This window comes from Perissodus microlepis, chromosome 5 (genome assembly GCF_051167445.1).
Source record: "Perissodus microlepis isolate ML-2025 ecotype Zambia chromosome 5, ASM5116744v1, whole genome shotgun sequence".
Classification (NCBI taxonomy): Eukaryota; Metazoa; Chordata; class Actinopteri; order Cichliformes; family Cichlidae; genus Perissodus; species Perissodus microlepis.
The window spans coordinates 34,469,012-34,539,561 of NC_140465.1; the positions used below are offsets into that span (position 1 = coordinate 34,469,012).

The window sequence follows — 70,550 nt, forward strand, 5'->3', positions numbered from 1 at the left end:
TCAGGAAGTCCAATATCTAGCTGCACAGTGAGCTGCTGAGTCCTAAGTTGCTTAGTTTATTAACCAGTTTGTGGGGTTGAACTGTATTGAAGGCAGAGCTGAAGTCCACAAACAGATCTGCTAGTTCCGAGCAAAACAGAAGCAACATAAACATGCAGTTTTCTACATAAAAATTTTGTAAATAAAATAAATTAAATTCACACACTATCACTGCAGGGAACTTACTCAGTTTTGTTGAGTTCTTGAAGTAACGTTTCCATGGCTTTGCCGCTCTTATCCACCACCTCCAGCATGACAATCACACTGTACTGAGATATGATCTGGAGGAAACACATCATTTAAGTGCTACACATTTTGTCATTGGTGTTGTATTTAAAGCTTTCTGTTGTAAAGGTAAAATTATTATCACCTTGGTGAGGTGTTTGATGACAGACTTGTCGTGGACTTTCCTGTGTCCCAGGTTCTTGCCATTAAAGGCCGCTATCTTCATTCTGACTTGATTCCGAAAGAGATAAACTCTGTTTTAGACGATGAATACAGAGTGTATGACGTATTATTCAAACTTCTGCTGAATCAAAACAGAGGAAGAAAATGGAGAAGCGCAGCAGAAAAAGAAGAAATTGAAGTTAAGGGAAGAAAGAGAAACTAAAAATCACAAGAATATTCAAGTTGTACTTGAACACTGTTGACCAGTGTTGGTCAAGTTACTTAAAAATAGGGATGGGTATCGTTTAGGTTTTATCCGATACCGGTGCCAAACCGGTACTTTCGAAACGGTGCTGGTCGAACCGGTGCTTAAAGAATGGAGAACACAAACTTTGTCCAAAAACCTCTCATGTTTATCTGTTTTTTTGTAAAAAGATAACAATGTTAGCCTTTTCTGCAGCTATAGGGCATATATGGTATCGCTCTTGGCTGGAAGCAGTGCTTAAACAATGGGAAAAACACAAACTTTGTCCAAAAACCTCTCATGTTTAGCTGTTTTCCACTTTTTCTTTGGTCATTTTAGCCTTTTTGGCCAGGGTGAAGGGAGTACAAGAAGACAGCCGCATGTAACTACGACAGTGTTTGCTAGTTCACCTTACATGCATTAATTTAATAACGTGGTTAGCCTACTCAAGGTAAATTACACACGAACAACATTAAGCTACTCACGCAGAGAAGAACAGCTGCTGCTGCCATCATCATCAGTCATCTTTTCTGCTACACTGGCAGGGCTAGGGGCCAGGACTCTCCTCTTCGGGTTCTTGGGGGATTTTGCTAACTCCGTGTCCGATAACAGGCACCACACCCGCAGTAGATGTGCTTGGTGTGAGGTCTTGCAGCAAGCTATCAAATACGGTGCATTTCTCGGCTTTTAAAAAAAGAAAATAAATAAATAAAATCAAAGACTCAGCAGTCCTGTTGCTCTATTTTCACCTGTATAGCAGGCGGAGGTTTACCCTGGTGCAGGTGTGCTGCAGCGGTCAGTGGTAGAATCCGCGAGTTTGTCTGTGAATTTCCCATTCCCTGGTAGCATACTCGGTGCTTGCTCAGAAGTTTAGGGGTTTTTTCACTGTAAAAAGAAGTTTTCTTCCCACGCACAGCGGACGCTAATGTTTTTGTCACTTTTTACGGAATCAAACTCAAAGTAAGGTCAGTCCTTCCACGCTTTAAACGCTGCACGCTCATACTCTCTCTGCACTCGATATATGATCCATTGTTGATCTGCACACAGCTGTTGCCACGAACGTCGCACTCGCTTACGTCATTGTCATGAGACACTCTCGCAAAAAAATCAGGGTTTTAGTAACGCAGTAACGCAGCGTGCTTACGGGAAGGTAACAGTAATCTAATTACCGTTTTTGCAATAGTAATCCCTTACTTTACTCGTTACTTGAAAAAACGCGTTACTGCCCATCTCTGCTGATAACGTATTTTCAAAAGTGATTAGTGTATTACTTAGTTACTTTTTGAAAACATCATAGACAACCTGAATACATTATAAAGCAAAAGATGTTTCAGCCCAGTTTTATTTTTTTCCTGATATTTCATGATATAAAAATGAATTAAATGAATAACTCGTTTTATTAATGAAATTGTTTTATTAGTTTTAATCTTTTAACTTTGTGCCTCATGCAAAAATGTAATTATGTGCAACAGTCTTTGACTTGAGAAAATTTTGTTAACATTCAAACCTATTTTCTGTATATTCCAGAATATAAAATAAAATATTTTTTGTGTTTACAATCTTTCAAATAGATGCAACGAAAAAACAGCAAAAAATAAATAAAATCAAAGATTCAGCAGCACTAAGTCCAGTGTACTCGGTGCTTGCTCAGATTTGAAGTTTAACTTTTCGCTGTGGGAAGACGTTTTCTTCCCGCACAGAGTGTACAGCAGACATTAATGTTTTTGTCATGTTTTACGGAATCAAACTCAAAGTAATGCCAGCACTTCCAAGCTTTAAATGCTGCATGGTCCTGCTCTCTCCCGCACTCCATATTATCAGGGCTGGACTGGGACAAAAAATTGGCCTGGGCATCTTGACTAGAGACCTGCACACCAGGTATTATAGGAAAAGCCATAAAGCCTTTGAATGAAAACAAACGCTGTTGTGACAGTGATGTACACAGTCTTGTTGGTATATGTATGATTTCTATACATTTTACGTCAGATAAAAACTTTGGTTGTAAGATTCAGATAACTATTTAATTAAAGCTAGATATTTTAAATGAGAATAAGAAAGAAAAGTATTTCTTTGTGCCCCCCTTTCCCTGTTAATGCCCTACCTGGCCCCCTGGCAAAACTTTGCTAGATCCGCCCCTGTTACCAGCTGTCAGCTACATAGAAAAGGATCCTGGTGTTATTTGTCTCTCAGAAACAGTTCATAACTTCCCTTCAACTCATTCATGTCACCTAAAAGGTAAACCTGTTTCTCCATCACCTGTTCAGCTCTGATGATTCAGTAAGGACATCTCCTGGTTTCATCTTCATGTTTCCCTCTCACCACATATCCAAACTGATATCATGACCAGCAGCTTTACAGCTGTGGCTCCAGCAAACATCAGCTGATACTACAAAGTAATATTAAATAAATTCTAACAAAAGCTTATTAAGCTTAAATGTGCTGCTGTTGTTTAACGCGACATCTGCTGGTTTCCTCTTTCTGACGCAAAGTGGGCGAAAAACAAACAAGAGAGAAAAGCCGATCAGCTGATCATTGATCAGTTTCATGATTGAAGTAGCAACAGGAGAGGGAGGGTTAGAGAATGAGAGAAGAAGAGGCAGCTGACAGCGTAAAGACTGAATAAATCCAGCTTTGTGTCTTTTTCCATTCTAGCTGAAGTACGGGACAAACTGTGTCCCTTTTCAGCTCAATACGAAACGCGTAATATTTTCTCTGAATACGGGACGATTCCGTTTTTTACGGGATGGTTGGCAACTCTACTAACTAACCTTATGAATAAAATAAAGTTCACTATCAGTAACATCATAGCACCCACCCAGCTGTATAGAAACTCCGTCCTGCTAGCTAGTACGCAGTACGAGTTATTGTAACTGACTGTAAAAAGTCAGCACAACGAAAATAAACTCCACCTAAACCTGGTTTATATCTGACCCAGATAGACTGCAGGTCATAACTTCCAACCTGAAGTTCAGTTCACCTAACACTTGGACCGCCTCAGGTCTCTCCTTCTCCTGCCTCCCCTTTCCCTCATCCACATGCTGGCCTCCACCACTTGCTAATGTTACTGAATCTGTGGAAGCTCCGCCATAGCCACCACCAAACAACTGAGTTATTTTTACACATTGGCCAACATCTGGCCAATCCACCATCTTTCATTGTTTATACCGTTACAACAACAACAACAACATCAAAAAACATTGGCCGTGAAAACGAAAAGTCACCATCGGCCCACCGGGCAAATGCCCGGTATGCCCGATGGCCAGTCCAGCTATGCATATTATCCATTGTTCTCTACACGTCTGTTGCTACCACGGAATTTGCACGCAGATGCCAGAGCCATGCCAGAGTGGACAGATCTTGAGGCCCCACCCCCCCCCAGAAGGGGCCCGGCTGAGCCATGGGCTCCAGGCCCCACCAAGCATCCACCGGGAGTGAGCCGGTACATACCTGAGCACCCAGCCCCGGACACCCAGAACCAACAACGCACCGAAGTCCAAGGGCATCAGCCACCGGCAGGGAGAGTGGTTGGAGGAGATAGGCCCCCACACCTGGAAGGGCCTGAGATGTTGCCAGAGAAGTGGAGTCTGAGACTCGACCTGACCTATAGACACAGACAAACAGGCACACATAGACACAAGCGTGCATTGCCACTCTCATGAACACTTATACAAATACTCATCACTCGCCCAACGTGGAGACAAACATAAATGGACACTGTACACACACACTTACACTCCCCAAACATGCTCTATACCCCACCTCCAGAGAGGTGATGGTGCCTAGACCCAGGAGATGTTACCCTTTTTCCTAGGGTGGAGACAAGCAGACTACCCCCGGTCCGGCAGCAGCAGGGAGGCCCTGCATCCAGACCCCGATCCGGTGGAGATGAAGCCAGCTGCAGAGGTGTGCAGGTGGATAGCGAATGAGCAACAGCTTCTAACTTTTCACTAGTACTCATTTATTTAGAATATCAAAAATAAAAGTGCTACCTCTACCACACATTACTTGAGAGCCCACTAGTCCGCATACACACGGAAGAATCCATTACAGAGATGATACAAAGAAGAACAAAAACAGGGGTGACACGCCAGTTATGAGACCGGAGGCGCCACCATGCGGCGCTACACTGCATTACAACAGCAACTGCTACATGCTGCGTGCTGTTCTAAAGTGCATTTAAAACAACACATATGTTAATATTACACTGTATGCAATTTAAAAAAAAAACAATTAAATAAACTTCATGTAATCAGCCCAACTTTTATTTTCAAATGCAAAAAAGTATATCAGCCAACATACTGGACACCGTTCTGCTAAACAACAAGCAATTATATTGCCATCATTATTGTAATCTTACAGTAAAACAAAGTCTCCGATTTAAGATATAATTGCAAATGTAATTGCAGAAGAAAGTTTTTAACATTGTCCCAATTTCCCTTAAGTACAGTGGCAGTGGATGTGGGTTGGAGATGCAATGACCTTGAACATGCAGGTGACCATCTTCACTGACCAACCATCTGTGACAGAGGACTCATCCTTCCTGGTGTCCTCTAAGCAAACCATCATATTTTTAGAGCACTAACTTATTTGCTGTCTAAAACATTTTGTCTGCATTTGCTATAGAACAGAAAGACAATTCAGACAATCTCAGGCTCCCTCCCCATCCGAGAGCTGACTTTCAATGTCCCGTTTGTCAGTCTGCCCTGACCACCACCCAACACACAATAATGTCATGAAAGCATATTTTTAAAGAGGCTATGCAAACATGGGCAATAATTTTTCATTCTGATGATCTGCAGAATAATTTTGCTATAATCATTGGCTTCCTGTTAAATCCAGAATTGAATTCAAAATCCTGCTCCTCACATACAAGGTCTTAAATATTCCTGCCCCATCTTATCTTAATGACCTTGTAGTACCATATCACCCTATTAGAGCACTTCGCTCTCGCTCTGCAGGCCTACTTGTTGTTCCTAGAGTATTTAAAAGTAGAATGGGAGGCAGAGCCTTCAGTTTTCAGGCCCCTCTTCTGTGGAACCAGCTTCCAGTTTGGATTCAGGAGACAGAAACTATCTCTACTTTCAAGATTAGGCTTCAAACTTTCCTTTTTGCTAAAGCATATAGTTAGGGCTGGACCAGGTGACCCTGAATCCTCCCTTAGTTATGCTGCAATAGACGTAGGCTGCCAGGGATTCCCATGATGCATTGAGTTTTTCCTTTCCAGTCACCTTTCTCACTCACTATGTGTTAATAGACCTCTCTGCATTGAATCATATCTGTTATTAACCTCTCTCTCTCTTCCACAGCATGTCTTTATCCTGTCTTCCTTCTCTCACCCCAACCGGTCGCAGCAGATGGCCCCGCCCCTCCCTGAGCCTGGTTCTGCCGGAGGTTTCTTCCTGTTAAAAGGGAGTTTTTCCTTCCCACTGTCGCCAAGGTGCTTGCTCATAGGGGGTCATATGATTGGTGGGTTTTTCTCTGTATCTATAAAGCGCCTTGAGGCGACTTTTGTTGTGATTTGGCGCTATATAAATAAAATTGAATTGAATAATTTGGGCACAAATCAAAATTTAATGTTCAAAAACTTGCGGACTTCACTATATACAGTGTAGACAGTTTGGAAAACCAAAAATACATACCACTCAGTTGATGTTTTTCTGTCTAACAGCTCCTTTTCTAGACTTGTAAGAGTTTGATGTAATGTGGGGAGTGCTGGTCCTGAGCCTCAAAGACAGTAAGAAGCAAACAGAGGGAAAGAAAACCCTGAAAATTTTTTAGAACCTGTTTTGATCTTTAATGGCTGTGCAACTGTTATAACTAGGGTGGGTTTCAATTATCCATTTTCTGATTAAAATCAATTTCAGCTTGAATAACACAATATCGATTCATGAAATCCTGAATCAATTTTTAAATGTAAATGTATTTCACCAGAAACGAAGGAATCTCAGGTTAAAGCTTTCATTTCGTCAACCACCAAAAAGCTAAAACAGTAAATGAGAGCAGGTAAACAAATTCCACACAAAGACGTAAACACAAAGCACAGACCCGATGCATCAGAATCTGTGAGGTGTCGGCTTTCTCACCCAACGGCACGAACATGGACACGCCGCTAGGGCTGAAAGCCGACAGCTCACGGATTCTGATTTTGTCACTCTCCAACTGAAGTTTACTGAACCAGGAGCAAAAGAAGATCAAAACTACGCTTCATATTTGTTAAACATCATCATGAATTCTCCCTTACCGTTGCTGTTTTTGCTTCCACTACAATAAAATCACTTCCTGCACAGCTCTGTCTCTCTCAGTGTACTTCAAGAACAGTTTCCCATCTCAAATTTCAGTTTTCTGCATTATTCGTGTCACGGGTTGCCGGGGCAAGCCGTGTGAATTTAACAAAGGACCCAAGATGTGGATATGCAGTGAAGTGAGAGGGCTTTATTGACACAGAACCCGAGTGATAACAAACAAAAGGTGAGTGTGGCGAAAAACAGAACTTAGAAATAAACTACACTGGGAAAACTAAAACCTAAACAACAAACCTGAACACGAGAGAAAGCAATTTGCAGGGAGAGTTCACAGGATGACGGAGGGAGATTCACTGACAAGAAAACCCCAAATAACACAGACGAACCAGCAACTAACAGATGCAAACATGGGGTTTAAATACACAGAAGGATAACAAGGGAATGAGACACAAAAGGAGGGCACAGCTGGGAGTACTCAGACATAACGAGACAGGGAAAAAGTAAACTGAACACACTGAGATCAGACACACACACACATGCAAGGACACAGACTCAGAGACGCGAGCTAACACAGAGACCTTAATACACAAAAGGGGATAAACAGGCAAAGATGACACCAAACAGAGGGAACACAAACTAAACCCAGGGAACCCAAAACACAACAGTCATAATACATAAAACTATCAAAAGTAAAAGTACAAAAACCAAAAACGCTGGGTCACCGACCCAGGACCATGACAATTCGCTTGCTTATTACGTGACAGTCTACTGTTGTGTACAGTGCTGTCAGATCACTGAAGAAATGAAGAAGAAACTTTTTGAAATTATGCCAAATTGCAATACGCAAATATTTGTGTCTCTAATATAACCTCACTTCACTTCAGCAGCATCAGATAATGTTCATATGCTGATTCATGGTCTTCTTCCATTTTTGTTCTACTGCAGAATATTTTTAATGTTTATGGCCAGGAAAATCTCCTTCATGTTTTTCTGTGTTTTATCCTCAGTTACTTTGACTAAAAGGCATCTGCTGTGATGCTCACACCTCTGATGAAGTATCACAAGTATTGATAACTGATCAGAATTATTATATTTCTGACTGTCTGAGGCAAAATTTCCCCAATTAAAATCTAATCACCGGTACCGGTCCATGAGTCGTTTGGTACCGGGCCGCGAGAGTTGAGGCTAGGGTGTGAAATGTATGGTTTTCAGGGTTTTTATTGGTTCTTAGCGTTATTTTGTTATTTTTATTGTTAACTCGGTTTTCCTGGATCTTTTCACATGTGTTATGAATAAATCTTCTTTTTTTTCGGTACTGGTACTAGTTTTATTTTGTTGTATTTATCCGCGACACGTTAAAGGCCGGTCCTTGAAAATATTGTCGGGCATAAACCGGTCCGTGGCGAAAAAAGGTTGGGGACCGCTGACTTAACAGGCCACTAATCTGGTTTATGCCTGTGGACTTTAGCTGTCTTTTGTTTGAAATTCATTACTGTTAGTGGGAAAGGGGTGCACATATAACAGACTGTGATTGATAGTAATAACGAAGTACTTACTGTAGAAAGTTTCAAAACCACACTTCCCTAGGAAGTGGTTAAAAGTCATGTGTTATACATGTATAAACACATGACTCAAAAGGACTGACCCCTCGGTCTCAAGCTGACAGGTCAAGCCTTTCACCACCGAGATGTTTGCTCTGCAACAATTTGTGGTCGTTCATATGCTGACATTCCTCGGGCAAAATGGTAAGTTGCACCATGAATACTCTTCTCCAGCCTGCATGTGGAATATTAATATTTTTAATTAAATTCTTTTCCTCCTACTTCTACTAGTCCTTGGAAGTAAAATTATAGATGGGAAAATAGCCCCAGACAACGAAATGCTGTATATGGCATCAGTGCAGGATCACGGAGGCAACCATGTTTGTGGAGGATTTCTTGTTTCTGAGGACTTTGTAATGACTGCTGCACACTGTGACCTGTAAGTAATCACCTCTTTGAGGAAATTCCTGATTAGGAAAACAAATGATTGCCGTCCTATGTTTCTCTATCTATCTATCTATCTATCTATCTATCTATCTATCTATCTATCTATCTATCTATCTATCTATCTATCTATCTATCTATCTATATGTATATGTATATATATATACTGTATGTGTGTGTTTGTGAGTATATGTATCTAATGATCATAATAATATAATAATTCTGATACCATCTGAATTATTGCAACAATCGTGCTAAGAACCTTGAAGTAACTGTTGCAGTGAATAAATAAAATTGAATTTAATAAAAAAGAAATTTATCATTTAGTTTTTGTTCATCTTGTTGTGCATGCAACTGTAGAAAATCTAATTCTGATGATCTCAGAATTATATCTTATTCAGGGATCTTAAACGTGTAGTTCTTGGTAACCACAACCTCAAGAAGGCTGATAAGAAAATGAAGATTGCCAAGAAATGCAAACACCCAGATTATAAGAATGTTGGCCATGGATATGACATCATGCTCCTAAAAGTAAGGCTTTTTGTCTTCTTTTGTCTTTTTTATTTTCTTAAATCATATAAGAATTTTTACATTTTTGAGTGTTCTATTTTGCAAGTTGCTCATTTAAAACAAGGTATTTCTAGTTAAAGTATGAAGTACTTAAAAAAAAGATAAAAGATAAATGTTCTGTATTGCTGTTACATGGTTTTCACTCATTTTTAATCTTTACTCTTTATTTCTGTGCCTCTAGCTGTCTACACCTGTCCGACCAAGCAAAACAATTCAATTCATTCAGCTTCCCTTACATGAAATGACATTAAATGAAAATGAGAAATGCCAAGTGGCTGGATGGGGTAAGATAAAAACTAATGGTAGTGTTGTTGACGACCTGAGAGTGGTGGATGTGTCGGTCATCAGCCCACAAGTCTGCCAGAATGCTTGGGCTCAAAAGGTTCCTGGATACATTCTTCCTCCCAATATTATCTGTGCAGGTGGATACAACACAACAAAAGGATTCTGTCAGGTATGTTTTCTGTCCTTTCCTTGAAAATTCTTGCTAACTGCTCTGTGGTTGAGAAACATATGAGCACTCTGCATTAAGTATCACATGAACAAAGTAAATACTTCCTCCTTACAGGGTGATTCTGGTGGCCCTCTGGTCTGCAAGGGAATTGCTGTCGGTATTGTTTCTTTCAACAAAAGCATTCCAAGAACCGAGCTGGGAAATTGTAACTATCCAGATGTCCCCAATGTCTATACGGACATCTCAAAATACCTTAACTGGATCACGAAGATTCTCAAGGGAAAAAATTACAAAAAGCTTTGCGTCAGCACACTGTAAGTGTTTACAGGAAGCTGTGCCTCTGTCAGCTTTTGCTCTCAAAGAAGAATAAAAAAAATGTTTGAACAGTATTGTCTCTGTGCATGAATAATATTTTATTATGACTTCAAAAACATGTCTATAAAAACATTGATATCAGTTTGCCATGGAAAATGAATTCATGCAATACTAATATTTGTAAACAAATTTTTCATTGACATTCACATTCATCCTGATTTGTCGAGTACTATAAATACTAGAGACTAACAGAAGGTGTTCTGGTATCACAGAGAACCACCTGATGTGGTCTAATAAATCAAACAACCAGAAGCTTTGACATTTTAATACTATCTGCTCTAACTACAGTAACTCTACTTTTTAAAATTAATAGTAAGATCATGAACATTGAACATCCTGACGTCTTCTCTTGGTTGGCGTGTTGGATGCCCGCCCTCGCTTCCTTTTTGTTCCTACATTCTTCTTCTTCTGTTGTCTGTCTGGCTCATCTTTTTTCTTCTTCTGTGCTCCCGCTCGCTTGGGCGCCATCTTTGGTGACCCTGCTGGTTTGGTCTTCTTCTTTTTCCCTGTTGTTTAATATTAGAAGAAGGAAATGTAAAATCTGCTCTCATAAGCATCCAGGATACAACACTGCAGAACATGTTTGCTATAAATTTGTTACTGTTAGTATATTTCAGTTAAAATGAGATATGTCACATCACTTTGATTCCGAAACAAACAGCAACTCTACATAATCAATTAGAATGTAACTGAACTGAGATCAGCCCTGAGATTCATGAGGTATTTGCTCCTTTATAAAATTCATTTTTATTAAACCGTCTCAGACACCTTTTTTCTGAGACTGTTCTTCCCCAGATGTCATCTCTGTCCCGTCAGGCACAGCCATCCTTTTCTGTCTTCCTGCTCTGGTCTTCAGCTCCACCTCCACGGGGTAATGGTCACTGATGCTGAGTGCCTTAGAGAGTAAATATAGTTAAACAACAACACTGATGCTGTCCTTTAAAATGATGGCAACTGTCAAATCATTTCTATCTTTTGGTTTAGAAAAACACATAAGTGAGTCTCACCTCCTCATCAGGCAGCTTAAACTCTTGCTGGAAGTTGAAAGACTTGGCCGAGTTGGGGACGATGGCGTTCGACATGGTCTCTCCATACACAACAATTCTGTTTGAGGAAGAGGAGACACACTAAAAACAAAAGGAATTTCTTTCTGTACACTTTACAGTGTGAAGCTCCAATAATTTTATCCCTTTAGTTTTCTCTCAGTTTGAAATTCCCTAATGTCCCTAACATTAGACGTTAGCTGTGAGAGGCACTCTGTTTAAAAATAAAAAAAAGGCCCGTCGGCCATGTTGCAGAGGCTTTGTCGTCGCTCAGCTCACAAAAATACACAAATAGTGCTTCCCCACAAAGTAAACTGTACAGACATCAATCAGTGATTCATTAATATTTTCCTATATGAATTAGTTTGTCTGTTTCTTTCTCCTGGTTTTTGCTTCAGTGGTGCAGATTTCTCTCTTAAAAGAAAGTCGTCACTCCGTCCACTTTACCTCGACTTGTGTCCTTATATGGAGAAATGTGGTGTGATAGTGCAGATAGTATGAAGAGTAATATACTCACTAATTTTCATTAATATTATTACTTGTAGAAGTATCTTCCTCTTTTTGAGCTCTCACATGTTCAAACTGCTGCCTTCAGGCAGGCGTTACAGACGCTGTTTACTAAACATGCTGCCACCACAGAGACAGTTTCTTCCCCCCACGCTGTCACTCTGATGAACACTGAAATAACCCACTGCTTTTTATGTATGTGTGTGTTTGTGTGTGTACATATATATACACGCACATTTCTTTCACAGCATGAAGAGAGAAAAGTGAACCGGAGTCAAATTCCTTGTTTGTTTGCACAAACTTGGCCAAATAAAGATGAGTCTTTAGTTTCCTCCTATGTCATTATCATGTGTGTCACCTGTCGTAGGTGTTATCATTGTTGTTGCTAGCTGTGGTGTCGACATCGTCATCAATGAGCCAATCGTAGGATGGAGAGCAGATGCGGATCTTTTCCTTCTTCTTCTTGGAGAGATATCGTCCGTCTGCATTAAAGTCCCCCAAAATCATAATGTTCTACAAAAGAAATGAAAATGTCGACAGAGAGCAGAACTCACTTAATACAATGACAGATTGATTAAATAACAGCACCAAGGTTTATGTGGTGTCATATATTTATTATTATTGCATAATTCTGTGAGGAGCTGGCAGAACAATAACTGAATACCACTCTCTGTGGTTTACTGCAAATTACTTCACTGTAAGAAGCCAATTGAAAGGCACAGAAACAGGATACGATGAATCAGGAACTTTATGCATTTGTGTATTTAAAGCTGTTTTTTTTTCAACTCCGCTGTTATCAGTCTGTTTACATGAAAGACAAAATCAAATAGTTAAAATATAATCTGATTCTGATTCACTATGTGATTGAAAAAGGTAATAATAACATATAATATAATAATAAAAATCTATATTTTTTAAATTTGTCTTGCTCACTTTCAAACTCCAATGTTTCCTGCAAAGCTTATCTTCAAGATGGTTTTTGGTCTGTGATGCTTTATCAAACCCAGACAGAATTTACATGTAATTAACATGCAAAACATCTATAAAGTCTAATACAGTAAATGCATGCATGAAGTTTAAGTTTTTATATATATATATAACCAAGCTAAGATCCTGTGGGACTTCCAGATACAGACGGACAAAATGGTGGTGGCTAACCAACCGGACATAGTGGTGATAGACAAACAGAAGAAGACGGCCGTAGTGATCGATGTAGCGGTTCCCAATGACAGCAACATCAGAAAGAAGGAATACGAGAAGCTGGAGAAATACCAAGGGCTCCGAGAAGAGCTCAAGAAGATGTGGAGTGTGTGTGTTTACACACATCCATACAATTTTTATAATAAAATAATTTATTAATGTATGCATTTCAATATTTTGCTACCGCTGAAGGTACTATTGGAAAATGAACTCGAGTATGTCCAAAAAATAATCTCATCTACAACACAACAAATTACTTTGATCCAACCATGAAGCAACCAAAATCTAAAGAAGGTGTCTCAGAGAGGAGAGAAACACAGGAACTAAACTCTTAGGGCTCTTGTCTCAAACTTACATCATTTTTCCATTTCTTCCTGATGTCTTCAACCACATCGTGCAGCTCGTCCAGCTCCTTCAGAGTGTCTTCTGGCTTTGTGTGCACAGGGATCAGGACCAGATCTTGTACAACTGAAAGAGTTCACAAGCAAAGAGGCCTCAATACAAAGTACACCTGAATAGAGTAAATATTACAAATTCACAGTGTCAGTTTAGTCTTTCCATAAACACGGTTCAGAGGTCTTGTTCAGTGGCTCAACTTAGCCCAGGTGAGGTCAAGTGGCAGCAAGCCCTCGAACATCCTTCAGCAATTCCGGGCCAACCTCATCTACCCCAGGGGCCCTGCCACCAAGGAGTTGTTTAACTGCCACAGTCACCTCACCCCCCAGTGATGGACAAGTCGTCCCCCTCATTCCCACACTCTGCTTGGTTACAGAAGATGTGTCAGTGGGAATATGGAGATCCTCAGAGTGTTTCTGCCACAACCCGACAGCATCCTCAGTTGACGTTTGTCGCCTCTCTGGTGCGCTTCCCGACCAGAGAGGCGACATTCCATGTCCCAGTCGTTAGTCTCGGTAGCTGGGGATTGATCTGCCAGGGTGCTTGTGCTCCTGGACTCAACACAGCTCATACTGCATTCAACCCCTACAGCACCTCCTGCTGGTGGTGGACCAACAGGAGGGTGAGCTCATGTCCCCTGTTCGGGCTGTCCCAGGCTGCCCCATGGACTAAGGCCCAGCAGCCAGGCGCTCACCCTTAGGCCTGGTTCCAGGGAGGGACCCAGTAACTCTATCCTGGGCAAAATGAACTGTTTCCTATATTTTATACTCATAGGGGCTTTTGAATCACCCAAGACGAATTTGCCATCATAGAAAACCCACAACAACAGAGTCCCCAGGATCCCTGGGACACACAAACCCCTCCACAGCGACTTGTTTTGGATTTCATTTTTCTGACGAAGACATTTCATTTAATTTCTGACATTATTTCCATGTAAGCTAGTTATTGAGAGCTTTTCTGTAGTTCCAAAAAATATAATTTCAATACTGTGAGAAGTTTGTAACTGAAACTCAGTACAGATGACTGAAGACAAGAGCAGCATGCTGCTTCTTCATCTTGCCTTACTAACTCTCTATTTAAAGGCTCAACACTGATAGTATGAATTATGAAACTGATAAAATAAAAGGATTTGTCATCAAAACTGGAGTCCAAACTTTCAGCAAAACTGGAGCGCAAACAAGCAGTAGGATTAAATAAAGGTTTGACAAAGTAGAACTGCAGTGTTTGGCACTTCCACTTGTTTTGTTTTGTAACTTAAAGCGTTACTCAAACACAGTAAAAAGCACAAACCTGTAGTTGGACAATCAAACCGCAGGATGAAGGGCTCTCTGGCAAAGGCATCTTCATCTCCAGCCTGATTATCTTCATACTGGTGTGAATCCTTCAACGTCACTTCATCTGGTCTGAGAGATAAACACAAATAGTCAGACATCAACGTGTCTGGCCATGAACCTCACATTTTGTGCACACACATTCACACAAATTAAAGTCTGATTAATAACCACTGATATGTTGTATTAGAGTGAACTTAGACTCACACACCTGTAGAAACAGACATACTGCTCCTTGTAGGTGTCTCGTCCCAGTTGTTTGCTGGCAGTCTTTACGTAGGGGTGTTTTCTGTTAGTGCCGAGGAAAACAGAGCCACGTAAACATGCAGTTTTCTACATAAAAATGTTGCAAATAAAATAATTAAATTCACACACTATCACTGCAGGGAACTCACTCAGTTTTGTTGAGTTCTTGAAGTAACGTTTCCATGGCTTTGCCGCTCTTATCCACCACCTCCAGCAGGACAATCACACTGTACCGAGATATGATCTGGAGGAAACACATCATTTAAGTGTTACACATTTCGTCATTGGTGTTGTATTTAAAGCTTTCTGTTGTAAAGGTAAAATTATTATCACCTTGGTGAGGTGTTTGATGACAGACTTGTCGTGGACTTTCTTATGTCCCAGGTTCTTGCCATTAAAGGCTGCTATCTTCATTCTGACTTGATTCTGCAAGAGATCAACTCTGTTTTAGACGACCAACACACAGTGTGTGATGAGTTGTTCAAACTTCTGCTGAATCAAAACAGAGGAAGAAAATGGAGAAGCGTGGCAGAAAAAAGAAGAAACCAAAGCAAAGAGAAGAAAGAGAAACTAAAACTTAAACACTGAAAAAACTGTGGTTGGTTATATTGCGACATGTATATTCTAAAATATGTCTCTGATCACTTTAAAGCTACAATTTCCCAGGTGAAGGCCTGAGAAATTGCAGCTTTTATTGAAAATGGAGAAGTTCCAGGGAGTCCAGTTCCTCTAATGCGGTTTCTCGTTGCAGTAACATTTGGCACATGAAAGGTTTTTTTGACCTTGGGTAAGAATTCCCAATAATAAGTTTATATTTGTACTCCCACCACTGAAAGGTGGTGATTCTTCAATGGTTAATAATAATTACAGTCCAATTTCCAAACTCTGTGTCTTAGCTAAGGTTGGTTAATAATCAACCTTTGTTATCGGGAGGGAAAATAGTATTTTATCTCCTTTCCAATCTAGAGTTAGGAAACTACACAGTACTGTCACAGCTTCCCTAAAATTTCTCAATGACCTCCATGAAGCCTCGGACGCAAATAAGTACTGTGCAGCTCTTTTTATTGATCTATTCAAAGCTTTTAAACAGTTGACTATAGAATTTTACGTCAGAGATAACTGGAAATTGGACTTTCAAACAAAGCAGTTGCAGCTCAGTGGTCTCTCTTCCAGTTTTTTTTTTTAAATATCACTAATGGAGTCCCGTAGGGTTCTGTCCTGGGGCCTACATTATTTACATAGTAAATACTACTATTTACTATGTAAACAGGGTGAGACAAAATCTATATGCCTGTTCATTTTTATGCATATGATACAATTACTTATTGTTGTGCTCTTTTAAATAAAAGGGAAAAAAAGTCATGCTGTTCTCAAACACAAAGAGGGTGCCGGCAGTACTTCCTTCTCTTGTATCTGCTCAAGGCATTTCTACTGAAACTGTGGCCTCATACAAATACCTAGGTATTGTGATTGATTGATTGATTGATTGATTGATTGGTTGATTGATTGATTGATTGATTGATTGATTGATTGATTGATTGATTGATTGATTGATTGATTGATTGATTGATTGATTGAATTGTGATTCAGTCTCTCCTTTAAGCCACACATTGACGATCTTTTAATGAAACTGAGGCTGCAGTTGGGGTTCTTTTTCAAAAACAGATCATGTTTCTTTTTCACAGCCACGAAAAGGCTTGATGCCACTTTTTTACCCATCCTGGATTACAGTGATATAATTTATATGACTGTCTCTGCTCACTATCTTCATCTGTTGGATTCTGTCTATCATGGGTCACTATTTTTTATAAGTGGCTGTAAACCTTTAATGCAACACTGTACTTTATTGTCTGGTAGACTGGTCCTCATTGGTCTTATGCAGGATGGTTCATCAGTATCATTTTATCATTTTATTGGTATCAGAGTACATGTTATGCAAAAGGTTTAGTCATAGACTGCGGTCTCAGGACATCATTACAGAAAGCATTCTCCTTTTCTGCCCCGACTTCTTGGAATTCATTGCAGAACGATTTGAAGCTCTCTCAATTGATTTGACTCGCAAAAGACGTACAAATGTTTTGGTGATATCGTCTCTGGGGACTTGTTCTTGTTTTGTACTTTAGACATATTTAGCCATTTTATTGTTTGTTTTATTATTTACTTATTTCTTTTTTATTGTTGTAACTGTATCTGTATCTGTAACATGCAACTTCTTTCGGTGCTTTGCTACTGGAAACTGAATTTCCCGGAGGAACCCACCCGAGGGATTAATAAAGTTTCATCTAATCTAATCTAATCTAATCTAATTTTAATATATTTGTCTGCAGTAGGTCTCTCTTGTAAATGAGACATTGAGTCTCAATGGGACTACCTGTATGAATAAAGGTGAAATAAAAAATAAAACTGATCAGTCAAAGTGCTTTTAACTACAAGTCACACACACACAGGTGAATGGAGAACATTCAAACCTCACACAGAAAAGCCACAGCTTGAATTTGAATTGTCACGGTACTGGATCACGGACCCAGTGCTTTGTATTTATTGGTGAACTGATAATTCTAACTATAATTATTATGATTTATGGTTTTCTGTTACAGCTTTAGTCCTTGGATTGTGGTTTCTGTTTTGTATCATCTTTGTGCTTCAGGTTCCTATGTTTCCATGTCTTAGTGTCTAGTCTGCGTCTTGGTGCTTTGTCTTTGTTCCCTGTTTTACTTTGGTAGTCCTTGTCCCATGTTTATGGTTTCAGTTCTGCTTCCCTGTGTCTCGTCATGAGTGCATTTCCCTCCTGTCTCCCATTCCCTGATTACGCTAGTATGTATTTAAGCTCTGTGTTTTTCCTTGTCGTTGTCGCGTCCTCTGCGTTAGTTGTGTTTTCCTCAGTCGTCATGTTTTGTCAGGTTATGTCATGCCAAATCATGAACTCCCAGTTTAGATCATACTTACTAGTTTGAATTTTGTTTTAGTGCTCATGTAAAGTTTGTTTTCTGCCAGTGAATAAATATTACCGCCTTGAGTTAAATATTCCATCTCTGAGTCCTGCGCGTGGGTCCAACCACTGCATGCCACACAGCTCACCGTGACATAAACCAGGAAACCTCTTGCTGTGTGGTGACGATCGTAACCACTCCACCATCCTGTTCTAGTGTCTGGGTCATGGCAGCTTCTCTCTAGGCACGCTCTGACCTCGGTATGACCTCTGTATGATGTGTGCCATATATGACCACTCCTATGCTACTTTACTATAAAAATCTTTTGAGATTCCCAAAAAATCCTGTCTCCATGGGAACCTAGACAAATATGGCGAGAACAAAGACAGCTCAAGTGACAGTGTCAAGATGGCATCAAGATCCCCAAAAACCACCATTTTCCTTGATTTGACCAATACTAAACTCCACCTGTCTAATTCATCAGCAGGTTTTAGCAGCAAAATTAACTCAATGTAGCAAAAGTAATAGATTGAAGCTCAGAAATAGTTTATTAGTAATGATAAAACTATTATTATATGTAGTATTCCAAACTAAGATAATGGCATGTTTGCTGTTTAAAACATTTTTATCCGTGCAGAATAATTGATGTATATTTTTCTTAAAAATATAGAAATACAAGGAAGTTAAAAAAAACTTATATTTAGTGCCTTGTTTTATTTCACTTGAATTAAGACTTTTTAAATAAGGGATTCTTTGAATGGCCATTAAGTAGAGATATAACTCATCAAAATCTTCAGCTCTTTGTTCAGTCGCTGACATTGTAGGTTTTCAAACATTACAAATGAGCACAAACAGCAGTATTTGGGTTTCATTTTGACTCCCCTTATAATGAATGCAAAAACACATTTTACTCATTTTTTTAAAGTGAGGAATTCTAACTAATGCAGATGAGCATTTAGTTTTATAAAAGTAAGAAAACTAAAAATGTAAAAATAATACTCACGAGTGTGGCTAAAACAGCAGAATGAAAAATGAAAGAAGCGGCTAATCTGCCAGAAAACAGACTGAAGCTGACTTCTGCAGAAACAAACTGGACCAGGAAGTTCTCAACCACACACACACACACACACTACATATACAGCATATGCAAAACCACACCACGCCTATCTGTGTCTGTTATCAGCAGCGGTGTTTCCTGTGTTTGCATACAGCTGAGGGGTTTATCATCAACCCGCAGCACTCTGCTGCAGTCATGGGAAAACGTTTACCTTCAGTTAACCTAAAATACCCGTTTCATGTTCACTGGCTGGTAGACACCAATAGAGGGCGCCCTGTAGCCATCAGAGATACAGGTCTCCAGCCCAAGGAGGAAAAAGGGAATTTTATATTGTGCAGTGCTAAGAACTGTAGTTCCTTTTGTGACCACTTGAAGTTGGATTCAAAAGGAGGTCAATCACCAGACTTGAGTGTTTAAAAGAAACAAATTTTTTCCTGGCTGCAAGAAAAAAAAAAAAAAAAGCAAACATCCTGAATTAAACCAAAAAGGTTTAGTCTTTATGGCTATTTAACCAAGTCATAACGTCATAACAGCTGTACAAGGGAATAACCACAGTGGATTTTACTAAGGTTTAACGTTATGCACGTGGCTGCTTTGACTGACAGGTACCCTGACAGTAGCACCTGCAGCCAGTCAATGTTTGTTGGCCTCACCTCCACTAATATGATTTACTGGATGTTACGCAGAGACGTGTGGTGAGGAAAACATCAGACATCATTCTGCCTTAACTGAAGTATTTACTTTATTGTCTCTTGCCAATCTTTTGCACATACATACAGCAACTTCTCAAAATGGCCCCCTATCCATTTCTTTCCAGCTTTGAATACTCTAGAGACCACGCCTTCTCAATCCAGACTGGCCTATAAAAGAGCTGCAACTGAGGCGGGCCTCCTCCTTACAAGGAAAACAAGATGGCCACCACAGAGGCAACCTGAGAACACCTTTACACATTAGTGCTTCCCAACATTACCCGCTACCCCTTGTGGGTAATGTTTGTATTTATGCTTGTATTCAAAAGGTTCCTTCATGTAACGATCTGCTAGAGGGTGTGGGGAGCCATAGCCCCGTCCTCCAGGGTATGAAGCAGGTATGGAGAAGATCCAGGCTCCAGACATCCAGAGACCCTCAGAGCACAAGAGACCAAGGAAGACCAACAGAGGGGCAAGCATGCCACTCTCCCGGAAAGAGCTGAGGAGAGCCCCAGATGAGGGGTCACCCAGCAGCCATGGAGCAGAAGCCAGAAGGGGTTGCAGTGACGGGCTCGGTCCACTCCGCCGGCAGCCAGCTGTGCCAGAGTGGACCGAGCCCCAGAGGCCAAGGGCACCCCAGCCCCGAAGGGGCACGACCGAGCCACAGGTGCCAGGCCCTGACAAGCAGCCACCAGGAGTGAGCCGGTGCATACCTGAGCGTTGATGTCTTTTTGAGTTTTTTTATTGTGGAAAAACAAAATGCAAAAATTAATAACCTTTCAAACCAGATTTCATTCTTTCAGATTAGTTTATTGCAGATAAAACAATAAAAACTCTGTGCAGCCTTCTTCTCTGAACCTGTTTGATGTAGAGTCACAAAAAGGTACAACGAAAACAAAAGAAGCAGAAATAGAATTAATCTCATATAAGCGTTCAAAAGTTTTATCAATGAAAGCTTATGTGTACAGCAACTTCCATGCAGGTTCAAAATACTTCAATTAAAAGCGAATAATACGATGTGACAAAATGTGATAAAACAGAAAAAATTAATATGAACTGATTAACCACAAAAAATGTATTAAAATGCCCAAACTTCACACAAATAGAACACACGTTAAACTACACTAAAAGTAAAGTAAGAATATTTCAATAAAAAACAAGAGAAATTAAAAAAATATGAAATGACATTTGTTCACATCTGATGTAGTGAGCAAGAATAAAAATCCAGCTGTGATACTGGCTTGAAGTGCTGTCACCCTGATGACGTTAACATCTACACATGGTTCATGTTTACACAGACTGATATACCCCCCCCCCCCCCGTGTATGATAAAGTAGAAAAATACTAATTTCAGGTCTGAATTCATTTGAGTCACTCTATCTTCTGCTTCAAAAGTCTGACATTTTGCCTGGACAGGCATCAGATGGATCACCTCCCAGTTTGTCTGAATTCAGTGTACGCCTATTTGGGGATCATAGAAGTTTTCATTGAGTGCTTTGATAGCATCTCCTCCATAATGTCAAACTCTTTTGTTGTAACACATAAACAGATGATTAACTGTGTCAGACATCAGAGCGCTCATCCAGAACCAAGGAGAAAAAGTCACATTTTTTTACTTTTAACATTTTTTTAACTGAAGCTTCAGATTTCCTTCACTGTCCCCGATCCATCTTGTTATAGTTTTCACATTCTCTCATTCTAGCAAAGCAGAATCTACCAAACAGTTTTTTTTCAGAGAATGTCATGTTTTTCGATTTTGTGGGAAAGCTGGATCCTTAGAAGAGTAAAGTTACGTAAAAAAGTCATTGCTGCTTTTGCAGTTTTTGCTAACAAATTTCCACTAATTTAACTAATGTCCATTCTCGCTCTGCATCACTTGAGTTCTTGTTTTTATTTGCATCATTAGTCTCATAATCTGATTCAAATTGCATGAAAAAAATGCATGATATGCACTTATTTTGTTTTGGATCCTAATTTCTCCTTGACCTCACACAGGAAGAGGATAATCGATTAGCCAGGTGTGGTCCATGTGTGCTCGGGTCTGCGTTAGATATAAATGGAAGTGTATTTGTAGTTTTCTTTTCAGTGAGCAGAGTGGGCTTTTCTTATTTATTATCTTTTCTACAAACGTCTCCTGAGTGGATTGCTATCTCTATTGTAAAGTTTAAATATTTCTGAGGTGACCCATTCACCTATATATTCCTCATAGGGTAAAAAGTACCTTTCTTCTTTGCTGGAGGTTCAATGAGCTCATTTTCAAATGTTAATCCTCTTCAAGCTCCACCTCCACAGGGTAGTGATCACTGATGGATTGAGCCTGAATATAATCAAGTCAGAAATCCTTTTGAAGACAGCATGGTGGAGAATGCACAATGTTATAATACGAGTGTTTGCATGTAAACACTTCCATGTGAAAAGTCTTACCAATTTCTTCTTTAATTTGTAGGCTTTCTGGAAGTTGAAAGGCTTCGCTGAGTTAGCAACAACAGCATCATACATCTCATCTCCATACACCACGATCCTATTGGCAGAAAATACAGTCACCATTCTGTGCATTTTCATCGACACCATTGTGCGTTTATTTGAATTGAGAAAGATTTATATGTAATCAGATCATTCACACTTTTCTAGTGACATGTAGCAATGCAGGGAATCCAGTTTATACAAATGTTTTCAGTGATACACCAAAGCTCAAGGCAACAGCTGTCCACTGTTCTTCAACAGCAGGCGGTTAAACAGATGTGTTTTACAAACCAGCAAGCTGGTCTGCAGGGCTGCTGAAATATTTTGTACTGTTCAACAAAAATTTTCTGTAATGTACTGGGTCAATAAATAGGTTATGATTGCACTTGTTCCTCGCTTCCAATGGGTGCTTACTGCTCGTCTACATCTGGGGGCAGTAATGAGTCCGTTAACGCTCAGTGATTAAGAAAACTAGACTGAAATATTCAAGTTCATTTTTATTGTGCCAAATCACAACATGTTGGTTTATACTGCAGCATAAGGACCACACAGTATGTGGAAGACACATTAATTAGCGAGCAGTGATATATAAATACCTGAGAAGTAAAAAGAGACTTAGTAGAAAAGAAATGCTGTCCATCAGTGTGTCACAGGAAGTCACGTGGCACTCTAAGACCATAGCAGCATAACCAAAGGAAGGTTCAGGGTCACCTGATACAACCCTAACTTTATTCTTCATCAAAAGGAAAGTTTTAGTCAACCTCCCAAATCAAACTGGGATCTGGTTCCACTGTAGAGAAGGCCCTGCCCCCCTGCCCCCCTGTCTACTTTTAACACTTGATAACTTGAATTATGACTAGAGACACAAAGATGAAATTTTGGATTAAATCTATGTACAATCGTACAGCGTACTGTCCCATATTGCTGCTAAACGACAATAAATATATATACAAAATACAACACACACTATATCCAGAGATAAAGAATATGTGAAAAAAAAATACAGAGTCCCTGCAGACAGTGACAGTAGAATTAGAAATGGCAAATCTGAATAAACCTGTCGTAGGTATGGTCATTAGCCCCAGTAGTGGTGTCAGCATCTTCATCTATCAGCCAATAATAAGGAGCAGAACTGATGCTTAGAGCTTCCCTAGTTTCATCATTCAGGTAACATCCATCTGCATTGAAGTCGCCCAAAATCATGATGTTCTGCAGAAAAAAGCAAAATTAAAATTAGCATTGTAAATTATAACACATATTGATTACATCAGTGCTATTATCGATTTTCATTTTACGCTTTTTATTATTCTTTTTTCATTAAAAATGTCTTTTAAATTCACATTAGTATTTGGAAAGTGTCAGTTAACATTATATAATAACTTTTGCAAGATCCACTAAAATTATGGCTGGAACAATATAAACAATGTAACACCAGCCGAGGCTTTTTGGAATCCTCTTATGAAGCCTGTAAATACCCACATTAATCCATTTTTTATGCCCAAACACAGTTTGAGCCGATGTAAGTAGTTAGTTAATGTGGCCCTTGGTGTTTTTAAACCAGATGTTATGAATGAGGAGAGGTTCAGACTTGAAGCTGCGCTCTCCCTGCCTAATGACTGAGATGTGACTGATAAGACGTTAGCATGTGAGCATATCATGGATTATTGTTTTTTTCAGACACTTCAAATGACTACAATGCACAAAATGAAATTATTGTTTTATTGAATATGACTTAAATGAGTGACTGAGATAAAAGTCATCAAGAAAGAGTTTACTGGGATTAGGGCAGAGGGCTTTTTTACCTATTATAATGATCAATTATTATTATTAGAAATAACGGTATCTTTTATACTGTCAGTTCAAAATTATTAAAAAAACAAACATGGTCCATAATACATGTAATGTCAGACAGGCTGGCTTTGAGCCAACAGTAAATTAAGTAATGGCACAAAGCTGAGATGTCATCTGATCTGATATTTGCTGTTTTCACTATGTGCATTTATTTGAAATGGTGTTTTTGCTTTAACATGTTTCATAATATTTGCATTTAAATTTATACAAGGAATTAGTTTTTACTTTAACAATGGATCTGTTTGGTTACATTGTAAGTCGAATGCTCTACATAGCATTCTTGTCTCATATTTCTTACCTCCTGCACAAAGGGAGCCTCCTATCTATGGTTGTGAACAGACCGCCACACAGAGCACATATATTGGCATTAAAAAACTGGGATTTAAAAAACATTATATAATGATATAATTATTAAATATCTAATTATATAAATTATATAATTAAGAACACATGTATTTCTTCTCTATCCTACCTTATATCAGCCGTATAACCCTGTGTATAAACCAGGTCAGTTTATATCAGTAGGATAAGTAATGATATTCAGGACAATAGCTCGGGCGCTTGAGTTTGAACCTTCAGTGTGGGCATTTCAGGTTTTTTCTTAACGTTATTTTTATTAAGTTAGTTTTATTTTGATGTACCTTCATCCTGCTTACACCTTTTCAGTTCTGTGTCTTATTATCAGCTTGTCTAACATCAGCAGAGGTAATGAAGAATTTTAAACTGCACTAACTTGTATGAAATGTGCTATGAAATAAAATGTGATTGCTTGATAATCAAATAAAATATTTATTATTTTTTTGTATCATATTTAACATATCAATTATATGTTATTGATTTAAAGCTTACATCAGTTTCCAATTTTTCCCTTGCATCTTCAACCACATCATCCAGGGCTTCCAGCTCATTTTCAGCATCATCTGGATCAATGTGGACTGGGATCAGAACCAGATTCTTCACAACTAGAAGCACAAAGAGACGTTATAAACATACGATTTACTGATTTACTTTTGATGAGGTGGCACCAGTGACTTTAGTAAGTTGACTGTATTGGGTGGCACAGACTGAGCCTGAAATATGGTTTGCCCCGGTGCCCCTTGTCTATAATACTGTAAGTCTTACAGTGAAAAATCTGTTGCATTCAAGTATTTTCCTGAAGTACAGCTTTAATATTCTTGCACCTTATTTCTATGCTTTTTACTTTCTTCTTTATTTTGGATTCCAAAATACTGCACACCAAAACAATTGTTACTTTTAATATTTTGAAATATAAATCTACTAATAAATGATATATTAAGATATGCCCAAAAAGATGATTCTGTTCACCTGGATGTAGCATTTTCCACTGAAAACGTTACAGAAACTTTTAGAGATTTTCTACCTGGATGATTGAGCATCAAGGCATCTATTGGCCACTTTATGATGGTTAAAGCTACAAAGTATATGAGTAATTCATATATGTTTGAGAAATTCAAAAAATCCCCAGCTATAATATTAAAGAAATGTACACACTAATTTTGCAGTCATCTCTGGTATGAATCTACTGGCTGGCTGGGAGTTTTCTGTGTTTACGTGTCCTCGCTGTGACTGCATGACCTCTCTTCATGTACGCTGGCTTCCTCACACAGTCCAAAGACATGTATGCTATGTTAACTTGTGAATTTAGAGTGTGAGCATCAGTGGTTGTCTGTAGCCCTGTGATGGGCTGGTGACCTGTCCTGAATGTGCCATGCCTTTTGCCAAAGGGCTAATGAGATGGTACACACGCAACACCTGTGTCGCCAAATTAGATAAGTAGTTAAGAAGATGGATGGATGGTTAATATATGATCCTACATAATGACTATATTTACTTTGGGCTCTTAGAGTAGATTTTTATAGTAAAATTGTTGTACTTCTTCTGTTCTTGGTCATATCTGTGCCACTAATTTAACAATAATGAATAATACATTTAAATCATAGTAAATGGATTTAAGTGTCTATCCTGAAACGGGAGAACCAAGTCAGACTGATCTGAAGCAAAGATCATATACACATACAAACCTGTATTTGGACATTCAAACTTCACAATGAAGGGCTCTCGGGCAAGCACATCTTCGTTTTCTTCTTCATACTGGTAGTAATCTGTCACGTTTATTTCATCATGTCTGAGACACAAATATAAACAGCTGTATTTTAATCTTTTCTGGGGATGATAGATTGACAATGATTAATTTCCTGGATGCTAAACAGAAACACTGAAATATGAAAAGGACTTACTTATTGCTATGAACAACAATTCCTGTACTTTTGTGTTATTATTTCATATTCATATTTATTTTTAGTTTTAAGATTAAAATTGAAGTTAATTTGTTAGTTTTTTCAAAAACTGGTTCAAAGATTTCAGTTTAACCTTTTAAAAAGTTAAAAGAAAAAAATAGTTTTCGGTACAAAATAACATTTATTCCCTTTATCTGAGATACACACACAAACAAATTGTAATGTTTTTAATCAGTAGGTGGTGCTGCAGAAACACAACTGTGAACCTCGCGATGGATACCTGTAGAAGAAGACAAACTGCTCCTTGTGAGAGTTTCGTCCTATTGGGTCACTGCTCAGCATCTCAAATGGATGATATTTGTTTTTTCTGTTGAAAAACACAGCACAGCTCGATTTAACTTTTATTCTCTTTTGTGTGAAACGTATCAGCAATTTAAATCCCAGTGAAAATGTGACGCACAGCTGCTGAAACTTTACAGCTGGTCTTCATTCTGTGGTTTTAATAAGGAACGATTTAACAGCTTTCAAGTATCAAACCTATTCCTTGAGCATAGAATCTGTATTGAACGTACATAAAACATGCTGTATATGAAAAAATCAGCAAAAACATGAAGGTTCCAGCCAGTTTTAAACCAAAACTCCTCCCACCCAGTTTAATAACTGGCTAACAGTGGTAGTCACATTGTTCTAAAACAACAACTCGCTAAGCCACGGTTGCTTCATCGTAAACCTCTCAGATGTTCTGTGATAGTTACAGGTTATATAATTTGAGATGAATCACCCATATTTATTGAGCTCCGTGAGAAACTTTTTCATTGCATTGCCAGTGGGATCCTGAACTTCCTGCATCACCACCAAACTGTACCGAGACACAATCTACGAGAAACACATGAGCACGGTAAAAACACGTTTAAAGACAGTAGCATAAAAGAAAATATTAGAAGTAATTTGAAGAAGCTTCAAAGACAGTAAAGCAAGCACCACAAATTTAAACAATGCATCAGCTTTCATGAGCCAGCGTGAACAACATCAGGAAAATGAAATAAATAATGGTCCTATAATCAGCTATGTGTTGTTAGCATTTAGATAATATACTTATTTTTGTGAGATATGAAAAAAAGGAACAGGGCACAGACTGTAGTGGTGGATTACTGTGTTAAAAAAACAAAAAACAAATTTAACCTCATGTTGCATTCAATAGCACAAAACTAATAAACACAATCAAAACTCTAAGTAAGTCAAAAAGGTCACAGTGTGCTCCACGACTATGATTTACCTTGATAAGGTTTTTCAGTATATTGTCATTATTGACTTTTTTCATTCCGAGGTTCTTCACATTAAATGCTGCAATCTTCATGGTCACTGTAAAAACAAAATTAACAACAGAGACTTCAGCAACAACAACACCGTTTAGCAACTTATTAGCAACTCAGGGATAATGGAGTGTGTTGATGTTCTGCATGTTTGTCTAATACATTACAAATATTGGTAGTTAGCTCTACACCCAAAGTATTAGTTTAAACATTTTTAGATAAAAAATATATATTTAAACCAGAGCACAAGAACTCAGGCGATGATAAAAAGATGCAAAGCAGGGAGGAATTGGTCAAGAGCCTCTGTGAGAGGTGCAGAGCTAAATTTAGTCATTGGAAATAAACAAGGAGCAACTATCTTGATTAAATTTACACATTTATTGTTTGGGACGGTGAATCTAGAGAACAACTTGGCTTTACCGCGTGTAACCATGATCACAACCATACAGAAGTGTACAGAAAATAGGATTATTTAATTTATTATCATATGTGTTTTATTAGCATGGAAAGATTATATCATTTTAATACAATTAGCCTTATCTTTAAATAAAATAGAGTGAAAAAGTACAAGACAGTAGAAGAAAAAAGTGTAAAGCGTTTTTCTTAGTGTGATTTTATTCATTAATAGCCACAAGAGACATAAAGCAGACAGCAGTGTTGTTGACACGTTACCAAGAAATACTGACACAGGAGGATGCACATGCTATTCATAAACACTGTTCATGAATAGAAATTAACTATTATTCATTCAGTCTATTTAAATTTGCAGGTGCAGATCCTCAACAGTTCACTCAATAGATGAATAATAAAGTGATCATAGCAGTGAAGATTAGGACTCTGCTTCACTAAAACTGGCACACTGTGCGGTTTTCAGACAGGAAACTCTTTCATTTAAAACTGAAACAAATCTGAACTGTCAAAACCAGTCGCGTTCTTCTAACAGTTCCTGAAATATGTATTTATTAACACCTTTTATTATGATGTATATGTTCTTATTTGACACCTCAAGACCTTTTTATAGTATTATAGTATTTTTATTATTATTATTATTACTATTATTATTACTTATTACTTTCTTTTTCTGCTTGGCTGACTTTAGCAGATAAATATCTCCCACCTGCAAAAAACTTCCCCTGACAAAATGCATATAATCTGAAAATCATTTTGGCAGCTTCACAGCAGTCGAGCTGGTTTCCCGCCAATTCTAACTTTGAATTACACAATGCAAATTTTGCAAGTCCAGTCAACTAAACAGCTGCTCAATTGCCTGCAATTATTTCTCAAACTTACCTTTTCTGTAGAAAATGCAGAAAACTAAGAACAGGAATTCACCAATCTGGCTATGATGTCCTTTTGAATTGTCCTTGCTATCAATGGGACTGACTGACTGTTTCTGCAGGCAGAGAGACAGCCCACGCAGTATGAGCATGCTCATACATGCAGCAGACACTTCCCTGAGAGATGGCACAGACCAAATGCAGAGCTAACAGGGCAAGTAATCAAATCATAAAATCATTGATTACAAGCAACATTTTCACAACTTTATATTTATCTGGTGCCTCCTGTCAGCACAAGACGAGAGGACGTTCTTTTGTGGAAATGATGTTAAAAAGGGCCTCAGGATAACACATAGATGTCTAAAGGGTCAGTGAGGTATGGCTGTGTGACATGTTTTTATCCATGGCTGTGTTCATGACAATCCATTCATATACCAAATACATAATGTAGTTTCCTCTATCCTCAGAGATATATAAAGCTTCACTTGGTAATAAAAAAATCTTCTTTCCTCCACTGTGACTCAAGCTGTGCCTTTCATCTCTTCCTACACACAAATATTCCCGCTTCTTTCTTGCTTCCCGGTCATTTTAAAATACAGGATGCTTCCTGTTGATGTGCAAAAAAACAAAAAATGTCCTTCCACACCCACACCACTGAGACATCTTGTCTGGATGGTGTGGCTGTTTCACAAACGCTGTGGTAGCAGCTGTTTCCTTCCTGTTATGTTGCCTGTCTGAAACTGCATAATAACAATGGCAACAAAGTATTAACAGAACAAATGAGTCATGCTAGTTGGGTTCTTAATTCTTTGTTATACAAAATACTAAATATAACCAAACAAAAGGTATAATGCTCACAGCTCCTTTGCATCAATATCATTAATAAAATGAAAAGATTAAAAAGTGATGTTAAAATGTTCTACAGTAGAACAAAATGTTTACAGCTTTCTTCTAAAGACATTTCTGTACAAATTCATACAGATAATTTACAACTTTAGTATAAATACAAACAGACATTTGTTTTCTTCAACTCAGCAACTTGGACTGTGTTACCTCAGAAAGTCAGGATTTCTGCTGTTCAACAAGTTTCTCTTCTAGTTTTGGTAAAATTAGAATACTTTATTAGTTTGTTACTTACAGTGTATGTAGAGCAGTTGTTATCTTAACACTACATGACATTGTCGCTTCTGTCTCAAATAAACGAAACAATACAGAAAGGCAGCAATTAAAACAGCCAATGTGTCCATGGGATACATGAGAGGGGTGTATTTTTCTCACAGAAGAATATTACATCTATACAGTTAAGTTAAACTTGCGACCGGGGTGTTAAATTTCTGTTTGGTGTCACTTTTGTCTGCAAGGACTGCTTCAAAGATAACATTTATAGTTGCATTTGTAGCCCTGCTGCTGTCTGGCACCCTGTTGAGACCTGTCCAGGGTGTAACCTGCTTCTTGCCCTGTGGCAGCTGGGCCAGGCTCCCTCCCGGGTGGAAACATTAATGAGGTAACTGGATACATTTGCAAAATTCAATCCAAATCCAAAATACAATAAATAAACAAAATGATTATTTAAAATTTAAAACTATATTATTAAATAAAACCTGTAAAATCACTTAGATAATATTTCATCTCATTCATGTCAGGGCTTCGTGTGTGGAGGAGAGGAAGAGATGACTCAAATGCAGGACTCGTGGTGAAAGCTGGTGTTTATTGCAGATGGAGTGAATGAACAGAACAGGAGCAGGAAATGGCTGACGGACGGACAGACGGGCGGACAGACGGGCGGACAGACGGGCGGACAGACAGACGGATGGACAGACAGACGGATGGACAGACAGACGGACGGACTGAATGACTGAATGAGCAAAGCATATAGTGACAACCTAACATCAACAACAATGACACGACAATGAACTGATGAATCTGAGGGACTTCAATACACAGACTGAATGATTAGTGATTAGAGACCGGTGAGTGAATGGCTGAACGTAATCTAACTAATGATACATAGAAGTAACAGGAACAGAACAACAGAAAATGGGAACGAGTGACAAAAGGTTTATTTGCCATTGTGTTGGTTGATTGAAACCCAGGGGATCAATTCAATCCTGTTTTTTTCTATGAAGTTCCTCCAAAAACAAAGTTGTTAATTTTACTAAAAGGCAGAGTGCCTCATTTACTCTTCATTGACATAAAATTGCACATAATATGAAAAAAAGACAGCAAAAACTATTTTAACATGAACCGTTATATAACTACACATATAAGACACATACATGGTTCCTGATTATACAACTGGGGGTGAAATTTGTTTGCTATCTCACTTCAAGGCAGGTTCTCAATGTAAAAATAAAGCTTTTTTCTATAATTCTTCATACGTTAATTGTCCCGAAGCTCCACCTCCACGGGGTAGTGGTCACTGACGGATCGAGTCTACAAGTGGAAAAAAAACATGGCAAACAGCGGTGAAGTGAGATGTTTGCACGTAAACATTGCCATGTTAAATTAAATGTTTTTAATATTAAATGTCTTACTGTGTCATAATTTAGGCGGTACGCTCGTTTGAAGTCGAAAGGCTTTGCAGAGCCAGGCACAACTGCGTCATTCATCCTCTTTCCAAACACCACAATCCTGTTGGCAGCAAATACAGTCACAATCATGCATTCATTTGACTTTGGCTGTTTTTTAACATGCAGATGACAATTTGCCATCAAGAAGCATTTCACTTTCTTTGTTTTAAGTCTGTAATGAAACAGAACTAGGGAGGTGTAGGCAGTGAAACCATTGTGAGGCAGGAGGGGCGGTGATTGTTTTTTCAGCATAGAAACAGATCTTGCCCACCCTGATTTCCTAATCTTAAAATAGGAAAGTATTTATATTTATAAATAATAATTATTTAGATATTCAAATATTTGCTAAGCTAAAAATAAAATCGTGTGACTCTGAGCAAGACAACAACAACATAAAGAAAAGTAGTAAATATGAAGATACCTGTCATATGTATGGTCATTAAGGTCACTAGTAGTGGTGTCAGCGTCTTCATCTATCAACCAAAAGTAGGGACGAGAGCTCATTCTGATGTTTGTCCTTTTAGTACTTGACAGGTAACGTCCATCCGCATTGAAGTCCCCCAAAATCATGATGCTCTGAAAGACAATATATATGAAAATACAAAGGTAAATATTTTATAACAATATCATTTAATATAATTTTGTTCTCCAGTCTTTAGGTTTGAGCACATTTCAGATTTTTCATTTTAGTTACGCTCATATGTCAAACATAATAACAGCACAGGTTTGGTTTTCAAAGAACAAATTAATTTAAATAACTTGAGAAGCAAATTATTTTGACTTCTTGTCAACAATAACTTTATCTTAACAAATAAAAAATAGTTTACTGTTATAAAATTTGTCCACAGCCTGCTGCTGTGAAGTGCTTGAAGGGCTGTGAGTCTAGAATGACAATCAGACCAATGATTGTAACTAGCAATCATTTCATGACCTTTTCTGCTCTAATCAACATATTAATGTTATTATTGTTATTTAGCATCATAAGCAAATCCATTCTGTAAATTCGTCACTCTTTCATTTCCAGCCTACATTAGTGCCTCATCTCCTTCTTGCATCTTGGACCACATTATGAAGAGCACGCAGCTCATGTTCAGCATCCTTTGGTTTGGTGTGGACGGGAATCAGAACAAGCTTCTTCACAACTGGAAGCACAAACATAACCAGTTAGTTACAGGTGAACATGCACAGTAGTACTTGTTTATTTGTATACTTGTATGGACATTCATGGACAATTGATCCTGTATCCTGGAAGAAGGAGCAGCGTCACCAGTTTCAAACTGGTCCCTGTGATTGTAGAAATAGAGGACAAAAGCTCACACTCATACATACGTCTGGCTGAACGGCAGCGAAACTGCACAATAAAGGGCTCTCTGGCAAGCACATCTTTTTTTTCTTCTTCATACTGGTAACGGTCAATCACACTCATTTCATCCTGTCTTAGACAGAAAATACACACACATCTGTTTCCCTCATGCTAACATATAGCCAAGGTCTCAGCCCAAACTGCGATGACTTATATCATGAGAAGTTGCTTATTGTTGTGAATCTTGTGTTGTCTGAGGAAGTCTGAGGCTTTTTGACTCCTAGTGTGTCGGGGTGTTGGGGACAGACAGGCTGGTGTAGGGTTGGTGTATCATGTCTCTCTGCTGGCTGGGGAACGCCTCCGTGTCCTCCCAGAACAGCTGGAGTAGGTGAGGGAGAGGAGGTGGTTTTTCTAAAAGCCATGTTCACCTATTCTCTTAAACATTCATAGAGTGCTTTTATTTCTTTTAAAGGAAAAAATATCTAACGCAATCAATGTTGAAGAGTCTCTCCTTAGACCAGGGGTGGGCAATTCCAGGCCTCGAGGGCCGGTGTCCTGCAAGTTTTAGATCTCACCTTGGGTCAACACACCTGAATCACATGATTAGTTCGTTACCAGGCCTCTGGAGAACTTCAGGACATGTTGAGGAGCTAATTTAGCCATTTAAATCAGCTGTGTTGGTTCAAGGACACATCTAAAACCTGCAGGGACACCGGCCCTCGAGGCCTGGAGTTGCCCACCTCTGCCTTAGACTGTTGCTCCTGCATTCTGGACCCGGATAAGTGGCATAAAATGGACGGTGGAAGAACAAAAGTTAATATTTTGGTTTGAAGAATATCTGAAATAATTTCTGAGAATTATCTTAAACTTTTTAAAAAATGTTTTATTTTCCTTAAAATCTGCAAATGCAGTGATCTGTCTTGACAGATTTGAGCCTTATAATTCTGGACATGTGAGACATCTATGAAACATATGAATGTCAGATGATTGTACCTGTAGAAGAAGACAAACTGCTCCCTGTAGGAATGTCGTCCTACTGGGGCACCGATCTCCATCCTGTATCGATGAGATCTGTTCCCCCTGCTCAAAAACAGACATAACTGTAGTTCAGTTTTATTTTTGGGAGGTTTTGTACATATTGTGTGTTCGGCATTACAGCAGGAATACTGTTGTTGTCAGTTAGTCCCAGTGGTCAGCAGGTGTAAATGCCTGTTAATGTGGTTTGTGATGACTTTCTTGTGTCTGTTGAGCTCTGTGAGAAATTTGCTCATTGCCCTGCCGGTAGGATCCCGGACCTCCAGTAACACCACCACACTGTACCGAGACACAATCTAAGAGAAACACACAAACCCACTTAGTAAAAATACATTTAAGAAATAAAAGTCTGGTGCAACAGTTCAGCAACCACTGGGAATCCAACACATCAACTTTTACAAGCCAGTGTGAACAAACTTAAATAACTCTGTATACTGCAAAAATGCCAAAAATGGCCTGACGTCACACACTTAAAAGTCAGCAACTCTTATTGTGGCAATACGTTCTATAATTAAATGTTTGAATATGTTGATGACACAAACACACTTCAACAATAAAACAGCATCATAATTTAATCAAATTAAGTTGTAAATGTCTCATGACTTACCTTGATTAGATTATTTCGTACAATATCTTTGTTGAGTTTTCTCACTCCAAGATTCTTGACATTGAAGGCTGCGATCTTCATTCTGACTGTAAAACCAAACTTTTGAGAATATCACAGCAAATACATAATTTCAGAGGCTTTAACATTAATGAGAATGCTAACCATACTTAGACACAGTGCTTTGTGTCTAAGCTCACACTTGCCCAGAGCGAGCTGTGAAAGGCTTCAGCCCTGATTTTAACCCTAACTCAGGTAAGCTACTAAGAAGGTGATGGTGGTGGATGTATTAGACCTTTCCTTTCACTTTTTAGTTTGGTTTGGGCACCTGGCTGCCAAATTGATAATTGTTTGACTTAAATTAAACCATTTTACAATGTTAACTAGAAGTCAAACTTCAAAAGTAAAATTCAAATTCAAAGAAAGAAAAATGAAAAGAACTAAATATAAGAGGCTGAGAGAAAATGTCTGTCTGGTTTCCCGCCAATTCTGACCTGGCATCACACAATCAAAAGTCCAGTAAAATGAAAAGAAGCTCAATCACCACTTTGAATACTGAAGCAATTTTTTAAAGCAAGAAACAGAAAATAAAGAAAAGAACTCACCAATTAGGTTAAGATCAATAACCACAATTGTCTGAAGACACAGAGAGCTGAAAGAGATCCTTCACTGTCAGTGGAAAAAGGACGACTGACTGAGAGTCTAAGCAGGAAAGGAAACGGCCGTGCTAAACCACACAGCCAATAAAACTGGCTCACAGACACAGTGAGAGAAAAGCTGGCACGGATCATTTAGCATTTGAAAAACTGGATATTTCCCTTTGGAGCGGTGGAGTCCAAAACTGAGCTAAAAGAGAACAAGTAAAAATCTTTAAATGGAAACAAAGAAATACACATTTCTTTGACTCAATGTGTAATTTTATGTGATAGAATAATACACATAGGCAAAGTGCACACATAACCAGCACCCTGGGAGCCCTTTATGTATGTAATACACATGTATGCTTTATGTACATTACATAATTGTATACATGTACTTATGTGAACCATTATAACATAAAGTGTAAAGGTATCTTTAAAAAGTTTGTAAATGATTGAATCATGTTAATCAGATGTTAAATGTGTTCTGTGAATGTTTATGACACACCAGAGATAAATCTCATGTCAACAGTCGACATTTTCCTAAGAATATTTGATGCTTTCAACATCTGCCAAAGAGAATATACTCTTTGTGTAAAAGTTCAGGATGTTTGAAATGAACTGAGGATTTCACTGAGACACCTGAAGGGCCTTTCATGGTCAGTGAAATGGAAACGTCTGATAGTTTGACTTTAAATGTCTGATTATATATTTTCTCTAAAAACTACGAGAAAAGCTTTTCACTGCTGTTTTATTTGGATTAAAGTGTGTGTGTGTGTGTGTGTGTGTGTGTGTGTGTGTGTGTGTGTGTGTGTGTGTGTGTGTGTGTGTGTGTGTGTGTGTGTGTGTGTGTGTGTTGTAGTACAAGACATGCACAAGATGCAACATCTCTCTTCCTGTTGCTCTTCCATCCCAGCTGCTGCTCATAGAGGATCTCTAACATTTCAGGGTTTTTATTTTACAGTACAATTAAGTAATTGTACTTACTTGAAATTGTCAGGGATCCTGGGTCTGAGCAACCCAGGATCCCTGAGCAGTTATGAATTATATTATTATTATTATTATTGTATGTATATTTGGTGTTGCTGTCCTTCTCCCTGTTTACGTGTGTGTGTATATGTATATGTGTTTCGGCGGGCGCCTTCAGGCCTGGTGGGTGTGGCCCTGCTGACGGTCTGGCCACACCCGAAGCTACACACCTGCCGCTGATCAGGGCTCGTCGGGGGAGCTACTTAGGAGAGTCTTGGAGCTCCCACCGACGCGGGATCATTCTATGCGACTCCACGTTAGTCTTCTGCTTAGTTAAAGTCTGTGAGTGTATGCCTACTGGAATTGAGTGTCTTGACGGCTGCCTCTGTCATTTTCCCCTCAGGAGGAGCGTGGAACATCGGAGGGCAGCAGGCACGGGGTGTGTGTGGACACACGGCAGTGGAGAACACAGAGCACGGACTTTTTGGGAAGACACACACGGGAGTCACGGGAGAGCACGGGGATTTACTGTTATTGTTTCCATCACTGTAAATAAACGCACTGTTTATACACAGAGCACCGCGCCTGGGTCCTCATTCCCCATATCCCCACGGTCTGCCATGCCAAACCGTGACAGAAATGGCCGGTTCCTCATTAGTTGTTAGAAACAGCTTCTTTCTGTCACCTCAAAATATCCACAATATTTACACAAACTTTCTGTTTGAAAGTATGAAGAATTTTAGAGTTGTTCTCTGAAACAATTGGTGCTGTTTTCAGTGGATTGTTTTTTGTGGTTGTTTTTTTTATATACTTTTGTTTTCTTTATTTTTCTTCAAACAGCAAAGTGGCCGTTGGTACTCCTCAAGCTGGCTCATTGATAATATGTGAAGAAACATTGTAAATGAATCAGGGCAGATTTTTGTCAACTGCATAAATCTTTGGAAACTTAAAGCATCCCACCAGAGATGCAACTCGATCAGAGTGGTTGGCTGAATGAAATAAATAACTGGATAGTTAATATTCAAAGTATCGACATCATTAACGTCATTAACCTTGGAACAGAACCTTTTGTATTTGTTCTAACGATGCAAACTTTAAATATGTGTTTGCAGCTTCAGTTATAGATAAAAATGACAAATATATGGCCAGCTATCAAGATGAGGTACCTAAGTTGGGCAAGACCTTTTTTTAGCAAACGCTGTAGCAAACGGATGTTTCCGTCTTGTCATATTTTCAAGGGGAAACTGTGTAGTAACAATGGTAACAAAGTGTTTACAACAAAGTCAGTCATGTCACTTGATTTCTTCCATGTTTCTGGCGAAAGCAAAATATAGAGCACTCATACAAAATGTTATATTTCTCCCTGCTGACATTTTCAGTTTCTGTCTCTCCTCTCTTCTATCTGTGATTTTTGTTGTTGTTTGTGCTCCCTGTTGGGCCTTATTTCAGGGTCTTGGCCTTTGCTCTACACACCTGAGGAAATCACCCACCTGTCTCACATGATCTTATCAGCTTAAGGTAGTGGCTGGCACCTGAAGTCATTTGCTGGCCTTACTGTGTTTTTCCCTGTGTACAGACTCCCTGTAGTGCAGCGAGCCTGCATGAGTTAAGAGTGTACTGACCTGAAGAGAGGTGGATGTTATGGATGCCTGTTCCCTTTAAGAACCCTGGATCCCCATTAGTTTCTGATTATATCTTAAAATCTTTTCCAAGGACTACTTTGAACCTTTTATAAAATGATTCAGAGCTCAAATGAAGCTGTTTGGTATGACACACAAACCTGCAGAACTGTAATGGGTTTCCACCTTTAGGTGGTGCTGTAGAAACACCGGAGACAATCAGATTAAACTGTTCAAGCATATTTTTTAAAATCCTACAACATGGCATGCTCTACTGCTGTCCTCCGTGTATATTCCCCCAGTCATGTTTGTGTTTGATCCCCCACCCCCTCACAAGCACAGAGGAAGACCTTTGAAAAAGCTTATCTGTTAACAGCACTACAGAGGTTCCTTAAGGTTACTTGGTTACTTGCTAATGCAAGCTCTGTTTTAGCAAATGCACAGATTGTAACTAATTTCCAACCATTTCTTGTTTGGCCCTCTGAGCTCACAGAGAGTATAAAAACATCTGTCGCAGCCTGTAAGCGAAACATAGCTTTTAAACGAAATTGTCACGGCTTGCTGGGGCAGACCGTGTGTGTGAGTGAGTGAGGACACGGGGGAGGAGACAAAACTGAGTTTAAACAAAAAGCAAGCCTTTATTATGGCTGATGTCATTGAGTCAAAACAAGGCAAAATGCACATTGGCAAAACAGAACTAGAACTAAACTGGGAAAACTAATACTGTGATACAACAATGAAAACTCAGAAGACTATGACAAAGAAAACGAATCTAACGAAACAATATCATGTACAAAAAACCTCAAACCTATCCAAATGATAGAAACCACAAGAACTAAAAATATTCTCAGTAAAAGCACAAGTCAACAATACAGAAACTAAACACAAAATGCTGAGTCACAGACCCAGCCCGTGACACTAAATAGTTTAGAGGCTGGAAAAAGTAAAGTCCCATCAACTTTGCTGTTGCTGCTCGCTTCCAGAATGTCACCACCATCCACACTGTTGTCGACCTTCTGCCTGGCTACTGGTAGGACTCCAGCGTAGTTGCTGGCCTCTAACCCTCTGCCTTCCACAGAGATGTACCTGATACTTTCCTGTTGAGTTGATGGGCTTATTTTTTGTGGTCACATTGAATAAATCATAAAGTTTATTTCATAAAACTTTGTCATACAATGTGTAAGAAAGGAGGATTATCAGTGTTAAGCTCATTGGCTAATGACTTGTAATCGAGCAAACAGTTTCACTGTTAGCTTGAGATCTCCTCATTAGGTCTGTTTTTTTGTTCTTTTTGCAACCAGGATGATGAAGGCAATGATCTTGAAACCTGTGATGGTTACATCAGCTTTTCATGGTGTCTTTGTTTAGCACAGTGGTTTCCTGTCAGTTTTTCATCAGGCCAGAGATGTATACACAGTACATCTGTGCAAAAACCTTAAAAAAACAAATCTTGGCTGACAAGCTTCAGCCTGTGTTTTGAGGATACAGGCATAGTTATGACAAAACATCACCATTTGATATAGGGTAGATATGGGGTAAGTGGAGCTCTGCAACGGAGAACGTTTCTTTGTTTGTTTGTTTTAAAAACAGAGTCATCTTTAATTCATTTTATGAGGCTACATGTCTAAAACAACCCTCCGTAAAGCTAGAACATCTTGCTATTCATCACTGATTGAAGAAAATGAGAACAAGCCTAAGTTTCTTTTCAGCACTGTAGGTAGGCTGACAAAAAGTTAGAGCACTGTTGAGCCAATCATTCCTTTAACGTTAACTAGTAATGACTTCCTGAATTTCTTCAGAAATATAATTTTAACCATTAGAGAAAAAATTATTCATAGCTGTGTGTCACAGACGTGATATTAAGAACAGCTACTTTCAGTACCACTGAAGTGCTGCAGTGGTTTGTATCATATCTATCTAATAGACTCCAATTTGTTCTTGTAAATTGAGAGTTCTCTTTACACACTAAGTTTAATTTTGGAGTTCCACAGGGTTCCATGCTAGGACCAGTTTTGTTTACATTATACATGCTTCCCTTAGGCAGTATCATCAGAAGGGCATAGTATACATTTTGCAGATTACACCCCACTCTATCTGTCCATGAAGCCAGATAACACACCTCAATTAGTTAAACTGCAGGAATGTCTAAAACAAAAGAATAAACCTGGATGACCCCCAATTTTCTGCTTTTTATTCAGATAAAACAGAGGTTATTGTACTTCGCCTTAAAATTCCTGGAAATATGGTATCTAACCAGATACGTACTCTGGATGGCATTACCTTGGCCTTCAGTAACACTGTAAGAAAAATTAGAAATGTCCTGTCTCAGAGTGATGCTGAAAAACTAGTTCATGCATTTATTACTGCCAGGCTGGACTACTGTAATTCATTATTATCAGGATGTCCTAAAAACTCCCCGAAAAGCCTTCTGTTAATCCAACATGATGCAGCAAGAGTCCTGACAGGGACTAGAAAGCGAGAGCATATTTCTCCTACATTGGCTTCCCTTCATTGGCTCCCTGTTAAATCGAGAAGTGGGTGAAAGGACACTCTCTCTCATATTGAACACAGGATACACACGCACAACTACGCATGTACGCTGACACAGATGCACACGGCGGGTTAGCTGGACCGCGCAGAGATGCTGTGACCCGATGCTGCTGTCTACATTGGCTTACTCTAACCGTACTCACCCACCATGGTGTTACAGTGTGAAGACTCATGTGCTTTTGTGCTGAGGAGTTTTTGTTTTCTGTTCTCATACTGATCCCTTATCAGGAGCTCAGTCTAAGTCGAGTTTTCTTTTTTCTCCTCCACTGTGTTGTACATTTCATTGTTTTTCTTTATGCTACCTGTTCTGACCTGTCTCCCCAATGTGATGTTTGTGTAATGTATGTATGGTTGGAAAAGGTCCAATTTTGCTGCAGGCAACTGCAAATGACAAATAAAGGCTTCATCAATCATAGCACCACATCACCCCATTAGAGCACTTTGCTCTCAGACTGCGGGCTCACTTGTGATTCCAAGAATATTTAAAAGTTGAAGTAGTATTTAAAAGTAGAATTGGAGGCAAAGCTTTCAGTTTGCAGGCCCCTAACTCTGTTGTTCCAGAGCAGCTCAGATATTAAAGGACTTGTCCCATCCCAGTAACAAACTGTTTCAACTTCTGCAATCAGGCACTGTTGCCAAAGTGTTTGCTCACAGGGGGTCATATGATTGTTTGATTTTGTCTGTATGTATTGCTGTAGGGTGTACTTTACAATTTAAAGCACTTTGAGAAGACTGTTGTGATTTGACGCCGTATAAATAAAATTAAAGTCAAGTCACTTGAATCAGTGGTGTGTGTGGACTTTTACAGAAAGACAAGCAGAGGAGATCATGGGCATTTTCACCTTTCTGCACTCCTTCCTGGCTGAAGACCTGTCTAGCATTATGAGGGTAGTAATCATCAAAGTACCAACTATTAGCATACAGTAGTTGTAGATGTTGTAAGAATACTTTTTAGAACTGCTCCTTTTTTGTGAAAGCAGAAAAGCCACATTAAGAAAACAGCTAATACTCACAGAAAAATGTCTAATTGTACTTAATTGTACTTCAGGTAGGTTACAATAATGAATTATATTTTAAAATGGTTGGTTTTTAGTGGCTGACTTGTGAGGACCATATAGCTCTAAAAATAAAAGCATTTATTGAGTTCAGAAAAACAAGTCTATAAATATAATAACAAAAAGAAAGATGAAAGCTGAATTAAAAAGTTATAGCAGATGGTTTGAAGTGAATCTTCAAGGGAATAAATATATTAATGTAATTAATTTCCATTCACTTTTGTTTATGTAGTACCAAATCACAACAAGAATACATTGTTATGTAAAAACCCTGAACCCTTATAAGAAAGAGAACCTAAACAATCAAACGACCCCTGTCAGCGAGCACCTGGTGACAGTGGAAAGGAAAATCTCCCTTTTAACAAGAAGAAACCTCTAGCAAAGAGAGAAGAAAGAAAAAGAGAAAGCACAGGGAAACTGTATGACCTGTTTAGCTTGCCTGTTTGACTAAACTGAACATAGCAGGATTTGACCCTTATTAAAGCTTTCCTCTAAATTGGTTGTTAAAGGTTTCTTCATTTGCCGCACTAACTCCTCTATGTCCCACATTGTGGTCAAAGTTGCTGGCGTCCAACCCTCTGCCTGCCACACGGATGTACCTAACAGTTTCCCGTTGAGTCAATGGGCTCAGTTACTTTTTTGTGATTATATTGAAAAAAACATGAAGTGAAGGAGGATTATGAGTTTTAAGCTCAATGACTAATTTTTGCACATCAGGTCATCTCACATATCAAACAAGCATATTAAGCTCATAGCTCTTTTGCACATAAATCTATTTAATACTTCATTTTTTGTCTGCATTTATTTATTCATGCTATTTGAATTTTATCTATTTGTACATATTAACTGGCATCTGTATGTGGACAGCAGAGAAAGAATTTCATTGTACAGAGAAATGCTTTTCTTTGTACACATGACAATAAATGTGTTGAATCTTGAATCTTTAATGACTTGTAATTGGCAAATTTAGCAAACAGTTTCCCTGTCAAACCCAAACCTCCTCATCACGACTATTTTTGTTTTGTTTTTTGCAACCATGGTGACGGTTTTGATGGTGACGGTGATAATGCTGACATTTCAAAAGAAATGGGTTGGGTTTTTTTTTTTCCTTTCTTTTTTTTTTTTTTTTAGAAATCAGCATGGTAACAGTTATTCTTGAAATTTAAAGAAAAAGAAAAAGATATGGGCTCATTTTTGTGGTCACATTAAATAAATCATGAAGTTTATTTCATAAAACTTTGTCATACAATGTGTAAGAAAGGAGGATTATCAGTGTTAAGCTCATTGGCCAATGACTTGCAATCGACAAATCGAGCAAACAGTTTCACTGTCAGCTCGTGATCTCCTCATCAGGTCTGTTTTTTTTTTTTTTTGTTCTTTTTGCAGCCAGGATGATGAAAGCGATAATCTTGAAACCTGTGATGGTTACATCAGCTTTTCATGGTGTCTTTGTTTAGCACAATGGTTTCCTGTCAGTTTTTCATCAGGTGTGTCCACAATGCATCTTTGCAAAAACCCTAAAAAACATTGGTTTTTTTTAATCATTCACAGCCACCATAATTAATTTGATGTAGCTACATGCCTAGCAGTATGCATGAAAAAGGAGAGAACACAAGAGAGAACAGTCAATAGGAAAACCTCTAAATGCCCATTCCCTTTTCCAGCAAACATTATCTCTACAGCCCACTAATTAGAAGAAACCGATCATGTGAATCAGATCATGTGACATTCGAGTCCTATTTATTAGTTTGTTCACATTGTTTTCATGATGTTTATTCCACAACTCTGTAGGTTTACTTATGCTATATGGCCCTTTTACTTTTAGTAGTCTGATTGATCTATTTATTTTTGATAGGTCAATAGTTTCACGTAAATTTCATATTCACCTTTACTTATTTAACACGGTTTATGGTGTAGTTATTTTGATCATTGTTTTTTGTGCTGCTGTTCAGCAGTAAGGTGAGCTTTCATGTTGAGTCAGTCACTCTGTGTGGTCGTGCTGTGTCGTTTTTCATGCTTATCAGTTTGTTCAGGGTTTTATTTTTAATTCTGCTTTCATCGTTTGTAACATGTCCAGTTACATCCTTAATAATTTTGCTTTTGTTTCCCATGTCCTGTCCAAAAAAGGTGGAGTAAGAGGTTTCTGCAAAAAGAAAAAAAACAAACAACCCACACAAGCACACAGCAGATTTTGCCATAAAGACAAATATTTAACATGGACATAGTTTCACTGAATTTCTTGAATCACTTGAATTAAAAAAATGTCCAAATTAGCATCTATATTTTTTGAACAGGATACTAGTACATAATAATAACAGACTGGGTAAAAACATTTGACTATAATCTATTGGTAATTATCTTCTTTTGATAAAAGCTATTTTCATGCATCATATATTACTCCATTCTGAAGTATTCTAACTTGGTTGTATGTCCTTATTTTGTGAATATTATGTACAAATACCTGATTTTATATTTCTGATTCTGATCTTTTCGAAGACTATGAAAGAACATCAGGTCCTCGTCCGAGTTGTCCTCCAGTGTTTACTGGAGAATAAATTATATGTCAAAGCAGAGAAATTTGAGTCCCATTCTTTATGTTTTCCTTCCTGGGATATGTGTTATTCTGCCTGCTAGTTGCAGAATTGGAGCAGTAACGTGGGAGGTACAAGACGCCATTGATTAGGCCCTCAGAACCAAACCGGATCCAGGAACAGCGCCAGCAGGTCGTCATTTTGTGCCCAGGGCAGCACTCTCTAAGGTACTGGAGTGGGTACATACGGCTGTCACCCAAGACAGAAAATTGAATTAAATTGAAAAAATAAGTAACATGACTTTTATTTCAATAAGTGGAACAATACTTGTGACATGTACAGTGACCATATACAAGGGGAGAGAAACAACCATGACCGTGAGCAGAGAACTACACTAGTGAAACAGGGACTGGGGTTATATACAGGGGCAAGAGTAAAAAACACTAAACTGTGAGCAGTGAAAAAATCTAGTGAGCTTGAACTGTGACGTAATACGTGTAATACGATACCCCTGGACAGACTAATAGTAAAACTGCTGGATATCGGACTTCCTTCTACCACATGCTGCTGGATCAGAGACTTCCTTTCAGACCGTGTACAGAGAGTAGAGTGGGGCCTCATCTTTCCTTAACACCGGCTCTCCACAAGGCTGTGTACTAAGTCCCCTACTGTACACTCTGTACACATGACTGTGTTAGTTCGCACCCAGACAATGCAGTCATTAAGTTTGCAGATGATACCACCATGGTGGGGCTAGTTTCTGGGGGAGACGAGACAGTGTACAGAGCTGAAGTTCAGAAGCTGTCAGACTGGTGTGCAGACCTGTGGACCTCAATACCACCAAGACGAAAGAGCTGGTAGTCAACTTCAGAAGGAGGAAGTCTGAGCTGCAGCCTGTCAGCATCAACAGGAGTGTGTAAAAAGGGTGTCCAGTTTCCTGGGTGTGCACATAGACACAGAACTCCAATGGAGCTCAAACACGTCAGTTGTTTTAAAGAAGGCCCAGCAGCGTCTCCATTTTCTGAGAATCCTGAGAAAAATTGACCTGAAGAAGGAGCTGCTCATTGTCTTCTACCGCTGCCCCATTGAAAGTGTGCTAACAATAACATACTGCATCTCTGTATGGTTCTCCAGCTGCGCAACAGCACACAAAAAGGCACTTCAGAGGGTCATTAATATGGCCTAAAAATCACTGGACATCCTCTTCCCTCCCTGAAGGAACTATATAGCACTCACTGTCTCAAGAGGGCAGGCAGCATCCTACTGGACTATACGCACCCAGGACACTGGGTGTTTAAGCTGCAGCTGTCTGTCAGGAGATTCAGGCTGCTGAGGTCCTGAACAAACAGACTCAAGGAAAGCTTTTACAACAGGGCAATAGCCCCAATCAACGCTAACAGCTGACCCAATTGGCTACCTCCGTGGACTTTTTTGGGGGGTAACAACAATAACATTAATAATATTTATATTTATAAAAAGGTGCAATAATGATAATAATGTGCAATAATAACAATGTGCAATTAACATACACTCATTCTTCTTGTTATTACTTAAGTTAAGTTACTGTGTCGTGTCCTGTTGTGTTGTACGTAGTGCCGACGTGGGACAGTTTTCCAATGTCATTGTAGTATTGTACTATGTATGACTGTGCAGTGACAAAGTTATCTTATCTTATTTTAGGTGGAGGTATGCGAGAGGGCGAGGCAAGATCGTGGAGGTCTGGGCAAGTATGAGAATGATCCAGTCCAGAAAGAATGTGGTGAAGCAGGGAGGCAGGTAGGTGAGTGTGAGTGTAGAACCCATACCAGAGTTGTGGCTGAGAAGGCAGCAGACGAGACCAGTGATCGAATGGTGAATAACTGTAGGTAGTTGGAGGGAATGATCTGTGGACTCGACTACAGACAAAGGGCAAAGGACTCATGATCACCGGTTTCAACTGTGACACGCAGAAGGTCAGTTGAATACTTTAGTTTTCAGGCCCCTCTTCTGTGGAACCAGCTTCCACTTTGGATTCAGGAGACAGACACTATCTCTACTTTCAAGATTAGGCTTCAAACCTTCCTTTTTGCTAAAGCATATAGTTATGGCTGGATTAGGTGACTCTGAATCCTCCCTTAGTTATGCTGCAATACATGTAGGCTGTTGGGGGATTCCCATGATGCACTGAATATTTCTTTTTCAGTCACCGTTCTCACTCACTATGTGTTAATAGACCTCTCTGAATCGTGCCTGTTTTTAATCTCTGTCTCTCTGTCTCTCACGCTCAAACCGGAGGCCATTTACGAGAAAATGGAAAGACCATCTCTGAATCGAGGAGGGGGCCTAAGGGTACATCTTTCGCCATCTGATAATGCTGTGATTGCAGCCATTCCCCAATTCTCTGTGAATGGTACTCATGGCCATTGATCAGTGGTCTTTGATCAGTGGGTTTTGGTCAGTGGTTGTTGATCAATGGTCATGAGAATTTGCATAATTATGATTAAGGAACTGACCTCCCAGCCCATTGTCCCTTCAGTGGGCTGTTTTCAGTCATTATGCAAATGTACTGTTTATAAGATTGGGGAAACCTGCAGTCAGCTGAGACTGAAGAAGTCACTTGGATGAGTGACGAAACGTTTCTCCCACAAAACGCTACGTCCAGATGAACAGAATCAACTTTTGGAGAGCTTTAGGATGCTTCCTCCCACTGTCCACTGCATCGTCCATCCACAGGGTTTGCAGGGCTGGCCCAATCGACGGCTGCCACACCACTAAAATCTTTTCAGAAATATGCAAGCAGGAGATGGTGGATGCTATATTATTAGTATAATACTTGTAACTCTGTAGCAGACAACAGTTTGATAAAGTGCTATGTAAAAGAAACCAAAAGATTAGATTCTATACGTTTCAAAGATATTTAGTTTATATATTTTATATGATACAGTACATGTGTAAGAATGACTGATGTTGTGCCAAAAAATGATCGTCTGCCAAAAATGATTTCCGGTTTTTGCCCTAAACTGATTGCTGGTATTTAACCTGCTATGAATAACTTGCTGGTAGGGATGGGTGTCGAAAACCGGTTCTTGTTGAGAACCGGTTCCCACTGTTTCAATATGGGCAGGTACTTAGTGCCAGAGGTGGAAAGTAACGAATTACATTTACTTGCGTTACTGTAATTGAGTAGTTTTTTTTGTGTATTTGTACTTTTTAAAGTCATTTTTCAAGTCTGTAATTTTACTTTTACTTAAGTATATTTTTTAAAAAGTATTGTAGTTCGCTACGTTTTCAACCACACCCGTTACTGAGTAAATTAAAAATAAAAAAAAACATTGCGCTTTCGAAATACTGCAGGGAATGATGGGTAGTAGAACAAATTGGCGCTAAGGTCACGTTAAAGATGGAGTCTGACATCGGTGTTACGGATCCAGCGAAAAAAGAAGCCCCGTCGAATTCTGCTGACCCTGAACTCGAAGAAACGGATGTGAACCCCTGGCCGTATTTAAGGGACTATTTCGGCTTCAAGTGCAAGAAAGGCAACAGCTTTATTATGCAGTGTAAGCTGTGTTTGCCCAGAGAGACCGAGTTAGCAGCTTTTAAAAATTCCACATCAAACCTGCGCAAGCATGTAGAGGTAAGTTAAATACAACTCGTACCGTTATGGTAGCAAAGAGGCTGTGTTCAAATTAATTACATTAAGTTAAGACATCTGTGAAGAACACAGATAACGTTGGTTGGTACTAGCAACTTGCTGTAATCGGGCACGTCGCAACTTACATTTTTTTTACTGGGTTGGTAAATTGCCAAAAGAAAATGTGTTTACCTACGTTTTTCCTGTTTGTTAATAATAATAATTTATTTTAAAAAATAGTTAAATTAAAGACAGAAGCGGCTACTTTCTTACTTAACCCACATATGTTCACACTGCAGGCAAAAGAATAACAGAGCGCTCACTTACCTTAGATTAGTCAAAGACAGCTGACTTCTGTTACTTGTTAATTAGCACTTGCAACCTCCCGTTAACTAGCCTGTTACTGTCCAATAAAACAAAACACGAGGTATATTGGTATAATTTACCAGCGGTAGCTATGTAATGCATTGATGTCTTATTAGGGACGTCAAAAAACTTTCTCTCAAACTTAACACTGGCCTGCCTGCCTCAGCTGCCTTCGAGCGTCTCTTTAGCTGTGCTGGACTGCTGTTCACTGCAAAGTGAGCAAGGATGAACTCTACTAACTTTGAAAATCAACTGCTCCTCAAAATTAACAGGAAGTTCAGAGAGTAACACTCTAAGATGGATACAAAGGAACTTTATTCTAGAGGTACAGTAGGGCAGGGCCAAGTTTAAAAAATTAAAAAACATTTTTGAAGCAGCTGCCGTTCAGTTCAGGACTTGTTCTCTTATTTGACAGTTTAGAACACATTCTCATATGAAAGAATGATATGGTTTTGTATTGAAAACACTGTGATACCTGACAGTTTGGTTGATTGGTTTGGTGACCATTATCCATTTTCATGTATATACTTGCAGTTTAACTGCCACTGCACTTTAATTTGTAAAGTTTTTCTTTTCACTAAAAAAGAACTACTTTGAGATTTATATCCCACTGTCTTTTTTTGCACTACTCAGAAGCGGCTGTCCTCCTGCTGACAGAAAAGTAACTATGTAACTTTTACTCTGAGTACATTTTAAATGAGCTACTTTTTACTTTTACTTGAGTACATTTTTAGACAGGTAATTTTACTTGTACTTGAGTAAAATTTCAGCAAAGTAATAGTACTTTTACTTGAGTAAAATATTTTAGTACTCTTTCCACCTCTGCTTAGTGCCCATATATGAAGCTTGCGTTAGTTTAGTAGGTTGATTTAATTCAGACGTCAAGTGTTTTCCCTCTCGCCCTTAGTTCATGTGTAGTGTTTTGTTTACATTTACCACTTTCACTGTGTGCCACTTTTGTGCCAAAATTGCTGCTGGTATGTTGGGGTTTCTCCCAGTGGACGAGAGGGTTTGTTCCCTTTGCCTTCGGGTCAGGGAATGGGTCCTGACAGTCGTCTGTGCTTATGTGCCGAGCGGCGTTCAGAGTACCCAGCCTTCTTGGAGTCCCTGGGTGGGGCACTGGAGGGTGCTCCCCCTGGGGACTCTGTTGTCCTGCTGGGAGACTTCAATGCTCACGTGGGTAATGATAGTGAGACCTGGAAGGGCGTGATTGGGAGGAACAGCCTCCCAGATCTGAACCCGAGTGCTGTTTTGTTATGGGACTTCTGTGCAAACAATAGTGGTTCAACGGATCACGGTTGATCTGTAATCCGAACCGATCCCACTCCACGGTTCGGCACACAAGTGATCCAAAGATTCGAAAAAGAAGAAAAAAGTATGTGTATGGTGCGCGTGGTCAGTCTGTCAAGCGATAGCTATGATCAGCGCTGGAGGAGCAGAGAAGTTTGCGGTGTTTAAGCAGCCCTTTGCTGCCCAATCCACCCGGGCTAAAGCTATTACAAAAGCTATTGGGGTGTTTAGCTGCAGATGGGAAGCCGTATTCTGTTGTGCAAAACAAGGGGTTTAAACTTGTTTTAGTTGACGCATTGACACCGTGCAGCCCCATGCACGGGGTGATCCGTGGTAACTAGTTAACGGTTATTTGCCGCATTAATGCAGTTTAACGTCATTTTAACAAGATTTACGCTGACAGCACTAGTTTAAACTATGATGAAGGTGCTTGAGCCACGCTATGATATCCCGTCGCGCGTCCACCTTAGTGACAAGATTGCTCCAAGCATGTATGAACAGGAAAAGTTTAAAGTTATGGCTGAGCTGTCCCAGGCATCTTCTGTTGCCCTAACTACAAATGGGTGGACCTCCAGGACAACGGAAAGCTACGTGACCGTGACCGCTCATTATATCACAGCGGAGTGGTAGATAGAAAGCCCTGTACTGCTCTATATTGCACCTTAATTTGTTTTTATATAATTGCGTGGAATGAGTCTTGAGTTGAATGTTTTTTAATAGGCAAAAAATGCTTAAATAAGTAAATGGCGAGTTAAATTTTTGTCTTCTTTTTTTTTTTCTGCTGATCCGAAAATTGATCCGATCCGTGACGAAAAAAACGTGATCCGATCCGAACCGTGAGACTTTTGATCCGTTGCACCACTGGCAAACAACAGTTTGGCCATAACGAACACCGTGTTCGAACATAAGAGTGTCCATAAGTGCACATGGCACCAGGACACTCTAGGTCACAGGTTTTGTAATCATATCGCCAGACCTGAGGCCATATGTTTTGGACACTCGGGTAAAGAGAGGGGCTGAGCTGTAAATTGATCAACACCTGGTGGTGAGCTGGATCAGGTGGCGAGGGAGGATGCTGTAAAGAGCTGCCGCACCCAAACGTACAGTGAGGGTGTGCTGGGAACGTCCAGCAGAGGCCAAGGTCCACGAGAATTAATTGTCAGAGCTCAACCAAATGGTTTTGCTCATCTCTGATGGGAAAGCAGTAATAATACCATACTGAAAGTGGGTTGAAATGTTTGTTTAAGATCAAACATGAAAACAGGACAAAGCTACCCACAACCAAATAGGTGGTGCTCTGATTACAACAAACAGAAACTGAGAAGATTAGGCAGTCCATGAAAGGACCAAATGTCACAGATATCAGTGGAAACAGGTCTGATGGAGTCATGAATCCAAATTTGAAATCTTTGGTTTAAATCATCCTCAATATAGACAGAGGAAGTCAGGAAGGAGGTAAAAATAATGAGTGTCTACATCCATCCATAAGAAATGGTGGTACATTTCAGCCAGTGGTGTTTTTATTCCTCTTGCACGACCATCTGGAAAGCATCTGATTTACTCTTTCTCCAAGATCACTGCATGACAACATGACTCTTTATAAAACAAATGTGAAAATCTTCAAGTATCCATATAAACTCTGCAGTTTGATTTTGTTTTTTCTAGTTCCGAGCTAAAGCATCTTGTCCACCCATAGAAAAAGAAAGAGAGTAAGCAGAAGATTTAACAGTAGTTTGTTTGAAATTCAGTACTGTTAATGAGAAATGGGTGCACATATAACAGATGGTGATAGATAGGAGTAGTGAAGTATTTGCTGTGAAAAGTTTCTAAACCACACTTCTTACAGGAAGTGGTTAAAAGTCAGATATTAGTCGGTACAAACTGCTTAAAAGTACTGACCCGTTGGTCTCAAGTTAACAGATCGAGCATTTCACCAGCGAGATGTTTGCTCTGCAACAATTTGCGGTGATTCATGCGCTGACATTCCTCGGGCAAAATGGTAAGTTGCACCATGAATACTCTTCTCCAGCCTGCATGTGGAATATTAATTATTTTTATTTCCTCCTAATGCTATTAGTCCTCGGAAGTGAAATTATAAATGGGAAAATAGCCCCAGACAACAAAATGCTGTATATGGCATCAGTGAAGGATTACAGAGGTAACCATATTTGTGGAGGATTTCTCGTGTCTGAGAACTTTGTAATGACTGCTGCACACTGTGACGTGTAAGTAATCATTCCACCAAGGAAATTTCTAATTAGACCATTTTTTTTTTTCAAAATGTCCCAATGTCCTATATAAATATATATATAAATATATGTATATATATTTACTACTGTATAATGTAATGGTCATAATTTAAGTTACAATTCTTCCTTTACAAACTGAAACCATGAGAATTTTTGTAAAACTTATGCTAAGATCTTGAAGTAAAATTGAATTTAACTATAAAGAAATGTATTCATATTTTATTCATCATGTTGTCTATGTAACTTCAGAAAATTTGCTGATGATCTTAGAATTATATTTTATTCAGGTATCCTACGTACGTAGTTCTTGGTAACCACCATCTGAGGAGTGCTGATAAGCTCAAGTTACAGATTGCCGAGAAATACAAACACCCATATTATCGGGATGTTAACCTTGGATACGACATCATGCTTTTAAAAGTAAGGTTTATCATTTTTGTTTTCTCACACCACACTGGAAGTTTTATATCTTTGAGGGTTAGAATTTACAATATGCTGATTGAAAAACACATTTCTAGTTGAGGTAAAAAGTGCTTACTTAAAAAAAAAAAAGATAAATGTTCTGTATTGCTGTTACATGGTTTTCACGTATTGTTAATCTTTACTCTTTAATTCTGTGCCTCTAGCTGTCTACACCTGTCCGACCAAGCAAAACAATTCAATTCATTCGACTTCCCTTCCGTGAAATGACATTAAATGAAAATGAGAAGTGTCGAGTGGCTGGATGGGGTAAGATAAACACTCGTGGTAATGTTGTTGACGACCTGAGAGTGGTGCGTGTGTCGGTCATCAGCCCACAAGTCTGCAGGGAAAGATGGGGTGGTCTTCCTGCCAATATTATCTGTGCAGGTGGATACAACACAACAAAAGGATTCTGTCAGGTACCTTTTCTGTCCTTTCCTTGAAAAGTCATTGCTAACTGCTCTGTTGTTGAGAAATATATGAGCAGCCTGCATTAAGTATCACATGAACAAAGTAAATACTTCCTCCTTACAGGGTGATTCTGGTGGCCCTCTGGTCTGCAAGGGAATGGCTGTCGGTATTGTTTCTTTCAACAAACGGCTTCCTGGAACCAAGCTGGGAAATTGTAACTATCCGGATGTCCCCAATGTCTATACAGATATCTCAAAACACCTTGACTGGATCAGGAAGATTCTCCAGGGGGAAAAAAGTTAAATCTTACACAAAGCTTTGCTTGTAAGTGTGCAAGCTATGCCTCTGTCAGTGTTTGCTCTCAATGCAGAATAAAGAAAATGTTTCAAATATTGTTTCTGTGCACGAACAATATTTATTATGACTTCAAATAACTACCTATCTAAGTAGTTTACCATGGAAAATTAATTCCATGCATTACTAATATCTCTACACTCTTTTTCACTTCTACAGTACATTAATCCTGATTTATCGAGTACAATGAATACAAAAGACTAACTGGGGGTATTTTGGTATCACAGTGAACCACCTGATGTGGTTTTCAGTTAAATCTCTAATAAGCCAAACAAATAGAAGCTTTGACGTTTTAATACAAGTACTACATCTAACTACAGTAACTCTTTTTAAAATTAATAGTAAGATCATGAATATTGAACATCCTGACGTCTTCTCTTGGTTGGCTTGTTGGATGCCTGTCCTCGCTTCCTTTTTGTTCCCACATTCTTCTTCTGTTGTCTGTCTGGCTCATCTTTTTTCTTCTTCTGTGCTCCCGCTGGCTTGGCCGCCATCTTTGGTGACCCTGCCGGTTTGGTCTTCTTCTGTTCCCCTGTTGTTTAATATTAGAAGGAGGAAATATAAAGTCTGCTCTCAGTAGCACCCAGAATACAACACTGCAGAACATGTTTGCTATAAATTTGTTACTGTTAGTGTATATCAGTTAAAAGTATATATATATGCATATATATATGCATCCTTATATATATATTATATATTATAATAATATATTATTATTATATATTATCCTTTTCTGTCTTCCTGCTCTGGTCTTCAGCTCCATCTCCACGGGGTAATGGTCACTGATGCTGAGTGCCTTAGAAAGGAAATATAGTTGATAACACTGATGCTGTCCTTTAAAATAAAACTGTCAAATCATTTCTATCTTTGAGCTCAGAAAAACACACAAGTGAGTCTCACCTCATTGGTCAGCTTAAACTCATGTTTTGAAACGAGTTGGGGACGTTGGTGTGCAGCGCGGTCTCTCCATATGCAACAATTCTGTCTGAGGAAGAAGAGACACATAAAAAACAACGTTACAAATTTTTTTCTTAATAATAACTATTAAATTCAGAGAGGTCTATTGATGCATAGTGAAAGGAAAAGCTGACTGAAAAAGAAACAGTCAATGCATCATGGGAATCCCCCGGCAGCCTACGTCTTTTGCAGCATAACTAAGGGAGGATTCAGGGTCACCTGGTCCAGCCCTAACTATATGCTTTAACAAAAAGGAAAGTTTGAAGCCTAATCTTGAAAGTAGAGATAGTGTCTGTCTCCCGAATCCCAACTGGAAGCTGGTTCCACAGAAGAGGCGCTTGAAAACTGAAGGCTCTGCCTCCCATTCTACTTTTAAATACTCTAAGAACAACAAGTAGGCCTGCAGTGTGAGAGCGAAGTGCTCTAATGGGGTGATATGGTACTACAAGGTCATTAAGATAAGACTGGGCTTTATTATTTAGAACCTTGTAAGTGAAGATCAGCCCCTCAGCGGTCAGGCTGAAGTTCCCCGCGTTCCCTTAGGATTCACCCGACCTTCTGCGTGTCACAGTTGAAACCGGTGATCACGAGTCCTTTGCCCTTTGTCTGTAGTCGAGTCCACGGATCATTCCCTGATGATTTTTCTAATGTGAAATATTTGCCGTGGCTCATAAAAGGGAGGCTAACCTTACGAGATGTCTGGGTTAAAGGGAAAAAAAGTGATTATCTCATTGACATCAGTGCTATTGCAACTTATAGTGTTATTGTAAACTGTATGAGAGCATGATTGTGAGTGTCCTTAGTGAAACCATGCAAACTGTGTGAAAGAGTGTGACATGAGAAAGGACTAACTGTCCTGGCAAGGGTGCAGACAGTGAATTGTCTCTATTTCTCTTCCTGAAATTGCCCACAGCAGACTGTGGGTTTCTAACTGGAAGGAGATCCATGTACATGAATTCTTTTTGAACTGCTTCAGGCAATAAATGAGTGAAAACCTGGACTGCGACTGAAACTCTCTTTTACCTTAAATAAAAATAACACGCAACAACTACCTATTGAATAAACATTTCTTATACGGCATGAAGAGAGCAAAGTGAACTGGAGTCAGAGTCCTTGTTTGTGTGCATAAACCTGTCCAAATAAAGGTGATTCTGAACTCAGGGCAAACATCTGAGCAGAACTCAACTTAACTGTGAGAAGCCATTTGAAAGGCACAGAAACATGATGTGATCACTCAAGAACTTTTTTTAATACATCCGCTTTACAAGCCAGTGTGGACAAACTTGGAAGTGAAAGGCTTCAGCCCTGACTTTGACTCAGGTAAGCCACTAAGAAAGTGATGGTGGTGGATATATTAGACCTTTCCTTTCTCTTTGGTTTCATTTCAGCTTGGGCACCTGGATGTGTAACTGTTATTTGTTACAGTCTTAAAATAAACCCTTTTACAATGTCAACTTGAAGTCAAACTTCAAAAGTAAAAAAAACAGCCTAGCAGGTTTCCTGCCAATTCTGACCTGGCATCAAACAAACCAGTGAAATGAAAAGCAGCTCAATCACCACTTTGAATACTAAAGCTATTTTTTAAGCAAGAAACAGAAACTAAAGAAAAGAACTCACCAATTAGGTTAAGATCAACAAACTCAAATGTCTGAAGACACAAAAAGCAGAAAGAGATCCTTCACTGTCAGTGGATAGAGTACGACTGACTGAGAGTCTAAGCTGTCGGAGAGAAAGGAAACTTCTGTGCTAAACCACACAGCCACAGAAATTCTCACAGACACAGTGAGAGAAAAGTTGGTACGGATCATATAGCATTTGAAAAACCAGGTATTTCTCTCAGGAGCGGTGGAGTGCAAAACAGAGCTATTAGAAAACAAGTTACAATCTAATCTTTATGTGGAAATAAACAAATAAACTGTTTTGTTTTGTTTTTTACTTGATGTGTTAATGTGAAGCAGATACATCATAAACTGGTAATTTTAGCCCCAAGTGCGATAGGAGAAGGATTGTTGAGTGCGAGAGGAACTGACCTGAAAGATAGGATCATGGTAGTGATGGGTCCAGCAACACTGACGCACCAGCGCATGTATCAAGCTCACAGAGCGAAGCCTGTATCGGTACGTGTGTCGCTTTAAGAAAAAGTCACGTGATCGATACAGCTGCTGTATCGCTCATTGCCAACGCTCCAAACTGTGTTTAAAAGGTACCACACCTGCATCTGTCAACGGAATGAGTCACCACCAAAAAACAAAAACAAAATTACTCTCGCAAAGAAAAAGATAATACATATCTCTACATAAAAAATGGAGCCCAAAAGAAAAAGAAAAGTTTCTGCTGTGTGGGATCATTTTGATCTTTTAACATAAGGTAACTGTTTTTCTGTCTTTGTTTCAGTGTAATCTATCAGAATAGGAAAAACAGCATTGTGACCTGCAGTGTAAAGTATTTATTTCATTTTATGCAGGTTAAATGTCGCATCTGTTCTGCGGAGCTTTCTTACACAAACAAAAGCACCTCAATGTTTAGGCATTACAGAGCCAAACATGAAAATGAGGAGACAAACACACCGAGAATGAACACAGGTCGGCCTATATAGACATTGAGCAGCATTATCATCTTTTTTTTTTCATTATGTTTTATTATTTTGAAATCAAGCATCTAGGAAGACTGTTTTTGACCAGGCAGTCCTGAATTTTTTTATTTATTTATTTTTATAAAAGACAATCCCTTAGTATTGTGGAAAGTGTTGGAGAGAAACATTCCAAGATCAGAGGATCGTTTAACGTACTGGGGGAATAGGAAGACATCTTATCCGAACCTTTTCCACCTGGGTTAACAGTTTTTGTGTACCCCAGCTCCATCTGTGCCCTATGAGCGTGTTTTCCAAAGCTGAGGAAATGGTGACAAAACCGCAATGGACTGAATGCAAAAACATTGGATAAACTTATTTTTCTGAATAGAAATTTATAATAAACTCTGAGTCAAATACATTTAAATGGGTAATGTTACATTCACAATACCTTCATTTTAATTTTCACTTAATGTCATTCACAATATATTTTAAAGATGTCTACAATATTTGAAATGTAAAAAATATAAAATGATTCCATGGAAAGTACAATACCTTACAGTGTATACAAGTATGACTAGGTCATTGAATCAGTGTCTGTTGTGAGTCTCAAGTAAGTTGCCTGCAATGATACTTAAGGTCCAGCAGGTGACAGTATGGAGCAAAACAGCAACACTGTGTCGACTCAGTATCGATACAGTTTGGGGAATGTGCTGAAACGCTTCACGAGGCCTCATCTACCCATCACTAGATCACACAGATGTACCTGACACTGTCCTGCTGACTTGATGGGCTCAGTCATTTTTCTTTTCTTTTCTTTTTTTTTTTTTGTGGTCACATTGACTAAATGAAGTTTATTTCATACAACTTTGTCATAAAATGTGCAAGAAAGCAGGATTATCAGTGGTGGTTTCCGGTCAGTTTTTCATCAGACCAGAGATGTATTCACTATGCATCTGTGCAAAATCTCTAAAAAAAAAGAAAAAAAAAAAGCTAGACTATAAACCTGACAAGCATCAACATCCTAACTTCCTTTGCAGCCATCTTTAATTCCTTTCTTTAATTCTTCAACAACCCCCCATAAAGCTAGAACATCTTATTAATTATCACTGAAGAAAATAAGAACAACCCTAGGTTTCTCTTCAGGCTGACAAAAAGTCAAAACACTGTTGAGCCAATCAATCCTTTAACGTTAACTAGTAATGATAGATACTAGTAATAATGAAGGAAAAAAAATACTCATAATTGTGTCTCACAGACGTGACATTAAAGACAGCTATTTTCAGTACCATTGCAGTGGTTTTTATCATATCTATCTAATAGATTACAATTTGTTCATGCAAATGGAAAGTCTTCTTTACACTATAAATTTGTAATTATGGAGCTCCACAGGGTTCCTTGCTAGGACCAGTTCTACACCATTTTACATTATACATGCTTTCCTTAAGCAGTATCATTCAGAACACATAGCATACATTTTCACTGCTATGCAGATTACACCCAACTTTATCAATCCATGAAGCCAGATAACACACACCAATAAGTTAAACTGCAGGAATGTTTTAAAGACATAAAGACCTGGATGACGTCTAACTTTCTGCTTCTTAATTAATAGACCTCTCTGCATTGAATCATACATCATTAATTACCACTGGCACTCTTCCACAGCATGTAAAGTAAGTGAGTAAGTAAAGTAAGTAATGTCTTTTGCCCTGTCTTCCTCCTCTCACCCTAACTGGTCACAGGAGATGACCACCCCTCCCTGAGCCTGGTTGTGCTGGAGGTTTCTTCTATTAAAGGGAATTTTTCCTTCCAATTGTTTCCAAAGTGTTTGCTCACAGAGGGTCTTCTGATTGGTCGGTTTTGTCTGTATGTTGGGGGCGCCTTAGAAGTGCTTTGAGAAGACTGTTGTGATTTGACGCTAATTTAAATAAAATTTAAGTGAATTGAATTGAATCAGTGGTGTGTGGTGACTTTTACAGAAAGACAAGCAGAGAAGATGGAGTCCTCATGGATCTCCCTGCACTCTGCATGGACATCTTCACCTTTCTGCTCTCCTTCCTGGCTGAAGACCTGTCTAACATTATGTGAGTAGTAATCATCAAAGTAGTAACTATTAGCATACAGTAATAGGTGTTGGAGGAATGGTTTTTATAATTGTTCCTTTTTTTGTGAAAGCAGAGATACAACACTAAGAAAACATCTAAAATTCACAGACAAAATGTATAATTGCACTTAGGTTAGCACATGGTTTGAAGTGACTCTTCAGGAGAATAAATATATTAATGGAAAAAATCAAGGTGGTGCTTGTAATTAATTTCCATTCACTTCTGTTTATGTAGTACCAAATCACAACAATAATGTATTGTAACGTAAAAACCCCAAAACCTTATAAAAAATAGAACCTAATCAATAAACAATCCCTTGGTGACAGTGGGAAGGAAAAACTCCCGGTTAACAAGAAGAAACCTCCAGCGGAGCCTGGATGAGGAAGAGCTAATTATTTGCTGTGAGCAGCTGAGAGATAAGAAGAAAGTGAAAAGAAAGGGGGGGGCACAGGGAGATTGGATAATCTGTATAGCTTACCTGTTTTATTAAAATGGACATAGCAGGTTTTGACCCTTATTAAAGCTTTCCTCTAAATTGGTTTTTAAGTTTCTTCATTTGTCACTCTAACTCCTCTATGTCCCACATTGTGGTAAAAGTTGTTGGCCTCTAACCCTCTGCCTGCCACACAGATGTACCTAACACTTTCCTGCTGAGTGGATGGACTCAGACACTTTTTTGTGATCACATTGACAAAAACATGAAGTTTATTTGATAAAACTTTGTCATAAAATGTATAAGAAAGGAGGATTGTCAGTGTTGAGCTCATTGGCATGACTTGTAATTGACCAGTTGAGCAAATTGTTGTTTCCTTTTTTTTTTTTGCAACTAGGATGGTGACAGTGATCATGTTGAAATTTCAAAAGAAGATTTCAGAAAACTGTGGTAGTTACATCCGCTTTTTATGCCATCTGTTTTACCACAATGGTTCCATGTCAGTTATTCATCAGGCCAGAGATGTATCCACAATGCATCTGTGCAAAAAACCCTAAAAAAACATCCATTCTTAACGTCCTCCACACCCACCTTAAATCAATTTGATGTGGCTCCATGTATAGCAGTATGCATGAAAAAATTTGAACACAGAGAAAATTCACTAGCAAAATCTCTAAATGCCCATTCCCTTTTCCAGCAAAAGTCACTATTTCCACACCCCACTCAAAAAAAGAATTCATTGGATGAACGTAATTTTATCTTGCCACTTATATTCCATCGAAACAAATCATGTTCTATTAATCCATCTTGAATGTGTTGTTTCAACACGATATGTTTGCAGGTTTAACATAATAGTAACATTAACATTCAATTAAGTTGACTTTTATTCAATCAACATGTTTGTACCAAGTTAGTCTAATTAAATTTATTTAAATTCATGTTATATTGTTTGAACATTTTGGCACATCAAAAGTCAGTCTTGTTACATGACCTAGTAAAATATTTGTTTGTTACACCAACGATAATCTTGTTGAATGAACAAATGTAACTTACATCTGTAGTACATGTTGTATTCATATTACATAATGTTCAACAAAATTCAACGGATTTACAGCAACTTCCAATCCACCCATCTTCTTATCTATCTGGGATCCGGAAGTGATTTGGTAAGAGGGGCAGGGTACATCCTGGAGAGGTCAACAGCATGACCCACCATGGCATTGAGCTGTTAATACAGATTTAACAAATGTAGGAAACCTATGATGCAGAATTTTCTTTATGTTTTTGTCCTTGACAAGTTAAACCATAATAAATAGTAACAGCATACACGTGGTGTGTGTGTGTGGTTGTCTTCCTCTTATAGCCCCAGTGATTTTCCTGTGGTTTGAAATCTCGTGTGTTTTTGTGAATTTTGTGAGTCCAGGCAACTAACCACTCTTCCTAGATTGTGTCATGTCATCTGAACAAGAGCAAAGTTGTTGAATTTCATGCAGATCCAACATGATTTAATTGTGTTCTCCATAGAAACATGAAATTATTTTGTTCAAATGACAAGTTAGACTTTTGTAAATGTAACAACCACCCAATTTCCTTTTTTTGAGTGCAGAAGAGATCAGTGAGATCATGTGACCACAACTCCCATTGATCAGTTTGTTCACACTGTTATCATAATGTTTCATGCACCGCTCTGTATCTGTGTATGTTTATTAAGTGTCACAGTTTGATGCTGATCTGATGCCCGTGTCGATGAGCTCTTGGACCGACATTTTGTCTCTACACTTGATTTAACCAAGGGCCACTGGCAGATTCCCAAGAGTCTTCTTCACAACGTGCAGTGTTTACGAAATTATCACACTTCTGTTCTTGTTCAGAGCACCAGCCACCTTTCAACGCCACATGGAATGGGTGCTGAATGTACACGTGGCATAATATGCTGCTTTATTACGAGGATGTTATCATCCACAGCGACACCTGGGTGGGGCATGTGCAGCGAGTGGCCGCACTCCTGGAGTCCCTGGGCCATGCTGGACTTAAACCTAATTTGAAAAAGTTCGCAGTTCAACAGAGAGAGGGACTGTATCTGGGATATCTGGTGCTCTCGCAGATGGATACAACAGCAGCCATCATATCCTGCCCACCTCCCATGGCCAAAAAGGAGGTGAGGCGGTACTTGGCACTGGCTGACCTGAGCAGCCCCTTGACTGATCTCACCCTAAAGGGTGCCCCAGATCTGGTCCAGTGGACGGAGCAGTCCCAGGAGGCATTCGTGCAGGTTAAGAAGGCTCTCTGTAGGAAACCCCTTCCCCCTCCCTTTTATTCTGCAGAGAGACTCCTCGAACAGGGGGGCCGTTTTGCCCCCGCAGGTAAGGGGGCAAAACACCCTGTGGTGTATATCAGAAGGACCCTGTTGGAGGAGACGCTTGGTTCTGTGCGGTGAAGAAGTAGTTCCTGGCCATCCAATGGACAGTCGACTCTCTCCGCTATTAGGATGCCAATGCCTGGATCGCCCAGTGGTACGTGGCTCTCCAGCCTTTTAAATTTAAGGTGGTGCATAGGCCAGGGGCACAGATGGTCAAGGCTGATTTCATCTTCTGCTCACAGAGGTGGGGTGTGGAGTAGGCTAGCCCAGATGGCTCCCTATCCTAAGTTGGGTAATGGGCAGAATGGAGAAAGCAATATTATCAGTTTTAAGCTCATTGACTAACGGCGTGTATTTGACAAGTTTAACAAACTGTTTCACTGTCAAACTTCGACCTCCTTATCAAGTCTTTTTTGGTTTGTTTTTTGTTTATTGTTTAGAAACCAGCATGGTGACAGTGATAGTTTTGAAATTTCCAAAGAAGATTTCAGAAACCTGCAGTAGTTACAATCACTTTTCATGGTGTCTTTGTTTAGCACAGTTGTTTCCTGTCAGATTTTCATATCTGCAAAAACACTGAAAAACATCAAAAAATTTTTTTTAAATCATTCACAGCCACCTTAAATTAATTTGATGTGGCTACATGTCTAGAGGTGTACATGAAAACTGAGAGAACAGAAGAGAGAACGGTCAACAGCAAATCTTCTAAATGCCCATTCCCTTTTCCAGCAAATGTCACTATTTACACACCCCACTAATTAGAAGAAACCAATCAGATCATGTGACATTCGAGTGTTATCAGTTTGTTCACACTGTTTTCATGATGTTTAATGCGGTACTCTGTATCTGGCCCTCTTGTAGATATATAGCATTGGCCCTCCTGCTTATCTCTAGAAGAATAGAGGTGATGGCTAAGTGGGAAAACATAGTCGTAATTTTTGAATGGAAGATTTCAAGGACAGAGCTGAAGGTATAGGCTCCTGTGATGGGGCAACACATAAGAGCTGTGGAATGTTTTTGTCTCCCCCTGCATTTAAAGAAGCGCCGTTTTCATCTTCAGAGACAGCAGCATGGGCGTCTTACCAGGCTGCTTTCTCTCCATGATGTAGCATGTGATTAAACCAGATCAAAAGACGCTCATCAAGCATTTGCAGTTCATTTAAAAAAACTTCCACGACAATCCTTTGTAATATTTCCAGTTACATCAATAATAATTTTGCTTTTGTTTCCCATGTCCTGTTCAAAAACGTGGAGCTTTCTGCAAAAAAAATTAAAAAATCCACACAACTCATACTCATAACTGTCTCACAGACGTGGCGTTATGAACAGCTACTTTCAGTGCAATTAATGTGCTGTGCATATCGATCTAATAGACAGTGGGAAGGAAAAACTCCCTTTTAACAAGAACAAAGCTCCAGCAGAGCCTGCATCATGGAGGGCCAGTTATTAGGTGCCAACAGTAATAGGTGTTGTAAGAATGGTTTTTAGAACTGCTCCTTTTTTTGTGAAAGCAGAAATACCTCAAGAAAGAAACAAATAAAATTCACAGAATGATTCTCTAATTGTACTTAATTGTACTTCAAGTAGGTTACAATAATGAATTATATTCTAAAAAGGTTTGTTTTTAGTGGCTGACTTGTGAGGACCATATATCCAAAAGCAGCTTTTATTGAGTTCAGAAAAGCAAGTCTACAAATATAATAACAAAAAGAAAGATGAAAGCTGAATTAAGGGGAGCCTGATTGTCTTGGAAGGACATTCCTTGCCAGATACACGATGGACGGGTGGAAAAACCGGAGTGTCGTGTGCCTGGCGGGACTGTCGATCGAGGACATTGAAGACGTCTACCTTTTTGGGATAGATGTGGGCCAAGATGTTTTTGAGCTGGTCGGCACTATTCTGGATTGTCCTGATGCTCGTCTGCCATCCTACAGCTGGACTGCTCCACTATATGTCCGCTGAGCTCCTGCACCTTCGTGGCCAGCTGTCGCTCCCATTGCCGGCGGCGCTCCACTGCCACCCGGACATCACTTTCCAGCCTCGCCGGAGATACATCCATCGTGGGTCCCGCAGAATTTTCCTCAACTCCAGTGGAATTAAATCGTTTTGGTCTGCTACTCGCCGCCCTCGCAGGAACTCTGATCGGGCTGTCAACCACCGATCTCTAGCCCACCTGACCAGGACACCCACTGCAATTAGCAAAAAAGAAAATACTCCACTCAACTTCGGTCTTCTAAATATCAGCTTACTGACAAATAAGGGACCTCTCATCCAAGACCTCCTATCTGACTGTAAGTTTGACTTTTTCTGTTTAACTGAAACCTGGAAACAACCTGATGACTTTTCTCAGCTAAATGAATCCACTCCTCCGGAGTTTGTTTACTTTTTAAACCTCGCTGCTCCGGTCGTGGGGGTGGTCTCATGATCATTTTTCGCCAGCACTTGAAAGTCCTGCCAGTTAATGTTGATACTTGTAGCGCCCTAGAGTGCCTTGCATATGAGATCACTGGACCTTCTGCTCACCAGAGACTTTTCCTCCTGTCTCAGGGGCTTTGGATTTAAACAATTTATTGACTTTCCCACTCACTCCAAAGGACACACCTTGGACTTGATCTGCTGTTCTGGTCTTACGCCCTTAAATCTTTCTGCTGCTGAAATTCCCATAACTGACCATTTCCTCCTTTCATTTAACCTCACTCTCAGCTGCTCCTCTACCAAGCCAACCCATCTCATCTTGTTCCGCAACATCAAGAACATTAATATTGACATTCTCGAGCATTGAAGGCCAAAGCTCGGCAGCTAGAGCGTACATACAAGAAATCTGGTTTAACTGTTGATGCAGAAAACTACAAATACCATGTACTTCAGTATAAAGACTCCATCAACAAGGCCAAACAAAGTTTCTACTCGGGTATTATCAGTTCTTATGAGGGTAACGCAATGATTTTGTTTTTGGTTCTCAACAAACTAATTCAACCCCCCAACGCTTTATCACCACACTTTTATTCTTCGGAAACCCGTAACTCCTTGATGCTGTTCTGAACTACAAAAATCAATAACATCCACCAGCAACTCAGTTCAAATGTTGTGTCTGTTCCCTCTCCAGAACCTTTTCTCTATTTTGCGCCGTTTTTCACTTTTCATCTTCCTGATTTATCTGATATTTCCGAGTTTATATGTAAATCAAAGCCTGCCACATGTCATCTTGACCCTATGCCTACAGGGCTTGTGAAATCCTGCCTCTCTTCCATACTCCCACTCATCTCTGCTATGATCCACTCTTCACTCACCACCGGTATCGTTCCCTCCTTATTCAAGATTGTTTCAGTCACTCCCATACTGAAAAAACCTTCTTTAGACCCTAAAAACTTTAACAACCTCCGTCCGATTTCCAATCCACCCTTCATCTCTAAAATACTCGAAAAAGTAGTTGCAGTTCAACTTCATTCACACCTGGTTAATTTTAACATCTACGAGAGATTTCAATCTGGTTTCTCATTCATGTCACAGTACAGAAACTGCTTTACTTAAAGTCACTAATGATCGTCTAATCGGAGCTGACTCTGGTCTTCTCACCATTCTCGTCCTTTTGGATCTCAGCTCAGCCTTCGACACCATCTCTCACTCTGTCCTTCTAAGTAGACTTTCCTCTCTCGGCATCTCTGACACACCCCTAGCCTGGTTTCAATCATATCTCCTTGACCATTCCCAGTTTATTCAACTGAAATCATTCCGCTCTCGTCTATTCCCGGTCACTTCTGGTGTACCCCAAGATTCAGTCTTAGGCCCTCTTCTCTTCATAATATACATCCTCCCTCTAGGTACCATTTTCTGCAAATTTGATCTTCACATTCACCGTTTCGCTGATCACACCCAGTTATATCTCTCCTGCAGACCTGATTCCTCCCTCCCACCTTCTTCCCTTACAGAATGTCTTTCCAAATTAAAATCCTGGTTTAGCTCTAATTTTCTAAAGCTCAACGAGGATAAAACTGAAATCCTCCTTATTGGCACCAAATCCAACCTTTTGAAGGTGAACCATTTCTCACTCACTTTAGATAACTCGACAGTTTTCCCTTCTCCTCGGGTTAAGAGCCTTGGTGTCATCCTAGACAGTTCACTTTCCTATAAATCTCACATCAATAGTCTCACCCGTTCTGCCTATTTCCATCTACGCAACATTAACAGATTACGTCCTTCTCTTTACACACAGTCTACGTTCATTCTTGTCCAAAGTCTTGTTACCTCCCACATTGACTACTGCTATTCTCTTTTGTATGGTCTCCCCCCCAAATCTCTCCATAAGCTTCTATTGGTTCAGAACTCTGCTGCTCGCATTATCACCAGAACCCCCTCCTACCAGCACATCACCCCTGTTCTTCAGGAACTTCACTGGCTCCCTGTGAAATTCCCGATAATATACAAACTTCTTCTGCTCACCTTCAAGGCCATTCATAACCCTGCACCTCCTTACCTTTCTGACCTGTTAAGCACTTCTTTTTCTGCCCGCTCACTTCGATCTTCTTCTATCCAGCTTTCTGTGGCTTCCTTCCACCTCAGCACCATGGGAAGCAGAGCTTTTATTTGCTCTGCTCCCAGGCTGTGGAACTCTCTACTCCCAGATAAAGGAAACATTGGTTCTCTCCCCCAGTTTAACTCTCAACTCAAAACCCATCTGTTCAAATCTGCATATTCACTGTGAACCCACTGTTTGTTCATTTTATCTTGTGCTTTTGTGTGTTATTGTTTTTCATTGTATCATTGTCCTGTTATGTGTTCTTATCTGTTGTACAGTGTCCTTGGGTGTCTTGAAAGGCGCTTTATAAATACAATTTATTATAATTATTATTATAAATTGAAGAAAGCGGAAACGGCTGTGAGTGTGGGGACCGGTAACAAATGTGTCCAGAATGGAATGAAAAGGAAACCAGACAGAGGTGTTCAGTATATAGAGATTCAAGATTCTTTATTTGTCACATGCATAGTTATACAAGTATAACACACAGTGAAATGTAACCTGACACGCTCCTCGACTTGTGCAAAAGGGGGGAGAGGAAGAACATTATATGTTATATACATTAGGTGAATGTGCAGTAGTAGCATTGTATGCAGCAAGCATGTTAATTCTGTACATATAGAATGAGGAAGAGCTTCCTGTGAGCAGCTGAGAGATAAGACAGTGAAAAGAAAAGAAAAAAGCACAGGAAGGTCAACTATGGTGTTCCACAGGGTTCAGTGCTAGGACCAATTCTATTTACATTATACATGCTTCCCCTAGGCAGTATCATTAGAAGACATAGTTTACATTTTCACTCCTATGCAGATGACACGCAGCTCTATCTATCTATGAAGCCAGATAACACACACCAATTAGTTAAACTGCAGGAATGTCTTAAAGACATAAAGACCTGGATGGCCGCTAACTTTCTGCTTCTTAATTCAGATAAAACTGAGGTTATTTTACTCGACCCTGGAAATCTTAGAAATATGGTATCTAACCAGATTCTTACTCTGGATGGCATTACCTTGGCCTCCAATAACACTGTGAGGAACCTTGGAGTCATTTTTGACCAGGACATGTCCTTCAATGCACATATTAAACAAATATGTAAGACTGCGTTCTTCCATTTGCGCAACATCTCTAAAATTAGAAATATCCTGTCTCAGAGTGATGCGGAAAAACTCGTTCATGCATTTATTACTTCCAGGCTGGACGACTGTAATTCATTATTATCAGGATGTCCAAAAAACTCCCTGAAAAGTCTTCAGTTAATCCAAAATGCTGCAGCAAGAGTCCTGACAGGGACTAGAAAGAGAGAGCAGATTTCTCCTGTTTTGGCTTCCCTTCATTGGCTTCCTGTTAAATCCAGAATTGAATTCAAAATCCTGCTCCTCACATACAAGGTTTTAAATAATCGGACCCCATCTTATCTTAATGACCTTGTAGTACCATATCACCCTATTAGAGCACTTCGCTCTCACACTGCAGGCCTACTTTTGTTCCTAGAGTATTTAAAAGTAGAATGGGAGGCAGAGCCTTCAGTTTTCAGGCCCCTCTTCTATTGAAGTTTCCTGAATCCAGTTTGGATTCAGGAAACAGACACTATCTCTACTTTTAAGATTAGGCTTCAAAGTTTCCTTTTTGCTAAAGCATATAGTTAGTTAGGAGGTTAGTTAGGAGTTGGTGCTACATGCTAAGCCCTGTGGCTCCCCGAATGATGTTGTTACTCCCCGCTTTCTCCAAAAAGTATTTCCCATCATTGGACCTTATATCCTGAAAATTATCAATACTAGTCTGTTAACCGGTCAAGTTCCTAGTGGGTTTAAACATGCAGTCATACACCCCTTACTTAAGAAACCTGGCCTTGATAGTTCTACTATGTCAAATTTTAGACCTATCTCCAAACTTCCCTTTTTAAGCAAGATCTTGGAGAGGATTGTACATACCCAACTGTTGGATTATTTGAGCGACTCGCAACTGTCTGAAATCTTCCAATCTGGTTTTAAGCCCTTTCACAGTACGGAGACAGCTCTTGTTAAAGTTATGAATGACATTCTTGTTGCTACTGATTGTGGTAAATATGCTGTGCTTGTGTTATTGGATATGACAGCTGCATTTGACACAGTGGACCACGACCTGCTGATCTCCCGCTTACATCACTGTGTGGGAATTTCTGATTTGGCATTGTCATGGATAAAATCATATCTTTCCGAAAGGAGTTTTTGTGTCAAGCTGGGGCTGGCCGCTTCCTCTGTGGCCCCTCTGCTTTGGGGTGTGCCCCAGGGATCTATCCTTGGGCCATTATTTTTCTCGCCGTATTTACTCCCCCTTGGTGCGATTTTTCGTAAACGCGGAGTGTCATTTCATTTGTATGCCGATGACTGTCAGCTTTACTTACCTTTTAGTCATTTTGTTAAACTTGATTCTGCGCTTACTTTTGAAGGTCATGTAAATGGGGTGGTAAAATCAGCTTTTTATCACCTCAGACGCCTGTCGAAGGTTAAGCCTTTCCTTTCCAAACCCAATTTGGAAACTCTTATTCATGCTTTTATCACCTCACTTCTGGACTATTGTAATTCCCTTTTAATAGGGGTCGGGTCGGGCACCTTGTCACGCCTGCAGTTAGTGCAAAATGCGGCGGTGCGATTTTTAATCGGTAGTAGGAAATTCGATCACATCACTCCGGTTCTGGCTTCCTTGCATTGGCTTCCCATTGAATTTAGGGTTCGTTTTAAAGTCCTTTTATTGGTTTTTAAATCTTTAAATGGTCTGGCTCCTGTCTATTTATCTGATTTGCTGAAGCCACATGTTCCTCCTCGCTCGCTCCGTTCAGCTGAGCAGCTGCTGCTGTCGGTCCCTAAGTCGCGGCTGAAATGCAGAGGAGACCGTGCCTTTTCAATTGCGGCACCGATGCTCTGGAATAACCTTCCCCTCCAAATTAGACAAGCGTCATCAGTGCAGGTCTTTAAGTCCAGATTGAAAACCTATTTTTATTCCCTGGCTTTTAACTCTGTAGGAAACTGACACCTTCTTATTTATTTTATTGTATGTAATGATTTTATGGTATTTTTAATTTGGTTGTTGTTTTGATCTGTGTTGTTCAGCACTTTGGTCTGCCTGGTGTGTTCTTAAAGTGCTATACAAATAAACGATGATGATGATGAAGGGCTGGACCAGGTGACCCTGAATCCTCCCTTAGTTATGCTGCAATAGGCATAGGCTGCCGGGGATTCCCATGATGCATTGAGTTTTTCCTTTTGAGTCACCTTTCTCACTCAACAGGTGTTAATAGACCTCTCTGCTGAATCACACTTGTTATTAATCCCTGTCTCTCTTCCACAGCATGTCTTTATCCTGTCTTCCTTCTGTCACCCCAACCGGTTGCAGCAGATGGCCCCGTCCTACCCCCACCCCGCGTGAGCCTGGTTCTGCTGGAGGTTTCTTCCTGTTAAAAGGGAGTTTTTCCTTCCCACTGTTGCTTGCTCATAGGGGGTCATATGATTGTTGAGCTTTTCTCTGTATGTATTATTGTAGGGTCTACCTTACAATATAAAGCGCCTTGAAGTGACTGTTCTGATTTGGCAATATATAAATAAAATTGAATTGCGTTGGATATGTAACACCCTGTAAGCTAAACATAGCTTTTTATCGATCTAAATAGTTTACAGGCTAGAAAAAAATAAAGTCCCTTAGTTGCTGGCCTCCAACCCTCTGCCTGCCACACAGATTTACCTAACACTTTCCTGCTGAGTGGATGGACTCAGTCCCATTTATCTGATCATATTGAAAAAAACATGAAGTTTATTTGATAAAATTTTGTCATAAAGTGTATAAGAAAGGAGGATCGTCACTGTTGAGCTCATTGGCATGACTTGTAGATTTATTTATTTATTTATTTAGGACAGTGCATGTTAATGAACATAAATGTAAAAAAAAATCACATGAATGTAAACGTACCAGATTATAGCCAAGGGCTAATTTCCATCTGTTGTCCTTAAGCATAAAAAATAGACATAATAATTCATAAAAATTCATCGTTCATTCATAATAAAAACTCCATCACCAAACTTACACATACACACCATTCTGTTCCCAAATAAAACATTAAAACTATACAACTCATACATGATCACATACTTGATTTGTCCATAACCAGTTTTTAACCTTTGCCTTAAACAAATTGAGTGTAGAGCATTCTCTAATGGGTTGAGGAAGACTGTTCCACAGATGGCCACCCTTGACAGAGAGGACGTTCTGCCCAAATGCTGTCCGTCTGTGGGGTATAAACAAGTCTCCTCGGATTGAAGCTCGAGTGGTCCTGTCTGAGCTTTCTTTATGCCTAATGAACTGCTTTAGTGGTGGTGGAGCAAGGGAGTGTAAGACTTTATATATTAAACACACTCTTTTAAGTTTCACTAAGTTATTGTAATTGACAAGTTGAGTAAACAGTTTCACTCCTCGTTGCAACCCTTTTTTCTTTATTCTTTGTTTTGTTTGCAACCAGTATGGTGACAGTGATCATGTTGAAATTTCAAAAGAAGATTTCAGAAAACTGTGGTAGTTACATTCACTTTTTATGCCATCTGTTTTACCACAATGGTTCCATGTCAGTTATTCATCAGGCCAGAGATGTATCCACAATGCATCTGTGCAAAAACCCTAAAAAAACATCCATCCTTCACACCCACCTTAAATCAATTTGATGTGGCTCCATGTATAGCAGTATGCATGAAAAAATTTGAACACAGAGAAAATTCACTAGCAAAAACTCTAAATGCCCATTCCCTTTTCCAGCAAAGTCACTATTTCCACACCCCACTTATCAGAAGATACCAGTGAGATCATGTGGCATTCAACTCACATTGATCAGTTTGTTCACACTGTTATCATAATGTTTCATGCACCACTCTGTATCTGTGTATGTTTATTAAGTGTTACAGTTTGATGCCGATCTGTTGCCCGTATCGATGAGCGCTTGGACCGACATTTTGTCTCTACACTTGATTTAACCAAGGGCTACTGGCAGACTCTCAACGGCCTTCTTCACAATGTGCGGTGTTTACGAAATTATCACACTTCTGTTCTTGTTCAGAGCACCAGCCACCTTCCAACGCCACATGGAATGGGTGCTGCATGTACACGTGGCTTAT

The 70,550-nt window shown here is 39.3% G+C and overlaps 5 protein-coding genes and 1 long non-coding RNA gene across 8 annotated transcripts; 2 read left to right on the forward strand and 4 right to left on the reverse strand.

Annotated features, from left to right (window-relative positions):
• The first annotated feature begins 8,559 nt into the window (after positions 1 to 8,559).
• Positions 8,560 to 10,336, forward strand: LOC146387737 (granzyme B-like). Its single transcript, XM_084929569.1, has 5 exons — positions 8,560 to 8,657; positions 8,745 to 8,892; positions 9,299 to 9,428; positions 9,649 to 9,921; positions 10,036 to 10,336. The coding sequence occupies exons 1-5, from the start codon at positions 8,600 to 8,602 to the stop codon at positions 10,237 to 10,239; spliced, it is 813 nt and encodes a 270-aa protein (XP_084785695.1). The 5' UTR covers positions 8,560 to 8,599; the 3' UTR covers positions 10,240 to 10,336.
• On the reverse strand, positions 10,223 to 19,034 carry LOC146387738 (deoxyribonuclease-1-like). Its single transcript, XM_084929568.1, has 10 exons — positions 18,953 to 19,034; positions 15,353 to 15,445; positions 15,169 to 15,263; positions 14,985 to 15,062; positions 14,733 to 14,845; positions 13,402 to 13,514; positions 12,205 to 12,359; positions 11,304 to 11,400; positions 11,065 to 11,191; positions 10,223 to 10,802 (listed from the first exon to the last, which is right to left on the reverse strand). The coding sequence occupies exons 2-10, from the start codon at positions 15,431 to 15,433 to the stop codon at positions 10,615 to 10,617; spliced, it is 1,047 nt and encodes a 348-aa protein (XP_084785694.1). The 5' UTR covers positions 15,434 to 15,445; positions 18,953 to 19,034; the 3' UTR covers positions 10,223 to 10,614.
• A 1,452-nt stretch (positions 19,035 to 20,486) lies between these two features.
• On the reverse strand, positions 20,487 to 28,985 carry LOC146387739 (deoxyribonuclease-1-like). Its single transcript, XM_084929570.1, has 10 exons — positions 28,871 to 28,985; positions 27,544 to 27,629; positions 27,049 to 27,143; positions 26,548 to 26,634; positions 26,052 to 26,155; positions 24,859 to 24,971; positions 23,216 to 23,367; positions 22,120 to 22,216; positions 21,917 to 22,012; positions 20,487 to 20,553 (listed from the first exon to the last, which is right to left on the reverse strand). Exons 2-9 carry the CDS (start codon positions 27,622 to 27,624, stop codon positions 21,959 to 21,961), a joined length of 783 nt encoding a protein of 260 aa, XP_084785696.1. The 5' UTR covers positions 27,625 to 27,629; positions 28,871 to 28,985; the 3' UTR covers positions 20,487 to 20,553; positions 21,917 to 21,958.
• A 2,251-nt stretch (positions 28,986 to 31,236) lies between these two features.
• LOC146387740 (deoxyribonuclease-1-like) lies at positions 31,237 to 34,453 on the reverse strand. The gene is made up of 8 exons (XM_084929732.1): positions 34,373 to 34,453; positions 33,940 to 34,061; positions 33,724 to 33,810; positions 32,757 to 32,863; positions 32,481 to 32,569; positions 31,849 to 32,003; positions 31,392 to 31,488; positions 31,237 to 31,290 (listed from the first exon to the last, which is right to left on the reverse strand). The coding sequence occupies exons 1-8, from the start codon at positions 34,451 to 34,453 to the stop codon at positions 31,237 to 31,239; spliced, it is 792 nt and encodes a 263-aa protein (XP_084785858.1).
• An 11,063-nt stretch (positions 34,454 to 45,516) lies between these two features.
• LOC146387741 (granzyme B-like) lies at positions 45,517 to 52,422 on the forward strand. 2 transcript variants are annotated; one of them, XM_084929575.1, is made up of 5 exons: positions 45,517 to 45,683; positions 46,006 to 51,222; positions 51,534 to 51,666; positions 51,873 to 52,127; positions 52,243 to 52,422. In XM_084929575.1, the coding sequence occupies exons 2-5, from the start codon at positions 50,939 to 50,941 to the stop codon at positions 52,420 to 52,422; spliced, it is 852 nt and encodes a 283-aa protein (XP_084785701.1). In that variant the 5' UTR covers positions 45,517 to 45,683; positions 46,006 to 50,938. The 2 variants fall into 2 exon arrangements, with proteins under 2 accessions (XP_084785701.1, XP_084785700.1); XM_084929574.1 differs by having other exon boundaries at positions 45,517 to 51,222.
• On the reverse strand, positions 51,976 to 55,548 carry LOC146387742 (uncharacterized). 2 transcript variants are annotated; one of them, XR_014800315.1, is made up of 4 exons: positions 55,461 to 55,548; positions 53,374 to 53,458; positions 52,241 to 53,269; positions 51,976 to 52,087 (listed from the first exon to the last, which is right to left on the reverse strand). It is a non-coding gene; the product is annotated as an uncharacterized LOC146387742 (long non-coding RNA). The 2 variants fall into 2 exon arrangements; XR_014800316.1 differs by lacking the exon at positions 55,461 to 55,548 and adding an exon at positions 55,048 to 55,131.
• Positions 55,549 to 70,550: the final 15,002 nt, after the last annotated feature.

Excerpts from the sequence above, each read along its gene's own strand:
- LOC146387737 (XM_084929569.1), top strand. The coding sequence starts at position 8,600 with ATGTTTGCTCTGCAACAATTTGTGGTCGTTCATATGCTGACATTCCTC. Across the intron at positions 8,658-8,744 it reads GACATTCCTCGGGCAAAATG|TCCTTGGAAGTAAAATTATA; the intron begins GTAAGTTGCACC and ends TACTTCTACTAG. Across the intron at positions 9,922-10,035 it reads CAACAAAAGGATTCTGTCAG|GGTGATTCTGGTGGCCCTCT; the intron begins GTATGTTTTCTG and ends TCCTCCTTACAG.
- LOC146387738 (XM_084929568.1), bottom strand. The coding sequence starts at position 15,433 with ATGAAGATAGCAGCCTTTAATGGCAAGAACCTGGGACATAAGAAAGTC. Across the intron at positions 12,360-13,401 it reads GGAAGAAATGGAAAAATGAT|AACATTATGATTTTGGGGGA; the intron begins GTAAGTTTGAGA and ends TTTCTTTTGTAG. Across the intron at positions 11,192-11,303 it reads TTAAGCTGCCTGATGAGGAG|GCACTCAGCATCAGTGACCA; the intron begins GTGAGACTCACT and ends TTACTCTCTAAG.
- LOC146387739 (XM_084929570.1), bottom strand. The coding sequence starts at position 27,624 with ATGAAGATTGCAGCATTTAATGTGAAGAACCTCGGAATGAAAAAAGTC. Across the intron at positions 22,217-23,215 it reads AATGACCATACCTACGACAG|GATCGTGGTGTATGGAGATG; the intron begins GTTTATTCAGAT and ends TTCTGCCAATAG. Across the intron at positions 22,013-22,119 it reads ACAAATTAAAGAAGAAATTG|GCTCAATCCATCAGTGATCA; the intron begins GTAAGACTTTTC and ends GATTATATTCAG.
- LOC146387740 (XM_084929732.1), bottom strand. The coding sequence starts at position 34,453 with ATGAAGATCGCAGCCTTCAATGTCAAGAATCTTGGAGTGAGAAAACTC. Across the intron at positions 32,864-33,723 it reads CAGTTTGTCTTCTTCTACAG|ACAGGATGAAATGAGTGTGA; the intron begins GTACAATCATCT and ends TTTCTGTCTAAG. Across the intron at positions 31,489-31,848 it reads AATGACCATACATATGACAG|GATTGTGGTGTTTGGAAAGA; the intron begins GTATCTTCATAT and ends TGCTGCCAACAG.
- LOC146387741 (XM_084929574.1), top strand. The coding sequence starts at position 50,939 with ATGTTTGCTCTGCAACAATTTGCGGTGATTCATGCGCTGACATTCCTC. Across the intron at positions 51,223-51,533 it reads ACTGCTGCACACTGTGACGT|GTATCCTACGTACGTAGTTC; the intron begins GTAAGTAATCAT and ends TATTTTATTCAG. Across the intron at positions 51,667-51,872 it reads ACGACATCATGCTTTTAAAA|CTGTCTACACCTGTCCGACC; the intron begins GTAAGGTTTATC and ends CTGTGCCTCTAG.